Source organism: Panicum virgatum, chromosome 3N (genome assembly GCF_016808335.1).
Source record: "Panicum virgatum strain AP13 chromosome 3N, P.virgatum_v5, whole genome shotgun sequence".
Taxonomy (NCBI): domain Eukaryota; kingdom Viridiplantae; phylum Streptophyta; class Magnoliopsida; order Poales; family Poaceae; genus Panicum; species Panicum virgatum.
This window is the reverse complement of record NC_053147.1, coordinates 11181377-11250804: the sequence shown is the minus strand read 5'-3', so window position 1 is coordinate 11250804 and position 69428 is coordinate 11181377. Positions and strand designations below refer to the sequence as shown.

The following is a 69428-nucleotide window of genomic DNA, read 5'->3' as shown; positions in this document are numbered from 1 at the left end:
AACAGAAGTCAACAGTGGAAAGGAAGCATTCGAAGCTGTGCTGTTGGAGCACAAACATGAGATCGAAGTGCTGAAGGGAGAAATGGCCTCAGCAGCTAAGCAGTTTGAGGTTGAATTGGCACATCGTGATCTTGAAATTGATAAGTGCAAGGCTGAGCTTGAAGTAGTCTCAGAGAAGTATTTACATGATAAGTCTACTCTTGAGGATGAGCATAGAAGGCTCCAGGGAGTCATCAAGAATATGGAAGGTGACCTAGCAAAAATGTCAGAGGATAAATTGCTGCTTGAGTCTCGGATTGAAGAACTTGAGCAGGCAGCTCACAGCTTAGAACATTCAGCTTCCGAGATAATGAAGCTGCAAGAAGTAACAAGGAATACACAAGCAGAATTAGAAAAGGTTACTGAGGAGAAAGAAGTCCTCAAGGAACGTGCTAACGAATTTGAGCAGCTTTGTAGGGCCCTCAAGACTTCAGGTACAGAGGTTGCAATGCTACCAGAAACCATCAAGACCCTGGAAGCCCAGCTAGAGAAAGCCTTGGAGGAGAACTCAATACTTCAAGACCGGATAAAGGAATATGAGCAGGTTGTGTCCGATTCTTTGGAGAAACATTCACATGAGCAGTCCTGTCTTACTTCTGATCTTTTGAAGTTATCTGAAGTGAATGCTTCTCTTGAAGACAAATTGTCCTCTGTGGCGGCTGAGTTTATGCAAGTTTATGCTGACAAGGAAGAAGAAACTCTCAATAATGAGAAGCAAATTTCTGTGCTCAATCATGATATTGCTGATCTCAGGAGCAAGCTTGAATTATTATCATCTGAGAAAGCCACAGTTGATGATAGGTTGGCCAATCTGCTAGCTGATATTATGGCTCGTGATGAAAAGATGAAGCAGGTGGACGATCACCTGAAACAGCTTCAGTTTGAGCATGCCAAGCTGATGGCAGAGGCTGACTCTGCCCGCAAGTCCTTGTCAGAGGTGCATGTGCGGGTTTCCGAGCTGGAGGAAGAGGTCGAGAAACAGAAGCTTGTCATATCTGAGAGCGCAGAGGGAAAGCGGGAGGCCATCAGGCAGCTGTGCTTCTCCGTTGAACACTACCGCAGCGGGTATGAGCAGCTGCGGCAGCTGCTGCAAGGCCACAAGAGGCCATTGGTGATGGCAACCTGATAAATGAACAATATCAGTTTGCCAATGAAATGCACACTCGCATGTCTTTGGTCCTGTTCTATATGTAGCTTTATTCTTTCACAACTTCTGCCGTGCAGCTTCAGTTATTAAGGATCATGTGGTATGTGCCTGAAATGTAATTTGGTGGGATAATCGTATCGCTCCTTTGTACTCCTTGGAATTTTTCTTCTTCTTGTCAGCTGATGAATATTATGAACGTTGCTATGCGTGATTTTTTATCTTTCTAAGCTATTCAGTATTCTGAATGTTACGCTAGGCATCATCTCTGAACCTTTTCAGTTATTCAGTAACTAACAAATGTTGTCAACAACTGAATCCGTGACATGTGAATTCTGTTTTCCAGTCTTATGTGTTTGGCAGAAGCATCGGTTTTGACTCTTCTGAGTTCAGACTAGGGAGCTCTGAAGTCTGAACTCAGACAGATGATCAAGTACAAGCCAGTCCTAACTTTTTTGAAAGTATCATGTTTCTGATGTACTAAGACAGACCTAACTGATATACTGCAACACTCATGTTTTCTGAACAGACTTTTGGAGATCAGCTGAACTTGCTAGCATGGAGGACCGACACGTATGGGCAGCAGGTCCTGCCATCTAAAGCATAGAGCATTACTGATGGCGATTAGCTAACATGGGGCTAAGACTTTTCCTTGGTGATGCCGATGGAGAAATGCATATGCTTTTTTGCCACATGAAACTTGTTTGCAGGAAGCAGTTCGGTGGCCTGTCAGCAATGTATCCCGTTGTGACAGTACTATGAGGCTCCATTTCAAGAACACACTAATTGCTTGTGTAAGCTATTTGATTAGGTTTTGTACCAGCTCATGTCAAGACTGGAGAAACTAGACCTTGATGTACACCATTGGCCATTGCCTAGGTAGGTTGGGATAATAGGCTTATTAGGCATACATGGACATGGCAACTGTTCCTTGACTTGAAATGAAGAGAAGTGGCGCATCAATTTGGTTTTGCTGTTAAGTGTGATGTATCAACTGTTACTCAACAGAACCTAAGTTTGATGTATCAACCGGTACTCAGCAGAATTCATTTGGTTTCGGTCAGAAACAATTCATTGCAACAACGAATGGTGTAAACTCGACTTCTTTGGTAACCTATGAGTTGTATCCAGCTTTCAATGCAAATACGCTCCATTTTGAATCGAGTTTCTTGTTGTATGAAAAGGGAAAGGAAAAGATATATGAGGGAATGGGAATCAGCTTCGAAGTCATCATAAACTAGTATGTTTGAGTTTCTATGCTTTCAGCACATGGAAGATGGCCTTTTCCAAGCTGGCCAGGGCATGAAGAGGTGAATTGCTCACATGTCAAAAGAGGACCAAAAGCAAGGGCTCATGAGATCACAACCATATTCATTCACACTGGTACACTACCAAACCTCTCCCTTTCCTGGCAGGCCAGCCAAACCCTCTTTCTTGAATAAAAAGGATCTTCACCAAACAGCACAAGTAGGGGTAAAGCAAGGAACCTTGTTACCAAAATTATTGATCCTTTGCATCTTGCAAAGGTTGCCATCATTCTAATAATGAGTGTACTGATGATCCAATAAAGTAAATGGTGAAATAGTACATTATTGCTCTTTGATCAATGCTCTATGCAGCAGTTATGCTCTCCATGCAGTTGCAGTAAAAAAAAAACTTGAGGGTTTACCTCACTGCCACTGGCCTGTCGATAACCAGCTTACCATAAGGCACATGATTTGCTCCGGTAGTATAAACCAAAGAAGCATAAAACAAAGAGCAGCATTGGATCCATGGCCAAATTAAGGCCCATAACTCACATGGAAACTAGGCCAATAAGATAAATTAAATAGTAACACTAAAACACTACATGCTATAATGCACCACGTCAGCCGTCGGATCATGCTGGTAGTTCTGATCCAACGGTCGAGGTCTGGTTTCACTGTGCTCACGGCGGGGCACATGGTCAACTGATCCACATGGTCTGTTGAGTTCTTCTAGTTGGCTGTTCCCTGCCTTTTTTTTTTTTTTGCTCTCCCATGGAAATGAGACCGAGAGGAAGACCACCCAGTGAGGCTACCTGCCCATCCTTTTTTGTTGGCTTGTGTTCCTCTATTATGAGACCCAACTTTCAAGCAACCACTTTGGTCAAACCTCCCCATAATACTCTATGGTTACATTAATTATGTCCGATCATGTTCAAGGGTCACAGTCGCATCCATCCGGTTTGTGAGTGTGGAACAACAGTGCTTGCACGTTTGAGTGAAAGGTGTGGTATCTGGTATATTCCACCGGATTTTGAATTGGATGAACATTTGGTGAAAAAGTTCGTTCAATTTGAGTTCCTGTTTTACTGGAAACCTAGAGATGCTAGCCATTCACATTTCCTGCTCAAAAGGAAGTAGAGTTATACATATATATTCATAGGATTCTTTTTTTTAATAAATGCAGATGTGTATCTAGTTTTATACCAAAAATACAATATATGGTAGGTACGTGATTCGTGTTTCTACTTTTCTCTCGTACCAAATTAGCACCAGCCACCAACCAGTAGTAATTTCTTCTCACAACAACTCAGCACCAGACAGTAGACACCAGCAATAGCGAGCCAAACAGAGTTATTGTCTTTGAAATTCGAGTTGGACCTTCCTATTCTCTCTTTCTTGTCTTTCTCTTCTTATTAGTTATAGCCAATATTAATATCGGCGTCATCCCACCATCTTATCGTTAAGATCCAACCATACCAACTTTTCATATGCTTCATGGTCGCTAGATTGCATAAATTACAATAATTATGTAAATCAACAAGACAATGATAATAAATTTGAAACAACTACGCCTACAATTTTACTTAGGCCAGTCCCAATGGAAATTTTATGAGAGTTTCATAGCATTAAATATCATTAATTTTGCTGACATGACAAGTAGAAAGAATGAATGAGTTTCATGGGATGTGAGAAAATTTTTATCATCATTTATAACATTTGTCACAGTTATCTAGTTCTCAGTCAAACGAGGCAAGTTACATTCCACATGTAGAAAATGTATGGCTATTGGCTAGACAAACAAAATATAGGTTGCACTATGATATAAAAAAAGATGTTTTAAGCGGGACCAAAAAAGATAAATCTATACTATAAGGATTCATGACAATTGAAACATTTCTCACCAAGTTTAGTTTCCATACCTACCTCACAAACCATCTCTTTAATGCCCATATGTAAGCACAAATTGTTTGACAGGGAATCTGGTTAACTGAAAACGCCGTCCACCCTGTTGAATCGCGAGGGCGCCCCCCCCTCCGACGTTTTTCTTTTCACCGCTGGGTGATCTACCCTCCCCTCCGTACCCGCCTGCTAATTGGTCCTCCAGCGTTAATTCCTGCCATATCGCCGCGCCTCTTCCGTGATTGCAGCGATTGCAGCGTCGAGTTCCTGCTTGATCCCTCCCCTCCCGCCGTGGTGTTGTTCCCCTTCCTCCTCCTCCCTGCCTCACTGCGCCGGCCCTCCTCGCTCCTCCTCCCCCACCGCACACCCCTCCTCCCTCCCCTGCTCGATCCCCTGCGCGGAGCGGTGGCGGGGCCGGTGCGGAGAGGCGGCAGGGCCGACGCGAGCGTGGGACGGCGGCGGGGCCTCGCTCCTCTATGTCGTGCCTGCAACTCCTCCACGAGCCCTCGGCGTTCCCGTCCGAGGAGGCGCGCCACGAGGCCGTGCTCCGGCGGCTCACCGCGGATGAGGTTAGGATCCAGGTGTACCAGGTCACGATCTGAGGTTGCGCCCGCACGCGCCGTGCCACGTTTGAGGCTGTTGTGGGCCCGGACCTCGTGCGCGCCGCCACCGTGCGAGACCTCGTGTGCGCCGCCGCGGCGGCTGGCGACCGCCTCCGTCTTCTCGGCGCCTTCGATACTATCTCCATCACGCTCGACGCGGCTCCGTTCGCGATTCCCGGCAGCACTGTCGTCGTACTTGTTGACATCGCAGAGGCCGGCGGCCGCACTGTGTAATGCCCCGTGGCCGTGACCGAGATCACCACGTGAGAAACCACAAGAGGAAGAGCAAATTTGGGGTTGGGAACCGGCAGATGACCCGGTCTCCTGAAGAACACGGAGTTATTATCTCAGATTCAGAATGAGTCTGTTGCTTACACGGCAAGGGGTATTATCCCCCTCCTGCCGACCCTGACCCGTAGGTCCCACACACGCGAAACACACTCTCCCGCTAAACAAACACGGTTTCAGTGAATACGCCTTCTTCTCAAGCTGACGCCGGCACTTGGGGCATTACATCTCCCCCCGCTGAAGAACTGGCGGGACCCCACGCCAGTGCAGCCGGAAAATGCTCCTTGACCACGTTGTAGTCTTCCCACGTAGCAGAAGCTTCGCTTGGACCATTTGATCAACACTTGCGGAATTGCAACATTACCCTTCTTCACTAGCTGGCGCGCCAACACCTGCTCAGGTTCCAACTCAACAGAATGTAAGTCCATTGAAGAAGGGAGAGAAGAGTATACCGGTGTGAAATCTGGACGAAATGGTTTAAGTTGAGACACATGGAATGTAGGGTGTATGAGACTGTCAGGTGGAAGTGCTAACTTGTACGCTGCCATACCCACTTTCTCCAGAACCGAAGAAGGACCATAATACTTCAGTGCCAACTTGGGAAACGGCTTACTGATGACTGAATTCTGAACACATGGTTGTAGCTTAAGCAGAACTTGGTCCCCCACCTGAAACTCCACATCAGTGCATTTGAGATCTGCATTTTGTTTCATACGAAGCTGGGCACGGGCCAATTGATCTCGCAACAACCCACACTGCAACTGACGATCAGTCACAAACTCAGCAATGGAGACAGGAGGCTTGACCTTCGCATCCACCATAGCACCCGCCATAGGATCATACCCATATAAAGCTTTAAATGGAGAACAACCCAGAGATGAGTGAAACGCCGTATTGTACCAGAATTCGGCTTGTGGTAACCATGTCTTCCACTGCCGAGGAGATTGACTGACAGCACAGCGAAGATACATCTCCAGGCACTGATTCACTCTCTCCGTTTGGCCGTCCGTTTGAGGGTGATAAGCTGTGCTATACTTCAGCTGAACGCCCTCCATCTTGAACAACTCTGTCCAAACTGTACTAGTGAACACCTTGTCACGGTCAGAAACAATGGACTGCGGCATCCCGTGGAGCTTGATCACCTGATCATATAGTACTCTGGCCACATAAAGGGCAGTATAAGGATGTTTGAGAGCCATAAAGTGAGCATATTTTGTGAAACGGTCAACTACCACCAGGATTACACTGTAACCATCGACCTTAGGCAAGCCTTCCACAAAATCCATGGAAATATCCCTCCAAACACCTTCAGGAACAGGGAGGGGTTGTAACAAGCCAGCTGGATGAGTGTGAGAATGCTTTGCTTGTTGACACATACCACATTGTTGCACAAAGTTGACCACATCTCCCTTGAGCCCTTTCCAAGCAAACATGTTGTTAACTCTATGATAGGTGGCTTTCTAACCAGAATGTCCTCCCACAGGACTAGAGTGCATAGCAGCTATAATTCTGGTTTGAACAGCTGAATTGTGTCCCACCCATATCTTGCCATGCTTCCTAATGACACCATTGTCTAAGGAAAATCCATGATCATCAGGGCTGACCAAAGCCAACCGGGCTAGCAAAGCTTGAGCTTCCTTATCAGTCACATAAGAATTGGTGACCTCTTGTATCCATTGTGGCTGAGCAGAAGAAACTGCTTGAATGACCATCATGTGACCCACCCTTGACAGCGCATCCGCTGTTGTATTTTCTTTGCCTTTGCGGTAGACCACCTTGAATTGCAGCCCCATCAGATGTGTCATTGCTTTTTTTTTGCAACTTAGAATGTAAATTCTGCTCTGTCAAATATGCTAAACTTTGGTGATCTGTTTTAATGATGAATTCTTGGCGCTGCAAGTACTGTCTCCACTTCTCTACGGCCATTATCAATGCCAGAAACTCCTTCTCATATATAGACTTGCTCTTGTGGGAGTCACCAAGAGCCTTACTTAAGAAAGCAATGGGTCTATCCTTCTGCATAAGCACAGCTCCAATTCCTATGTCTGAAGCATTTGTCTCTACCACAAAACTTTCCATGAAATCAGGCAAAGCTAGGACAGGTGCACTCACCATGGCTTGTTTCAACTGGACAAAAGCAGCTTGGGCATCAGAGGACCACTGAAACTGTTTGTGCTTCAATAACTGAGTCAAAGGTTTAGCAATGCTGCCATATCCCCTCACAAATCTTCTGTAGTACCCAGTTAACCCCAGAAAAGCTCTCACATCAGTAACATTTTGTGGGACAGGCCATTTCAGCATGGCTTCAATTTTATCACCAGCAGTAGCAACTCCTGCACCAGAAATAACATGTCCAAGGTATTCCACTTGCAACTGAGCAAAAGAGCATTTGTTTTTCTTCATGTAAAGGTGGTGGATTCTCAAAGTGGACAGCACCTGGTCTAGCTGAGCCAAATGGGTCTCCAAATATGGATTGTAAATCAATATATCATCTAGGAAGACCATAACAAATTTTATGAGAAAAGGGGCCAACACTTCATTCATGATGCATTGGAAGGTTGCAGGGGCATTCGTCAACCCAAATGGCATGACTTTGAATTGATAATGACCATGATGTGTTTTGAAAGTTGTCTTATATTCATCTTCCTTTTTCATCCTTACTTGGTGATAACCAGATTTCATGTCTAACTTGGTAAAGTAACCACTACCCACCAATTCTTCAATGATTTCTTCAATGAGAGGCATAGGAAATCTGTTCTTAATGGTAATGTCATTCAGTCTCCTGTAATCTACACAAAACCTCCAACTGCCATATTTCTTTTGAATCAACAGTACAGGAGATGCAAATGGACTTGTACTTGGAATGATCAACCCAGCAGTCAACATTTCTCTGACTTGACTTGTACTTGGAATGATCAACCCAGCAGTCAACATTTCTCTGACTTGTCTCTCAATCTCATCCTTATGTAAAGGTGAGTACCTGTAAGGTCTAGCATTAACAGGGATAGCATTAGGGAGTAATGGTATAGTGTGATCATAAGCTCTCTCGGGAGGTAATGTCTTTGGATCAAGGAACACATCTTGATATTTGTCCAACAGCTGTGCCACTTGAGGACAAACATTGGAATTACTAGGCTGATCCACAGGAGCTAGCATAACCAAAGCCCAGATGTCATTGCCCTTCCACCATTTGTTTAACCTATCAGCTGGAAGGTGGGTAATCTCAGGATCCTGCATTTTAATGCCCTGCAGCTTGATCTGATGATTTCCTTGTGTGAACTGAAGGGTTTTGTTCTTCCAATCACAAGTCATAGGACTGTTATGCTGTAACCAATCAAAGCCCAGTATAGCATCAAAAGCACCTATGTCCAACACTTTCATATCAGTTTGCAAAGTGAAACCATCACACCATCATGACATTTGTGGAACCCAGTGGTCTGAGATCAGTACTTGCCCATTAGCCAGTTTGACTGAAGTAGGAACAGTTGGACTTGGGGTGATGCCAACCTGTTGCAAGAATTGGGTGCTGACAAAACTATGTGTACTTCCACTATCTACCAGGGTGAGCATAACTTTGTTCTTGACCATAGCTCTGAGTTTCAATGTCTGACCTTGATCAGTACCAGCCAGGGGCATTCAGTGATAACTGCCCAAACTCATTAGTGAGAGAATCCTCTAATTCCAACTGGGCAATCACCTCTTCAGATAAGGGCAGATCCAGATCGTTCACTACCAGTGCATTGACCTGGGCTTTGGGTCTTTGTGAGCAAACAGCAGCATGAGCAGGGTCATATTTCTCTCCACAATAGTAGCAGAGGTTGTTGGATTTCCTGTAGTTGAGGATTTGTCTTTCCTTGGACAGTTGTGTGGTAGGAGTACTGTACTTAGAATCCTGCTTAGCTGCCCAAGACTGGTGCCTAGGAGGAACAGAAGGTTTCTGATTTCTAGTCTTGCCCTTTTCCAGAACTTGTTGTTGCACTTTGGCTAGCAAAATTGCTCTGTCCACGGTCTGAGGAAGCTGGGACTGTACTACAGCTCCAATGTCATACTTGAGGCCCTTGACAAACCGAGATACAAAGAACAACTCCCCAAATCCATCATTGTGCATACAAAGCTCATACTGCAAATTCTCAAAGGCAGCAGCATATTGCTCCACTGTGGAAGTTTGAATGAGCTCCAATAACTCCTCCATGGCATCCCTGTAATTGGAAGCCCCAAACTTCTCTTCTACCGCAGCAATGAATGTGTGCCAATCAGCCAGGCCATGCCGTTTCTTGTATACTTGTAACCACTTAGCTGCATTATCATCAATATGCAGAGATGCAAATGTAGCCTTCATAGCATCAGACACATTGTAAAGAGAAATAATCTTGGCATTTAGATTTCCAGATCGTGGGATTAACACCATCAAAATGAGGGAAGGACAGCTTGGGCACTGCTGGCTTGAATCTGTGAGACCCGTCCGCACCTGAACACATAGCTCCACAGTCCTGACGGTGGGGATGGGGAACATGTGGGATACCTGAGTAGTCATGGTGGAAGGGATTGTCAGCCGAAGCTTCTGAAGCCGTAGGACTTGGTGGTTCCCGATGTGGTATTCACGTTGCGTCCAAAGTCATCCTCGCTACTGCTTGCCCGGTGTTCTCAATCTGATTGGCCAGGATTTGCTGGTCCTTCATCATCTGCTCGACCACCTTGTTCGTCAAATATTGCTGTGCCTCCAGCTTGATCTGTGTACCGAGGATGTCCTCCATGCGAGCGAACAGGAGATCAAAATTGTTGTCCACTTGATCCCAACGCGCCTAATCCCGCCCTGCCGCTTGCTCCATCGCCGAGAGTACGAATTGGGTCTGAACAGATGGCTTAGGGGACGCTGTGGTGATTACACCGGAAGCAGAGTGAACACGACTTGAATTGATGAAACCCCAAAGGGCTCGAGCACGACGCAAAGCCGACGGAATCAGTAATCACACAACGGAGACCACGAACGGCGTCAAAGTGTTCGACGCAGTGCCCGAAGTCAGACACAATCGAAGAATCTCTCAGCCCAGAGCGCCCGATCCCCACTAGTAACCTAAGCGGCGAAGAACGTATGTGGGTGACAGCGCTGGAATAGCTAACAGGCGCTTGGCAGTGGACGCCGAGATCGGCAGAGAACTCGGCGGCGCAGATCGAAATCGCCGGAATGGCGGATTCGATTGGGGACGGGAAAGAACACCAAAAGAAATCGAGCGGGAGCGCACCAAGGATACTGAATCTGATACCAATTGTAATGCCCCGTGGCCGCGACCGAGATCACGACGTGAGAAACCACAAGAGGAAGAGCAAATTCGGGGTTGGGAACCGGCGGATGACCCGATCTCCCGAAGAACACGGAGTTCTTATCTCAGATTCAGAATGAGTCTGTTGCTTACACGGCAAGGGGTATTATCCCTCTCCTGCCGACGCTAACCCGTAGGTCCCACACATGCGAAACACACTCTCCCGCTAAACAAACACGGTTTCAGTGAATACGCCTTCTTCTCAAGCTGACGCCAGCACTTGGGGCATTACACGCTGCCGCTGAATTCGGCGTCTTCGCCAATACCCAGGTGCACATCTAGCAAAAAAGTGTCTCCTTTTTTTTCTTTTACAGAATTGATTACTTGTCTTGCTTGATGGTCATATGGTATTCAAGTGCATCCAGTTCACTGCTTTGCTTCGCCTACTTACATTAGGCTTTCCATTCTTTAACCTTTGCATCGGCTTAGAGACCTCAAGAGAGAATCTAAGCTAATTTGGACTAAAAGATGGTGCTTTCATTGGACAGTGCAATCTTATGGACTGCTGCTCGATACAATTAAGCAAATTTTACTGATCCTCATGCTTTCAAAATGATTGGACAAGGCCCGTGCTACATAATTTTGATATTTGCTGGTGCAATTTCACGTTTGTGCTGCAATTTCACCCACAAGCCAGCCGAAGAGATTGTTCGTCTTCGTAACCCCTTTGGCAGCAGGAAATGCGCGAAAGATGATCTCCGACACGGAAATCAAGCTTCTGTTTGAAGCTGCTGGCATGAGTATCGCAGTACAAACTTTATAAGATAGTGTCAAATTTCTAAGGAACTTTTCTGGTAGCTGTCTGATTAACGTTTGAGAAAAAAAAGTCAAAGGTTTGGTGGCCGACATAGATATTGAGTCTCAGAAATACCGGTGGATGAGAAATGCACACTTCGACTTCTATGTATGTACTGAACCATTCCCATTTCTTGGTTTAAATGTCTTGTGAATTGGAGTTGTTTAGATCGAGTTTTGGCAGATTGATGCGGAGCTGGGTCTGTTGTTCGGGTCCTGCTGGGCTCTGAAATTTTCACCAACTTCACCTCTATATCAGTAAGTTGTGCGTTCGTTTCTGTTGATCTCTGCACTGCAATTCTATCGATTGATTCAGTGTAACTGCAACTTGCTCTTTTTTGAATTACCTTGCTAATTGTGTGCTCATTTCTAATGTTTTTAGTTCTACATTACTTATTGTGTGGTTCATTTTTCTCTTTCTGAATGGAATGGCTGCTTGCCTGGTCCACTGATGTGTATGTGTGTGTGCTTCATTTTTGTGCAGGTACCACGCTTTGACTCTAATGTATGATAGCTCCTTATTCTATATTGTCAAATTGCAAGTATCTGGATACCTGTATATGTGAGACTCTAGAGATTGAAATGGTGTTATCGGCTTATTGCAAGGGTAAAGCTTGCCACCTGAATTGGATCAAAATTGAAATCGTGGCGGCAACCGCAAGGACCCATGCTGTTTGTTTCATTTATCTTTTCACTGCGATTCGTGGAAAAGGTGCTTTTCTGAATGACTATCCAATCAAAGGTATACCCAGATTTGGTGCCAATCGGTCTGAGCAACATATTGGCCCTTGCAGTGCTTGTATACTGTTTTCCTCCAACTGCTCTCCTTATTTGAATATGTGAGTTAGTGAAGGCTCTTCCGGTAACAGAGGTAGGCAACTTATACCATGCATTTTACACACTCTTCAAATTTGTTTGATTTGGGAATGATAAATTGATGTAGAAACAATATTGCTGCTTGTCCTCTTTAAGTTTTCACAATTTTATCAGAACAATGTAATTTGAAAAGAAAAGTTACTTCTACAAAATGAATAGGAAGAACTGTCTAACTCTAATTTGTTGAAGATGATATGGTTCCATATATGTTAGTTCTCTCATCTGAAACTTATTTGCACAGCCATCCATTGGTCACAAATGATTACGTGTTTTTGCAGGTGACTTTGCGATTTGTAAGTGTTTGCTTTTTGAAAAGACATGTGCTTAATGGTAATTTCGACCCATGGCATCCAACCAATAGCATCTTTTGTAAATAAGGTTTCTACATTTTGTAACACAAATTTCTCTTGTAAATAAGTTGGTACAAGATGAAATGCTCGTGATTTATCAATGATTTGAGATGCAAATTTAACATTTTTTATGTTCATTCTTCATTAATCGTTCGTTCAAGATACTTCTGTTTGAATAAGTTCTGAACTTGGTTTTAACTGATCTTCTATCAGATAGTTTTGGAAATACTCGCATCGCACTGTCCAACACAATTTTCTATGGTTGACTTTTGAGTGGCCATATCGAACAATATCTGTTGATGGATTAAATTTGTGGTTTTACATTGTGATGATGTGATCGTAGCATTGGGATTTATGAATGCTGTGAGCAATTCCCCTCATTTTCCCATTCTTTCATGTCGCTCTCTATATTCGTATTGTACACTTGTGATTATTTTCACTGTTTGCCCATTTGTGCTGCCACTTTTCTGTAAGAAGAGTTATGAAGTAGATTTGATGGCAGCTAGCCAGAAGTTGCCTGTACTTCTCTATGGTCCTATTGGTGCTGGGAAAACTGCACTCATTAATAAGCTGGCCCGGATAGGTGGAAATTGAGCCATCTGTCTATGTTTATGAAGATTTATGCTAGAAGTTTTGAGGAATCGTACAACCCTCGTACGACCAAATTATATTTGCATAGTTTTTTTTTTCACAGCAACACGCATGCATTTAGTAGGTAGATGAGTTCACAATGTCTAGCAACGCACATGCTTGCACCTTTTTTTCTTGTAGATTTTTTCTCAGTAGCAAGATGATCCATCTAGATGGATCCTTTTGCTTTTTTTTTTCATTTCTTGACATTCAAAAGACTGATTTGGGAAGTGATTTATTATATTATTTGAGCTAATATGGAAATTTGTAATCTAAGTATATTTTTTTCTGAAATTAAATGATCAGAAAAATGGTGCCTATCATGTCTCTTAGATAGATGAATTAAATTACAAGTCCTTTTCTCTTGTATATCAATCATAGCATAACATGAATATGATGTAAGCACATTGCTGTTGGGGATTGGACCTTCGGGAGCAAGGGTGACCGAAGGATAATTGGCGCCTCCCAAGACCTGTGATGAATGAAGGAGCCCACCTTCGGGTGGCCGAAGGTGACAAATGGTCACTCGGAAGCACAAGCTTGATGGCCAAGACCTGCGATGAATGAAGGAGCTCACCTTCGAATGGCCGAAGGTGGCGACTGGTCACGCGGAAGCACAAGCTCGAGGACCAAGACCTGCGAAGGATCCAAACACCCGAAGGATATTGGGGACAGAGTGCAACCCGAACGAAGGACATCAGGACCTTCGTCGGTAGTGGGCATACGTGTAAAACGTGAATACGTGAGAAGGTCGGATTTGTGCACCTCTCACCTTGTAATTTTACTCTGAAACCGTTTGTATGTGAGCTGTAAATGAGTTGGAAGGGGGCAATTTAAGAAAGTCTAGCCGAGGGCTAGGGGTATAAATAGCCCCCTCTCTCCACAGTGTACGGGGTTGAATTTTCTGGTTATTACTGGAGAATTAAGTGCCTACTTTCATTGCCATTTTCATACTATTCATGCTCCATGTTTGCGCATCTAAGAAGTTAAGATCCCAACAATTGCAATAACCCTAGCTCTATGCTTCATGTCATATGCTGTATTCATGGCAAATGATTGGAATGCAACCGTGATGGAAGATAGTTTGCTTTGATTTTATGTCATCTATAAGCACCTATGTTTAAACGTATTATTTGACTTTGCCATTTACGTCGATTGAAAGAAAAAAAAAATCAGCACTACTATATGGGTCTGATGAATTTATACATGCGTTTAATATGTTTTTATAAACACATTTAATATGTTTTTATAAACACGGCATGCACTCTATTATATCAAAAATTTAGTTAGTATCGTATCATGGTTACTATCTATTATTAAATTCCGTTGCTTTGATTCAAATGGGGAGTGCCCACCTTTGTCTAATTGGGAATAGAAAATCACGGTTCTGTTTTGTATTGCTATATTCAATAATTTCTACCATGTAAACAGTAATATCTACCACCAGCCAGTAGAAGTTTGAAGACATTTTGTTCAAAAAGTGCAGGGAAACTTTGATTCGTTGTCGTCTACAGTTCCTGAACTGCTGATGTTACTTTGTTTCTAAAAAGTTGCAGGTTTGTCATCATTAGTTTCTGTTTTCTGTCCCCCCCCCCCCCCAAACAACTCTTGATAAGATGTGTATCTTCGTTTTCCATGTACTCTTAACTATGTGCCTCCATAGTCTAGAAATCCATTTTTTGTGTGACTTGTAAGTTTTAGCGATTCTGCACGAGCATTTTTTTTTTAAAAGCTTACTATAATTTCTATTTTTTACTTAAGTTTTTGAATTGCAAGGCTGAGTAATCTTGTAGACAGTTTACAGTTTATCTTACTTTAGAGTTTAGAATATTCAAGTTAGCTAGAAGAATTTGAAATCTTGGTACATTGAAAGGTGTCCCTTTCTAAGTATCACCGATCCATATCAAACAATTAAGCATTATTATGGTTCTATGAATTATGATTTAATCAGAAATTATTATATCAAACAGCTTCTCATTCTTTGACAGTTAACCGATGATTCGAATCAGGACAAGAAATGGCTAAGAGTGGTGATCAAGTACTTGATGCTATTACAGCCACTGGTATGGATGACCATGCAAGGTATGTGCAGAACCTGGCATAAGCTAGACCATTGCTTTCTTCATCTTATCTGTCACTCTTCATTATTCAGCGGGCCCTTGGGCATGGCATTTTGTGAAAAAAAAAGAATAACTTATTGTGGTTTCCAGAGTCTGATCAGCCAGTCACTGTCGGCCACATGACGATACACTTACACCGTGAGCAGAATACTTTGAATTTGGTTGCTAATGTTCACAAGATGGAGGTGCTTCCGAAGGTGTTTGATCATGGGCTGGATGCAGGTGCTAAATTCATAAAGCCAGGGTTTGATATTTCAGTTGAGGATTTGCAGTCCGGTGTTCCTTTTGCTGCAATTAACATCAAGAGACACCAGTTCAAGGTCTGTGGGAAGTTATTAAGGTCAGGGCGTGCTTTGGGAGGACACATGAGGTTACACTATGTCCGGAAGTACAATCTTGCTGATTGTCCTAATTCTGCTATGATGGAAGAGCAAATGCAGAAGCATTGGACTCACCCATCTTTTTATCTGCGTATACCAGGTTCACATGGGATTGAAATCTGATTCTGAGCCAAAGCTGGGTTCAACATGTTGTCCGAAACAACCAGTTAAGTTGTCTAGACTCATTTGGAACTTGAAGAACTCCATTTCATCGGCTGGATTCTGTAGATAGTTAAGAGATTTCGAGACTGGCACTTTCTTGATCAACAAAAAATGGTGGATATGGAAGGGCAAGGATCTTAACTCACCGCTCGCCTATGAAACAGTGTCAAAATTTGTCGAAGTAACAATCAATTAAAGTATTTATATTGAATAATATTTTTATTTTTTAAGGTAGTTTAGTCTTGAGTTTACAGAAATTCAACATCTATATTTTTGTGGTTATTGGGACTTGACTTTTGTTTTTTCTTATTGAATAATTTTAATTCATGTGATACTAATTGTAGTTGCTTGTTTGATTTTCGAAAATACATGTCCTTCTCATGCGTACATATTATTTTCTATAAATATAAATTTTATTTCACCTGGTTTTTGAAAAATACGTGCGTGCTGCAACTTTACATATTTTTGTCCTGTTTCCATATCTTTTCAGAAGGTTCCTGTGCCCAATGAGCTCAAGAACACTCTTTCTTGAATTTGAGTTCCTGAAATATCAAACTGATGTAGGTGCATTAATAGCATCCTTTTTAGTTTTTAAATTTGTTTTTATCTGAACTTATTGATCTAAGATTGTGAGAATGACCCTTTTATATTCTTGCAAAGGAATTTGTTGCTAGGAGAATTAACAGTGCACATGTAAGTTTTGGGCGTTGCTTGAATGAAGATATATGCTGTGCAACTTTCAGGCAGATATCGATAACAGTGGTTCCATTGATTACGGAGAGTTCCTTGCTGCAACTTTACATCGGAACAAAGTTGAACGAGAAGATGATCTCTTCGCAGCATTCTCGTACTTTGATAAAGATGGCAGTGGTTACATTACTCATGATGAGCTACAAAAGGCATGTGAGGAGTTTGGTATACGAGATACACACGTAGAAGATATTATCGGCGAGGGCGTATTTGAATTTTTTTGTTTATTTTTATTGAAACAAAGAAACTGTTGTTTATATTAATACAATACTGTGAGAACAAGTTAACGTGATATTAACATATGAGGTTTATTAGTTGTAAGGTTTATCAGTTGTATTATGAAATGTGAGTACTTTTGAGATCATGTTTTACCGCCGGATCAGGTCGTATAAGCATGCAATTTTCAACCACATGCGTGTCACAAGTACATTCTACTAGTATCTTTTAAATGACGCGACAATTCAAGTGGTATTTCCTCGTGTGACTCGTACTGTTTTTATCCTCACTCAGTTAATGTTCGATAAAGTCCACGCTTCACATAGGATATGGCAATTATAAGAAAGAAAAGTACTAGGCTGGTCCCATATTAAAAACTTTCGAAAAATAGCAAAGTAGAATTACTGCAGAGTCAATAGGCTCTCAAATCGCAATGCCCTTAATCACCTTTCTCACCGACGGCGACCGACCAGCCATATAAGAGAAGCGAAGCGAACCATCCTCCCTCCCCGTCCCTGATTCGCGAGACCAGCGGGGCACGAGCGCCCCCGCCCTGATCCCGTCCGGCTCCTACGCAGATCTCCCCGCCATTGCCACCGCCCCGCCCAGATTCGAGCCCTCCTCGCTCAGATCCGACCGCGGTTCTGATTTCCCTAGCCGACACAGGAGCGGTAGGTCCGACCCGTTTCTTGGCGCTTGCTGGTGTGGCTTGCTGATCAAAATGGGGGGGTTTTCTCGGCTGCAGGTGCTCGGGGCGACGTGATTCCAGCGGTTTGATTGGAAAGTTTTGATCTTCCGGAGGCGTCCATTCGTTTGTTTGTCGGTGGTGGTGCGTTTGGAGGTCGGCGGAGATGGGCGTCGGCGGGGAGAAGTTCCAGCTGGGGACGGTGGGGGCCCTGAGCCTCTCGGTGGTGTCCTCCGTCTCCATTGTCATCTGCAACAAGGCGCTCATGAGCTCCCTGGGCTTCAACTTCGGTGTGAGATCTGACTGTTTACTGCCTCTCAGTTCGTTGATTTGTTACATGTATGCTCGTGCTGGATGCTTTGTGAGTCGCTTAGATCTGCTTGCTCCATATGGATTGTAGTTCTGGTGCATGAGATGTGCGGGCAAAGTTCAAAACATCAGATGGTGTTGAAGTGGTTAGCTTCAGTGATAACCTGGATAGAGTACTAGGAGTGCAATTTATCTGTCCAGAGTCCAGACTTTGAGATATCGTCGATTGATGCCATTTGATCGTGAATGGCAAACATGTGTGATATTGGAGTTAACTTGCTTTCATTTGAAGCTTTGATGGCTGCGGATGGTCTGGATTAGGTTTACTTGTCTGTAGTTGGTGAGTGAGGTTGGGTGTCATCTCCTGGTTGCTTTTTGCTTAGGTTGCTTGAAACAAGGGAGAGTATCCTTGTTTGCTCTAGTGCTTCTTTTGAATTGCAATAAGAGTGCATGTACCCATGCACCATATGAACTTATTAACTTTGACTTTGGTTTTATTAATGATGAAAACGCTGGTTCATTGTTTACTGATGATTTGACCCAGACCTTTATTGCCTCGACTCGAATTGCAAATTCCGTATCTCAAAATGCAATAAGATATTAGTACATTTTATTAGATAACAATACTGGAGCATGCAATGCTGATTTGAATGACATCTAATTTTTGTGAAATTTGTGATTGTGTGTTGCAGCCACTACCTTGACAAGCTGGCATTTGCTGGTTACATTCTGCTCCCTTCATGTAGCGTTATGGATGAAATTCTTTGAGCATAAGCCTTTCGATTCAAGAACTGTCATGGGTTTTGGAGTACTTAATGGAATCTCCATTGGGCTCCTCAACTTGAGTCTTGGCTTCAACTCCGTTGGGTTCTACCAGGTACATAGCTATCTTCTTAATGCAGTTCTTGTACCAGTCAGAACTTCCTAGTTATTTCACTCCAGACCTGCAATTGTTACTTGTCTGGTACTACAGTAGTAATAATTATTTTCCAGAGGTGACAGTACAACATAACAACAATAGTTACTCGTGTAAAGGTCAAAAAAGTATCTTCTCATTGTTGTGTACCATCCACTATCCATGTGCTAGAAATACTTTTAGATTACTTTCACTAGAGTTGCGGCATTTTGTGCAAAGATTTGTTGCAGTTGAATAATTGGTGTCCCCCTTCCTTCGATAATAATCAATCCACCTAACTGATGCTGAAACGTCCTTTATGTCCAGATGACTAAGCTGGCGATCATCCCGTGCACTGTCATTTTAGAGACACTTTTCTTCAGGAAGAAGTTCAGGTTTGTGTTTGATACATTTATGCATCTTTTCCACAATATCTTGATCTAACATGTTTCTGACTCTACACTGCAGCCGGAGTATCCAGATGTCCCTTTCTGTGCTCCTTCTTGGTGTTGGTGTTGCAACGGTCACTGATCTGCAACTAAATGCTGTGGGGTCCATACTGTCCCTTCTGGCAATTATCACGACTTGCATTGCTCAAATTGTATCCTTTCAGCAGCATTTCCTATTTCTTTTCCACAAAATGAAGTTTTAAGTGTTTAATATTAAATAGTTTTTACTTTAGCAGGATGTGCATAGGCAGTTACATTTTCATGTATTAGCTTGGTGGTATACTACAAGGCAACAAATCTAGCTTGTATTCACATAATTACAAGAGATAAAATCTGCCATCATTTTACACTGGTCCTTCTGAAAAACAGAAGGCTGTTATGACTACATGACTATCTTTCACTTCGCCAGTTGAACACAAGTACTTGTCGATGCACTTGTATTTTATCCTGACATGCAGTACCTTTTGCCTTGTTGTAAAATTCCATTGCATTTGAGTTTCCTTTGTTGTTTGATCACGTCATCCTTAACAGGTCATCAGATGACAAACACTATTCAGAAGAAGTTCAAGGTTTCGTCAACCCAACTACTCTACCAATCTTGCCCTTACCAATCGCTAACCCTGTTTCTTATTGGCCCCTTCCTTGATGGCTTTTTGACTAACCAAAATGTCTTTGCTTTTAATTACACTTCTCAAGTTGTGGTAAGTAGTGAAACATATTTGACAGACATATTCCAACAGTGATCCATCATATTCTAACTTCTCTTATTTCATATGCAGTTTTTCATCGTGTTGTCATGCTTGATATCTGTCTCAGTGAACTTCAGCACTTTTCTCGTTATTGGAAAGACATCTCCTGTTACTTACCAAGTTCTGGGCCATCTGAAAACATGTCTTGTTCTTACCTTCGGATATGTTTTGCTTCACGATCCATTTAGCTGGAGAAACATACTTGGAATCCTAATTGCAGTAGTTGGTATGGTCTTATATTCATACTTCTGCACAGTGGAGACCCAGCAAAAAAATGCCGAAGTCTCCCCACAACAGGTACCTTTCCTGTGGGCTGGAGAAATTTCAGTATGTGCCTTTAACTTCTGCTGCCCTTCAGAACTTGACACTCTACCTCACTTGTCAAATTGTGAAAGGCGCATGAATTTAGCAGTAAATACTGAATTTCATTGTTTGGTGAGACAGGTTTTTCCGTTTCATTTTCTTTACATCTTTAATACAACTGATATGGAACAGACCAAAGCTGTACTTAGCTTAAGTTGAAAAAATGGGATAATTGATCTTTTAAGCAACTTCAACATGTATTGACTCCATGCCCGGAATCATTTGTTTCTATCTTGTTTGTAATCACTACCTGTGTTTCCTTCATTGCAGGTGAAAGAAAGCGAGGCAGTCCCTTTGATCTCAGACTCTTTGAGCAAAGTTGAAAATGGGGGTGGTGTTGCTGACGATGAGCCTCTGAAGGTACCCATGTGGAGCTCAAAGTATTCGCGGGAGTGAAAAGTTCTTCGTCTTGACGATGGCATCATACAGGATTCAATTTAGTAGGCAGATAGTAGGGTTGGAAGCCAACCCAGGTGTAATGAATGTTTCAGTTACATTTTTGGGCTTCTTAGCGTCGCTGTCTGTCGCTGTCTATAGAGGTAAATGGATCTGTTTCCCAGGAGGATCTTACCTTCAGAACTCGCAGATCTACCATGAAACTAGACAGCAGATATTGTATGATTGTATCTGGATATGCTCCAAATCTCTTCCTGTAACTTCCGAAGGGGGCATACCAATATCCAAAGATAGACTTCATTCTTTTTGTACCAAAGATCAAGATAACCAGAGTTGTGCAAGTTTTGAAGTATTTACAGGTTCTAGTTTGTGCTGTTAGTTCATATTCTCTTCGGACCCTGGTATGCTTGTGTTGTATATTTGAAGTCAAATAGTCAATTAAGAAAACAGCAGGTTAAGGTTATATATTAAAACTTTCGATGTTGAACTGCATATTGACTGAGTATCATTTCTTCATGAACCATACAATGGTTCTCCCTCCGTCCATAAATGTTAGCATTTCTAGAGATTAGAGTTGTTTCCTTTAATTAACCATTGCCAACCATTGCGTTAATTAAGCAACTCATTCGTGGATTGGATGTCGGTTTGCATTACTTGTTGCCATTAATTAAGCTTCGTGAGCCCCCGAGCTTATATAAGAGGGAGAGAAGGGGTGAATGACCCGTAAAGCGTTTATATTTATGGACAAATCAAAACCTCTAGAGGTGCTTATATTCGTGGACGGAGTAGAGAGTAGCAAGCTATATTGATGTAATGCTTTAATGGAACTTTCAAAGATTTAGCCATCACAGGGTCAAGAAATTTAGCATTTTCTGAAACTAGCTCATTGGACAGTAGAAAGGCAAATCATACACGTTTGGTCCAGCTATTTCTACATTTTCACTACAGATACTACAAACCCCACAAACACCAAAAGATTGTTCACTCCCAAAATTCTCACTTTGCAAAACACCAAAAAAAAAACTCCAGTCTGGTTGAAATGCCATTACACCGGTGATCCTATGTTTCATCTTTCTCCACTTTTGTTGTATTAAACTGAGTTCATTTCAGAGCATGCACAAGAAATAATCCACTGGATCTTCAGATGTCCGCTGTTCTGTAGTATTACAAGCTACATATCCATGAAAACTGGCTGTTGAGCATCTCTTGTTGGTGTTCTGATCAGTGCAGAAAGTAGTGGACAACATGACATCCCATTGTTGATAGGTCACTCAACCTTTGTAACTCCTCCCTCTGGTAGGCTACTATCTGCAACCACTTCTCGCACAAACCTGCAAAGCAGAGTCAACACGTTTTCAACAAGTTTTTCTGCCTGACAGTATTGCTGATTAGCAAAGATCCTCGCACCTACAACATGATAAAAATAGAAGAATGCCATGTCGTCGATGTTAACTAAGCTTGCTAGTTATTTTCAACCTCACTGTCTTGACAAGCTGTAGGTCCCAGATTTACAGGTGCTGACTTTTAAGTGTTTTTTTTTACCATAGGGGCCTATCTGGATAGGGAGGTTGGTTCAAACCAGAATAACCTTTTTTTAGCATCAGAGTCACTAATTATTCATCCTAGAATCCAATAAACAAATTAAATATGGCAGAACTGTACCTTGTTAGCTTTTCTTGAGATGACTGTAGGACATATATTGCAAGGATGAAGGACAGAACAAGCCCTGCACGTTTGAGTGACAGAAGTAATTAGGATCCAAAATATTTAACCCTTTTCTACATGCATATACCAGAAGAAATGAAATCATAAATTGTTTGGTCAGTTGTCCATAGGATAAGGTAAGCTCCATAGCTACGTAAAAGCTATCTGAATTAGCCAATGAACTCACCAGATCCAAATAACACATAAAACCCTCCAGCAACATCTATCTCTGATTGCTCCTCCCTGGATAAACATATGAATTCAGGTGTTAACAGCTTTCCTCAAATTTGGCAAAGGCTACTCCAGAAGGTTACATTTATAAATATACAGAAATAGGGCAGGTAAAATTCATACCATGTATATCTGACAAGAACATATTTTGGCCAATTCTGTGGATCCCAGAAATTCTTCTTTATGTCAGGATGAATTTCCACGTCTGCCATGAACAAAACACTCAGTGGGTAGGGTACTAGATTGACCATGTAAGCCAAAAATGCATCAGAATACTTTGCTTCAAATGAAATTTCCACTTGCATAGGACAAAGAGAGAACAAGATTTGGTAAAAGAGATGATGTATCTCATTATCATGTTTGCAAGCCTTGGCGGTTGACATTTCTATAGCACATTGGAGTTCATAATATGCCCAGCAGACATCATATAAGACCCAGCAGTTGTTAAGGTAGGCTAATCAATATTGGTGAATTGACACAGAGTCTGCTTGATTAGCGCACACAATGGTTGAACACAGTAAAAGAACTTTACACTAACTTAAATATTCAAAAGTAGTAACATATAGGAGTATATATACACATAGGACAATGACGACGGTCCTCATCACTAACTAGCGTGTAGTTGGCAGATTTAGAACCTATACATAACTTTACGGGACAAAAACTCGGCATTCACGAAAATGAGATATAACGAGAAAAAACAACACATTACGTACAGTGGTGAGGCATGTCCACAACTTTAGCTGTTACACCAAGTAGATCATTTCCAGAGTACTTCTGTAAAATCCACAACAATATGCTATTAAACCCAGGAAGACAAACTGCCCACTAGGATTGTGTAAACAAAAGTCCAGAAATGAGTGTATTCCTCACCAAATGGAAATCGATCAGTGGAACTTCAGAGGTTTTGCGATTTATAACATAAAGCCAAGGAACATGGAACTTTTCATGTCCAATTTGAAAGGTTCTGCATAGCTATATCATGTAAGACAAACACATTTATGCAAATATGGACTCATTACAAAAGCATAATTGAACCAAAAGCATAACAAGTGATGCAACCCCATCATTTTCAGTTATTATTATTCCTTGATCAAATTCAGACCATTTGGAGCTAAGTGACAAGTTCCATTGCAATTACAGAGGAATCACAAACATATTTGTTATGGGCTTTTGCACTGAGTCTTCTGAAGGTTTTCTAACGCATATTTATACTTTCCAAATCCTCTCAATTACATTCATTCCAGGATCTGAATTTTAGGCAAACACATCAACAATGAAGACGAAAAACCTAACCACACTAGTGATTGTTTACCCACAGCACACCTCGAATCATGCTACAACTCACATTTTTTACCATTCAAACGAACATAAAACTTGAGTTCGACATTTCTTATCAAGCAACCAAGCTCTTCTGCACAATCTAACAGTTTTTACATCTTGCAGTTTTAGAAACTAGTCAACTTGGGAACAACAAAACAATAAACACGAACAATTCACACAAAAACACTAAATATTGCATGAAGCTTATGCATAATTCAACTAATGTACTCTCAGACATGTTGAATACTGCAGTACTTGAGGGAGCTGGTACTCACATCTTGTAAGGATCAGCACCAGTAAACCCGGTTGGCTTTGGAATCGGCATCAGCACCTGCACAAGAAACCTCAACCAAATCACTAAACCTCCCCAAAAGACGAAAGCGTGGAGATGGAACCTTCGAGCCTTCCAAGAAAGCCTCACCTCCCGGTTAACCGCGAAGGCCGGGCAGTGGCGGCCCACCACGTCGAACCACACCGATCTCGACTGCAAAACAAATGAAACAACCGCACAGATCAGACACACACGAAGAGGAATAGCTGCAGGATCCCTGCTCTTGAGTAAGGGTTGAGGTTGATTGGATTACGCCGTGGTACTGGCCGGAGCGGAGCATCGGGACGATGTCGCCGGGGCGGTAGGCGGCGGCGAGGGGCGGGAGGGACGAGCAGACGAGGAGAAGGAGGGCGGGGAGGATCCCGCGCGGGTTGGGGGCGGTGCTCCGGCGAGCGGCCATAGTGGTGGCCCGGTGGTCGCCGGAGCTGGGAGCGGGCAGTCGAGACTCGAGACGGACACGAATGGAGATGGGTTGGCGTCAGATCTGGCGGACACTTCTTGGGCTTTGAAAGTCGTGGCCCTGTCAGTTTGGGCCTCCAAATTTTCAGCCCAATTAATTATAGACAAAGGTACATTATCCAAAGAGAAAATACTTTAATTTATAATATATAGTACTAAAAAGAAAGTCATTCACGTTATGTACGTGGCTTATATCTACCAAGGATCAACAAAGGCACGAGGAAGCAGAAAGAAATTTTCTTTTCTTACTGATCGAGGATCGAGGGAGGACTGTCAGAAACCTTATTATTGTAGTGAAATAATTTTTTCTTTACCCAAAATGTTATAAATAGTTTTTTTGCTTTTGCGCAAAAAGAAGAGAGAAAATGCCCTTACGTTGCTCAAGAAAATGAAATTGTACTATAGTTGCCCATGCTTATTTTTCTTCTTGGAGCCATGCTTGCATGCAAATTTCTTTAAGAAATAATTTCTGAATTCATAATAACCCTCATAATTGTTCAAGACTTCAACCTATGGGAATCATGGGATATGGCTTATTTTGTATAGATAACATGTATTTTCGTATTTTGATGGAACTAAGTGTACATTCCTTTTCTGTATATAAGAAAAATGTATATTCTCATAGCCCAAAGTTTAAAAACATCAATATGCATGGTGCGCTGATGTCGTGCATAGCAATTAGCACGATAGATTTTGCGTGCACTCGAGCACGTGCATTGTTTCTTTAGAGAGATGCTGAAGCAAATAAAGTATATGCTGCAGAGCATATTCTATATTTTATATTGAACTTTTACGTTTGCAAAGGTTGATGATTTTGCGTATTTGACGTTGATGACCCGATGTTACATGTGTGCTCGTAAGCTTGTCAGCATATGGCTGTTCAACCTGTTTTGTCCACCATGCACAAAGTGTAGTGGATGAAAAAAAGGAATTCTTTGCAAATTTGCAATGCATGTGTTTCAGCTGTCTGCAACAATAATCAGTCGTGAGTTTTGGACTTTTCCATCAAGTTATGATTTGTGCTTTAAACGGTTTATGATTTGTGCTTTTTGAAGAATAGATAACAGTTATCCTGATGTTTGAGTTATCAAGTCTCAGAACATCATAATACTTTGATTTGAGTTATCAATTCTGTGACATCATAATAATTTTTTTCCGAAAGAAACATCATAATAGTTCAATAATCAGTAACAAAGCACAGATAAGCAACTCAACATATATTCAATATTCCAGATCGAAGGATGTTAAGATAATATGTATAAAGTGTATAAATTAATTATAGGAGAGAATAAATTTTTGTACAAGATATTTTCCAAGAAATCAGCACTTTAGATGAATATATACGATATAACCAAAGGTACCAACTACCAAGCATTATCCAAACGAAAAATACCCAAGGACTCCCATAATAAAAATACCCAAGGACTATCGAGAACATTCTTTCATGACACAACTTGTGGCGAGAAACTTTCACATCAATTCCTCTATACCTACAAGTATATATACCAACAGAAAGAAATAAAACTCTCCTTTCATCTTTCATTTTAGGGCCAGAAAAAAATAATATAAATACATAGGAAATCGGGAAAACTCTTCTAAAAATAAAACCCCTCCACTACTATCCCTCTCTTCCTCTCTTCTTTCCCCTTCCAATGGAGTCCTGCAGCTTCCGCCCCGCCACGGCGCCTTCCCCTTTCCCCTCCGCGCCTTCCTCATCGTCTTCATCCCCGCGCGCCTCGTGCCCCCATCTCCGGTTTCCTGTGAGCGCCTCCCTCCTCCGCTCGTATTGCCCTAATTTCTCGTTTGCCTTATCCTGATGTTTGGGGAATAATTTCGTGCAGAGACCAAGAAACGGGAGACAGATTCGGGTGCGGAGGAGGGCGTCCGGATTTGATGCCTTCCCGCCCCTCCCCGGCAAGGTCTTTGTTGATGAGGTGCGTTCTGTAATTTTTTTTCTTTTGCCAATTTTTATTTCATGGATAAAGATTGTATTTTCGTGCTTTGTGTTATTTCGATTCTATGAAACGCGCCCTGCTTTAGGCGCAACTAATGTGGGCAATCAGCTGCGTCAGTGCGGTTGCTGTTGAGTTAGCTCCTTGCGAGTTCTAAAGTAGATTTTTTTTCGCTTCTACCATCGAGTTATTCCTCCGTTAATCTTTTAGCGCTTAGCTCTGATTATTTGCAACGCCTTTAGATTAGATCATCTTTTGTTTCAATGCATTAGTTAGCGAATTTCATGTAAAAGGGCCATCTGATGGGATTTATAAGTGCTGGCTCCTTCAGTTGAATGCTTTCCAGTATATGTGGTTCATGTTGAGTTTCATCTCTAGCCTAGCCCAACTTTCTTGGGATAAAACGGCTCTGCTATTGTTGTATGTGTTTGGTGTCTGAGCGAGCTAGTACTATGGAGTTGCATTTTGGCCCACGTGGATTTTTCTCCCAGGAATCAAACTGTTTCTGTAAATTTCCAGCATTCCAAACATGTCCTTATTTTGTATAAGTTTGTGCTGGAGCAGTTACTTTAGGACTGACAGATTGTGTCACTTATTAGCTTCTCAAGGGAATGGGCACTGGCCAGTTAGGCTTATTCTTGAGCTCCTTTTTAGTTATGCTGCGTGGATATTCTCTACAGCTCTGGATTAGTAACATGCCATAAAATTGAGACCACATCAAGCTACATTTAATATTGGTCCATCAAAATACCTTTAGGAGTTATGTTTTGTCAATTACATGTCGCAAATTATTTTTTTGTTTTATTAGGCAATTGGAGCTGAATATGGGGAGGGCTTTGAAACATTTCGGATGGATGGACCACTCAAGGTTGATGTGGTAAGTATATATTATCGTAAGTTGGTTTGCCATATCAGATCATATGTATTTAGTGCCCAATAAGATTTCAGTATGTATTTTTGTTAATAGAAAATCTTCTTGTTTCAGGATTATCTGAATGAAAAATTGCAAGAATGCTTTCTTCAAAGGATAAGGCATGCCATGAAGCCAGATGAGGCGTTTGGTCTAATTTTTTCGTGGGATAATGTTATTGTAAGTTTTCTTTTGGTGTTAGTGTTACACATTTTGTTTTCTAAATGCCATCTTAGGATTTTTTTTGGCTACAACTGTGGACTCAAAGACAACGCAAATAAAGTTTAGTTTAATTTACAGTGACATATTTCAACTTTTATTTAATTGAATGCACCTCTTGGTGCTGTTTGCATTTTTCATTTGTGCCTGCATGCTTGTATTTATAGCTTAAAATATGTCATTGTTATACGTTTTTTTTGTGTAGATTGATTGACATTTGATGTCCATCTCTATTCTCTTAGGCTGATACAGACTCGCTAAAGTTGGATGCTTGGAGACAGCTTGCTTTGGAGGAAGGTATATTTATAAACAAATTCGTGTGTTTATGTAGGATACCACTGCTATATATGTGACTATCTTCTTTGGAGGAAGGTATATTTATAAACAAATTCGTGTGTTTATGTAGGATACCACTGCTATATATGTGACTATCTGTTTCTTGTTTCCTATTCATATGGATTTATATTCAATTCTCCCTTTCCATATACTCAATACTGGTATCCGTAGAGCACTAGAGCTATGTTACCTAGATAGCCAGATACGGATATGGATACACGATACTCCGATATGCCTTTTTTTTTCTTTTCAAAAACACTGATACAGGGATACATAAAAGGTTAACTCTCTTTTGGACTGAAATGTTGCGAGGGAAGGAAGGGATGTTGTATGAACAACACAGGCTTGTTGTTTGTTTGTATTTATTTATTTATTTATATGTTTCCAGTTGTAACATCTAAGTTTTTATGCTAGTTCCTATGTTATAGGACCAGTTTATGGGCAATGTAGTGGGTATGCAGTCAACTTCTTTTTGCAATTAAAAAATTGAATGCTTGTCGTGCCGAGGTTGTTCTCTTTAGTGGGATTTTTGTTGTGAGCTGTGAATCTATGTTATTCTACAGAGTCAATGTGAACCTGTTCTTCTCGCTTTGGCTTTCCTAGAATGTTTATCCAAGAACACTTGAGTTCGGATTTAGGTTTGTTTCATGAAGCTATATTTTGAAGTATAATAGCACCATCTTCCGTTTTGGGCATTTACTTTAGCTTACTTAACTCCAGTGCGGGCTTACTGCTACTGGACCTAAAGGAAAAAACTGTCTCACAAACTTCTAATAAAGTCATTGAATTGATGTTTATCTCAATGTTCAGGGATGCTAACTTTATATACTTGCTAATGTTCTTTGTTTTGTGCAGGGAAGGATATCCCAAGTGCAGCTCATGTCCGAAAGAGTATTCTTCATGGTGCTGCTGACCATGTTCTTAGAAAGGTGAGCGTTAACTGCATGCGTCCATATGCTATATGCACTGAACTTGTCAGTTGTCACCATTTCTGCATCATCAATTGATGTATCATTTTGGGACTCGAATTCACCACTTAATTGTCTCAACAGAAAAACAAATGGAAAATATAAAAAAAATGTACATTCTCACGTGGCACCTCCCCATTTTATTTTGCTCGGAACTCACTGGTTTATACTTATGCCTGCCCAGGTTTTGTATTGGGCGAAAGGAGAAGATAAAATGGAGAAACTTAAGGCACGCCTTATAGAGTTATACTACGAAAACCTGTTCAAAGTAAGTTAACTATTTTGTGCAAACAATGTTTCTTTACAATATCACCCATCTTTAACAAATTGTTCATTTTGTTCAGCTGGATACACCCATAGAAGGGTTGAGAGAATGGTTGGATGCCGTTCAGACAGCAGGGATACCTTGTGCTGTCGTATCATCCCTTGACAGGAGATGCATGATCAAAGCTTTGGATCGGATGGCGCTAAGCAAATACTTCAAGGTTATTTGATCCACCATTTGAGCTTTCTAAAGTTTACTGAAATAATGTTGCCTGAAAAGTGTGCTTCTTAGCAACGTTGATTTGATTCACTTTGGTTGTTGAATGCAGGCAATTGTGACTGACGAAGATGATATGGAGTCGATAGCAAATAGGTTTCTGTCAGCTGCTATGAAGGCATGCTCCTTCTCCGCTACTACTAGTTGTTGAATATACTATAATCGCATGTTTTCTGTTCTTTTTTTCGTCTCCACAGTTGGATCGTAAACCCTCGAAGTGTGTGGTGTTTGAGGATGATCCGAGAGGTGTCACCGCTGCTCACAACTGTACCATGATGGCAGTCGCACTGATTGGTGCTCATCCAGCGTATGTAGCTGTCCTTTGAAACTTGTGATTCCATTCCTCTCGGATCTTAACTGGGTACTAATTCTGATTACTTGTAGGTATGAGCTGGTACAGGCCGACCTTGCGATCGCAAAGTACAGCGAGCTCTCGGTGATCAACCTCAGAAGGCTGTTTGCAAACAAGGGGATAAGCTTCATGGACCTGCAGAAACAGATAATCGAGAAGGCTCCTCCCAAGAGGAGGCTGACAGTAGACACCATCTTCTGATTGATTGTTACTCCTTTGGCTGCTGCCCGTGATTGTTCCGTGCCATGGCCAGCCCAGTCGTTTTGGTCCGTGCCGTTGTATATAAAGATAGCGCTGATCTAGGTTATCCGCCCTGTACCCCTTGTTAGCCTGAATGTAGTAATTGTATCGAGGTAACATGCATGAAGAGAACTGCTGCAACAATGCTGATGTTGTTGCAAGCTGACATTTGTCCACTGTATTCGTTATCCATATCTTCTACAGCATGGAAAATGGACATGGCGAAAGGATACGCATTTTATTGATAACCACTGATACTGCTTGCTGATACAAATTAAAGGGGGAGGGCTGTAGAGACGTCATGAGTCATGACCCTGCTAGTTCGTCCTAACACCTAAGGCAACACTTATTACAGTACTACGCTAAAGTTTAGACCTGTCACATCGGATGTTTGATACTAACTACGCAATTATGTTCGTGCGTTGTAGAGTTGGTATAAGTGGACAGAGTTGGTATAATTATCGGATATATATAGTTGTTCGTTTATTAATGTGTAGAAATCTGCGTGATGGAATTGTGGACGAGGTGCGACTTGCATATCAATGGACTAAAACTCCATCTGTCAATGACACGAGACGGCTATTAAGTCTAATTATTCCATGATTAGCTCATATGATGTTACAGTAAACATGTGCTAATTATGAGTAGGCTTAATAGATTCGAATTAGCACAGACTTATACAATCAGTTTTACAATAAGCTCATACAGGGTTATCTTAATTAGCATTCGAATACCTGACGAGGCAGGGCTAAACTTTAGCCGCGCTCGCCCTCAGCGTCAGCAGCCAATAGGTTACATTTTGTTCGCTGTCACATTTTGCAGACCAAGGTACAGCCGCACAGAGATGGTGGTCAGCATAAATATGACTGGTTCACTTGCCTCCACTATTTTTCTCCTCAATTAATCATCAACTGACGGCATAATTATGCCTTAGGGCAGTCTCAATGCTAGACTCTATCACGGTTTCCATAGCTTCAAGACTCTATCACTAGAAACAATCCATCCCAGTGCAAGTTTTTACAAGTAGTTTCTATAAGGATGTGGATTTAATGAACACATGTATGCAACACAAATAAATAAGGATCAGCTGTGGCAAATATCATGTGGGAAGGAGCGGGTGGGGCGGGGAGGTGCCGCACGGGATCTGTCCGCCGGCCTTTGGAAACGATGGCCGACTTCGCAACGCGGAGAAAGGGTAGAGTCTTGTGCATCGAAGCCAGCGTAGACGTCGAGTCCGTCTTAGACTCGGTTTCTTCGCCCCTGTTTGGATCCCAACTTTTTTTTTAGAAGTCTCTATCACATCAAAAGAAATCTTACTATTTTATAGTATTAAATAAAATTTGTTTATAAATGTTTTTTGACAGCTGAGTGCTTTTTCGCGAGACGAATCTAACGAGCCTAATTAATTTATAATTTGCTACAGTGATGCTACAGTAACCATTCGCTAATCATGGATTAAGATACCTCATTAGATTCGTCTCGCAGTTTAGCCTCAGGGTTCTGCAGTTAGTTTTATAATTAATATTTATTTAATACTTTTAAATACTAAAAAGTCCCTGGGACTTTTTTTAAGTCCCTGTTCCAAAACACCCCCTTCGTTTTTGCATCTCTCCACATTAAATTGCTTGCCACATCAGTAAAACATCTACGTGGCAATGTAATTAACAGGGATAGACTCTATGATGAAGTCTAGGTTGAGAGTGCCCTTACATGATCGGCTCCTAACACCTGACAACAGTTTCATTTCAGACTTCAGAGATCACTGACGGCATTTTCATATTGGACAAAAAACTATTTATATTTATTTGGCTGTGGCCGGTGGCCGGTGCTGATTTGTTACGAGAGGACAGTACTGTTAACTGGCTGGTAGTTGATGGCTGGTGCTGATTTAGTATGAGAGAACAGTACTGCTGGCTGGTTGGCTGACAAGCCAAGCGAACAGAGTGATATCACTAACTGAGCGCGATGTCATGGCATGACATCATATCCACGATATTTCCATTGAGCATGATGTGACAGCGTGACATCGTGATGTGTCGTGTTATTAGTTTTCTATAAATTTAATTATAGTCGGTAAAGTTTGATCTAGGATAAATATAACATGATATCTAAATAAAAACGAACGAAATATCTATAATTGGTCCTACCACACCATCAGACTGGCTTAGGGTTGTTTTGGGAGTACTCCGGCTCCAGAAAAATAACTTCGGAGTAGTAACTTTACGTTTTTTTTGCAGCTCCACTCCACTAACTCCATAAAAATATGGAGCTATTGTATGTGTTTGGCTTATTACAGTGCTCCAACTCCAGAAATCGGCCGACTTGTTGTGAACAGTCTATTTTTACCCCTTGTGAATGGACCCACATGTCACTCTCTATTCTCCCCTGCTCCCCCCTCCCTCTCTACACAGGCAGGCGGCGGCAGAAGGCCCGCGCGGTCTGGGCGGCTGCGGCGGGAGGAAGGAGGCTGGAGGCACGTGCGGCGGCGGCCGGAGGCAAGCGCGGTGAGGAAGAAGGTTGGGGTGGGGGTTAGAAAAAATAGAAACGAAGGGGTATGTTGTGTAAGCAGTAGCAATGGTGGAAAATAACCCCAACTTCACGAGTTGGTATTAAACTGATGTTTTTGGAGCACACTTTGAGGAGCTCCAAGAAAATATGGAGTTGACCTCTAACTCCAAGTTTATTTTTGGAATTGGAGTTGCTAGAGCTGGACACATTTGGCATGAAACATAGGTGGAGTTGCTAGAGTTTCTGAAATGGAGCTCTATCAAACATGCGTGTTAAGGAGGTGGCAACTCGGGACTGTAAAAATCCTGCTTGACTCATTAATTGTGTTCTCAATTCACAGCCGGCGATGGGGCGGCCGGTTGAAGCTATCCCGACCCACAAGACCGGGCAAGTTGAGCCATATTTCTATATTTGTATCTATTTCTAAAGCGAGTAAGGTTTACATATCAAATTTTGGTTTGGTCCGTCTTATATCATTGACAAGTGGATCTTATTCCATCTCGTATACGAGTCCAACTAGTCTTTCATCAATCGAAATCGTAATTTAAACCCAGATAAATCAATCAGAATCATAATCCGATCTTGGACCATTAATGCCTGCATGAGTGATATTAACCATACAACGCATGTGCACTATGCTAATTTTTTAAAAGTATATGCAAATTTTGTTTAATATTATTTTTTTACGAACGAGCACAAGATTGTGCCTATTTCATTGATAGAGAAAAAGAAAAGTACAACTAGGGATCCGGTGTGACATCCTGGCCCAACAAGGATGAATTTGAGCCCACTAGTGGCCTTAGTGTGAGTGGCATGGCATGAGTGTGAGGAGTTGTCCCACCTTGCTAGTTGAGAGTGAGTCTCACCAACATATAAACCCAAGTGCCAAGTGCATTTCAACCCCTGGATTAACCCTTTTACGTGAAGCGAGGACGAAAGCGTAACCGGAGTTGGTGCGAGTGCGTGTTTTACCCAACGTGCAGAGTAGAACTTAGCCATATTTGGGACTGGAGCGTTACAATTGGTATCAGAGCCGACCCTCGCGGTTACACGGGACGTGTGCATGCTAGTGACGCGGGCATATGGCGCATGTGGACCCGTGTGTGGTCACACGGCATGGCATATGTGCCGGTACTAGGTGCATGGATGACGTGTGCTAAGAGGGAAAGTTCTTGGTCGATTGCCCCAGAGTATGCGGGTATGTTGCCGACGAGGATGTCGGGTCCTTTAAGGGGGGGTATGTGACATCCCGACCCAACAAGGATGAATTTGAGCCCACTAGTGGCTCTAGTGTGAGTGGCATGGCATGAGTGTGGGGAGTTGTCCCACCTTGCTAGTTGAGGGTGAGCCTCACCAACATATAAATCCAAGTGCCAAGTGCATTTCAACTCCCGGATTAACTCTTTTACGCGAAGCGAGGACGAAAGCGTAAGCGGGGTTGGTGCGAGTGCGTGTTTTATCCAACGTGCAGAGTAGAACTTATCCATATTTGGGATTGGGGTGTTACATCCAGTAACAAAAAGTTACAGCTGTGGAATTATAGACACCAAGTCTTTTGATCCTGCTGTTGTCCAAAGGCCTGCTACCGCCTTAATTTTCTCCATTAACATAGTTGCTGACGTTTCTCGTCAAGTAAAAACTATGTCGTTCCGCTCCTTCCAGACTTCGCAAACGATTAGCATGGCGAGGCTCCCCACGGCTTTCTCTGGAACACCAGCGTGAAGCAAGGTTTAGCTACCAGTTAAGCGCGTTATCGCTCCACTCATTCGGGTTGAGTTCCGGATAGGCAACCCACTCCGCGGCAAGTTGCCAGAATTTTCTCATGTATCTGCACTCCGACAGCAAATGGTGTGCCGATTCCCTGACACGTCCGAAGAGCGGGCATGATTTTGGGTGTTGAGCTAGACGAGAAATTTGCATTTTGGCGGTGCCCATGTCCTCGAGCGTGCGTTTGGTAGCGCTGTCTTAGTGCATCCATTATAAACTGTACTTTGTATACCGATGCGGCTGTGTAAGTTCCTGTGGGTGTGTGTCTTCTTGGTCAGGTACTACCCGGACGTTCTGCGCATGCTCTCAGAGCTGAAAATACTCCAAGAGGTGGGTAGTGGTTAGACCATTGGTGAGTCGTATGTGAAAGGATCGAGGCCCAAAAAAAGACGAGTTGAATTGAGATTTTTTCAAATTTCTACCAAGTCCTTGACCTAGACTAGTGTTGCCAATCTACAAAGGTTGATTCTATCAACTAGAGTATACTAGCATCATCAATCTAGGTTGGGAAGCATGCTGACATTCTCATCTTCCTTAGGAAAAATCACACTAACAAGTATGCAACTTACTCCTTCTGTTCTGAAATGTAAGTCATTCTGGCATTTTACCAGATTCATTGAACATTCTCTGAATCTAGACAAACTGTATGTTCAGATTCATTGAACATTCTATGAATCTGGACACAGTAAAACACTCCCAGGATGACTTACATTTCAGGACGGAGGGAGTAGTCAATAGAAACAACCTAGCATGAGAAACTTCTAGACAAGAGCAACGAAGCAAGAGTCAAAGCAAACACAAGAGATATAAAATGCTAGAAATGTAAATGCTAGAGACACAAGACAATCGAATTTTTTCTCGTGGTATCGAGGAGTTGACATTCCCCCCTAATCCACGTTGGAGCACCTACTAAGGGTATCGCTCCCTTGCATCACCAAGAAGCAAGTCTTCACTAATAATGCTCTTTCTCCATCTCCAGAATGACGAGCTTCACACCATGTACAATCTTCTCTTCTTGGGGCTCCCACAATCTCCAAGAGCTCACCAAGAACCTCCCGATCACCAAGATCGTCTAGGTGCCGTCAAACACCAAGAGTAACAAGCTCTCAAGGCTTCACTTGACCCTCACTGAGATGGCCCCAAGCTCTAGCACACTTGCTACTCAAGGAATGGTTGATTTCTTCAAGTTTAGATCAATTGCAAGCACTAGATCTTCATCCAATGGCTCAAAGCACTTTATTCTCTTCTCTGGGGTGGCCTCAGGTATTTAATGCGTAAAGGCATCATAAATGAGCCAGGGGGTCGACTTATATAGTGTGGAGGAACACCCCTAGCCGTTGGAAGTCAAAGAACACAAAAGTCATAGGCACCGGTTGAACTGCAGGTAGGGCACCGGTTCAACCGGTCACACTGAAGCCCAATAGTAGCCGTTGGAAATCTGACATTGTGTGCAGGCTGGCGTCATTGCACTGGTGCTTGCTCCGGTGGGGCACCGGTGTAACCGGTGCTGAAGAGTATTTGGTTCCAGTGAAAACATTACCTCTGATCATTAGTATGGTGATTGCACCGGTGCTTCTTATTGATGTCGTCAGTGTAACCAGTGCTGAAGAAAAAGTTTTATCCCTAAAACATGCTCTCTGAAGAATAGTATGGTGATTAGATTGGTTCTTGGTTTCAGAGGCGTCGGTGTAACCGGTGCAACAGAGTTTTTCCACTTTGATTCCCACAGCACTGCTCGGATAGACCGACGCTTAGGCACCTGTTCAACTGGTGCGCTTCGGTCGCACCGACGCCTTGGCGTCGGTTTAACCGGTGCTACTGTCTTTTTCTGTTTTCAGCTGAATTGACTTGGAGTTGATTTTTTCTTCGACCTTTTGTTCTTCTAAGTGTTTTTCTTGGCTTATTTGAGCTGTCTTGAGCTGAATTAAGCAAGTGTGCGAGATTTCTAGGGCCAAATTGATTTGAGTCAAGCTACTAACCCGAGAACCCCTCTTAATAGTATGATCACAAACTAAAGCTATAAAACTTAAACTGAATCAAGTGTCTTTCATCTACTTGTGACACTTGAATCTAGAATGGTCCTTAATCTTGAAAATTGAGTCCGTGATTCATTTGATCATGAATTTTGAGGGGTCTTCTTTCACATTTCATATGAGACATAACTTGTAAATGTTATTTCCTTCAAAACACACGTTAGTCGCATACGGTCGTCATTAATCACCGAAACTTACCGAATGCATCTATGGCCCTAAATGCGCTTCAGTATGTCCCTGATCCACGCAAGAGCCTATGCTACTGTTCTCTTTTTGCACTTTGATATGCTGAAGAGGTTCGGTGCTAAATCTCTTGGTCTGCAACCATTCATCCATCGTGAGCTCCAGAAGCTTGTCTTCCTTCCGTAGTTCCGTTACCAATTGTGATTTATGTTCAAGCCGCAAATAAAAACCTATCTGTGGTATTACATGGGGTTTCTGCCCCAACCCAAACTTTTTGTGGTGAGGCCCATTCGTGCCATAGCCATCAAAGCCATGGTGCCCTTGCGAAGTGTTCCAGATCAAGTATGCCTAGACCATCATTCTCCTTTGGCAGACAGATTCGTGTCCAGTTGACCTTGCATCCCCCAGGGCCTCATCCCCCAGCACGCCCAGAGAAAGCGCTTACTTGTTGAGATCCTCCATTGTTACCTTAGCCGTCATGATGACTGTTAGGAGGTACGCCGGCAGTGAAGAGAGAACTGCCTTGGTGAGATATGTGCGGCCCGCCTAGGTGAGATGTCTATCGTGCCAGCCCGAAATCCTTCCCGCCGCCTTCTCAAGTAGTGGGAGGAATTCAATTTTCTTCAGCCTCTTGATTGATAGTGGTAGACCAAGGTATTTTATGGGGGAAAACTACTCTTGTCAAAGGTAGATCTGCCAGCACATCATCAAGGTTGATATTGCTGCAGCTAATTGGGGTTGTTTAATGTTCTAAATTAAATAGAATGCAGCAGCTGTTTTTAAACTTGTGAGGGTATGTCACTTAGGAGTTAGATCCATCAACTTCGAAAATGCATTTCTAGACTCACAAAATTGTGAAGTTCTTTATTACAAGTCTATACATATCCACATGTGCATGTAATGTTGACATGGCATGCTGTCTGTTCGTCTTTTGTCTCATTTATCTCCTTCTTTTCTTAATCTTTTCCGATCTAAGCCCGCTTGGGCCGTTAGGCGGCCGCCACTAACAACTGGTGAGATTAACAAGAATCCGCCAGGCAAGAGGAAGACCGGAGGAGGGACATGGTATGGTGGGGAACAAAGCCAAGGGCAAATGCATCAATTCTCATGACAAGCGACGTTGGCAGCCTCGGGAGCATACAATCAGCGTGTTATATAAGTGTTACATGCAAACAACTTAAAAAGTTTGTGATCCAGAAATAATGTACTTTCGGAGTCCCTCACAAGTTTAGGGATTGCGGCGAATTGGCTTGTAGTCTAATGGTAGGACGGTCCAGTGGGACGCTACCCACCAGGGTTTAAATTCTGGTGCTCGCATATTTTCCTGGGATTTTCTTAGGATTTACCGGTGTTACACGTTAAGTGGTAAGCGACGTTCCCGTTGACGACGAGGCACCAGTGGTGACTTCGGGAATCTTCAGATCTGCCGGTGCTCAGTCCTTCGGAGGTGCTCATAGGGGTAGGGTTTGCGTACGTGTATTCATATGGTGTGAGTGTGCGTGCGTGTTGTGGGCGTCTTCGTTGTACTGTGTGATTTAAAAAAAAAAAGTTTAGGGATTGCGGGTGCGTTTTACTCTTATAAATTAAACCGAAACAGTACACAGTACATTATTATTACAAGGGCGCATCAACTACATGCAAGAAATCCTCCAGAAAAAGTAAGCATTACATCAAAGTCTTGAGAGGTCAACCCTTGCCTCTCAAAATGGAGCGGTGCTCTAGTGATCGAAGGGGGCTGCAATTGGATAATAGGATGCCCAGGACATATATATGCGATCCGAAGAATCTCATATTTGCAGTCCTGGAGGCGGAGGACGTCGTCGGCGTGGGCGCCGCATCGCCGAGATTGCAAGGACGGCCGGGATGGGGATGATAATAGCCGGGGCCAGGATGTATAGCCACGGTTTCCAGTCCCTGCTAGAGCCTGCTACGTAGGCCCCTAGGAGAGCGAGCAGATCCAGCTCAATGATGGTGTACATTACCCTGCGTTGATACCCAGTCCAGCCCTCGTCATTCTGCAGCCACTGATGCAGCAGAACAGCGATGGCAATCACGGAGGCTCCGAACGAAGTGGAGTTGGTGTAGAAGAAGGCGAGATACTGCCGCCTCCTGTTGTGCTGCATGACTGGGTTGCCCGCGTCGTGCCCGTCACCGCTGTGCTGCCAAATCCCGCCCGGCGGATCTAGGCCGGCCTGATACGTGATACTGGCCAGCAGGACTCCTAGCAGCATCAGGTATTTGCGCGTGGCATGCAGATCCTTGGTTCTGACATCGTCTTCTGTTGGTGGTGTGGCCAGCCGCTGGCTATCCTCGAACTCCTTCCACATGTTTACTTCTTGTCCTCGTCTTTTTTCCATGACCTTCAACACAAAAAATACGCCTAGAGTTGAGATGACAAGAGCCAGCGGCAGCAAGACGCCGAGGGATGTTTTAAAATCCTGCGTGCTCCCGGCGGCGTATGCCCCCGTCACAGCAGACAAGCCCGCCACCATGCAAACTGATAGCGCGTGGCTTTGTATGGCCGGCGTGTACAGATGAGGGTTCACGAGGAGAATCATGATGGCCATGGACAGCGTGAAGGTTAGGCAGTTGCAGTAGAAGAAGATCTTGTAGCGGCGTGGACGGTTGTCCAGGAGTACCGGGTCGCCTGCGTGCTGCCCGGACGGCCAGGAGCCGCTCGGAGGGGTCAGCCCCGTTTGGTAAGTGAGGGTCGTGGCCAAGGTTGCCAATAGGTATAGCAGCTTGCGTGTCTTGCGAACCAACTCACGCTCATCATCGTTTCTGTGGTCCAGCGTTGGCGGCGGGAAGAAGATAACATGGATCACCACGTAGACCATGACGGCCGCCGCCATGGCCATGACATCTATGGAGGTGCTTACGTCCCTGCAGCTCCCGGCGGCGTATGCGCCGACCAGGCCAAACAGTTCCAGCATAAGGGCTGCCGTCAGCACGTTGAACTTAAGCAACCATTTCTCCAGCAATATGATAATGATGGCCAAGGAGGCCACGAAGGCAATCGAATTGCAGTAGAAAAAGGCGTTGTACCGCCTAGCGTTCGTCGCCAAGAGGATCGGGTCGCCGGCCAAGTGCCCGTCCCGGCTGTCCTGCTGCCAAAGGCCACCCGGCGGGTGCAGCCCCGCTTGGTAAGTGATGGCCGTGGCAAAAGTGGCGAGCAATAGAACAAGGTTGCGCGCGGACTTGATGAGCGTCCGCTCCGACTGCATTTCCCCGTGATCACTATAATTAAATTGCACAGAAAAGAAAAGGAGCTGAATTAGTTAATCTTACTATTACTAATTGGAGCCTTCTTTGGAGCCTTCACATGAAGCCACCTAGGATCCTAGGTGGACTCTATAAAAAATTAGAGAAATCCTATAAATTCTCACAAAAATCAGAAACATCTAGCCATCAATCCAATAACTCTAATTATAATAACCATCGGATCTATTATATTTTCTAATAAATTACCCACCTCTGCTATTATAAAAATAGACTAAAGTAATCCTCTAAACATGTATCTAAATTACCCACCTCTGTCATTATGAAAACAATCTAAAATAACCCCCTAATCTTTGTGTAAATTACCCGCATATGCCATTATAAAAATAATACAAATACCCCTCTAAATTTGCATATAAATTATCCAATTATTTCATTATTATCACAGGTTAAATTACTTCTAAATCTGAATCTAAATTATATAATTATAATGAAATATTAAAGTGAACCAATATAAAATTTTAAATTACTATTTATATCATTATTAGTATATTATTTATATAAAAATACTACCCACAATATATATCACCATATATTCGTATAATGGAAGAGATAAGAATATCAATTTACAAACAAATAGTTCAATTAAATATATATAAAATATATATGGAGGTGTGATGCAAAATGAAATCTATTGTAACTAGATAATAAAATATATATATATATATATATTAGAGTATGTGTTAAAACATTTAATAGATAAAAAAGAGCGTAACATAAATAATTATAATTATTAACATCTTTCTTATTTAATTCTAATTAGCCCGTGCGGGAGCACGGGTTGATAAACTAGTATATACTAATTTGCATTGCCAATAATAAACATCAAGGTTAGGGATACTATACCAGTTCCATCCCAAAATATAACAACTTTTAGACTTGATCAAAGTCAAATGTTTCCATCTTTAACCAATAATATCTTTAAAATAATTACTTTTAAATAGAAAAGTTACATGTTCCAATAGTTGGTTTTATTATGAATAAACTAATGTCACTTTTTATGCTGCTAATTTTTATATTTTTTTCTCCCATATATATAGTGTTAAAGCTTAAAATGTTTGACTTGAAAGAAACCTAAAAATATATAGCTCTATTCTGGGATGGAGTTAGTAATACTTGCCTGTAAGTTGGTCGCCGTCCCAAACACAAAAGGTAACAACCTTCATAAAATTTCATCACTACTTGACGCCACGGGACCCATACCAGACCGGCAGCAACAATCAGCAGAACGAGCACATACGCCGTGGCGCCAACGCCCCTGGAGCTGCCGGCGGCGTACGCCCCGACGAGGCCGACCAGCGAGACCAGGATGCATCCATACGTCCCGCGAGAGGCAGCGCGCAGGCGAAGTTTCTGAAAGAGTAGCATCACGAGGACAAGCAGGGACGCGACGAAAGCCGCGGTGTTGCACACGAAGAACGCGCTCAGGCGTGCCCTGTGCCGGTCCCTGAGAATCGCGTAGCCCGGGTGGTGGCCTCCCTCCGCGGTGTCCCAGAAGCCACCGGGAGTGCTCATCCCGGAAGCGTACGTGACACTCACGGCGAACGTCGCCAGCACCATCAGGACCTTGCGGATCCCTTCTTCCTGCTGGAGATCTTTTTTTTTTCCTTGAACGATTGGAGATAGATCGCCGCCGGATCTGCTGTCTTGGTCGTCTCCGGAGGACGCCAGCACCCAAGAGACCGCGAGGTACAACAAGGCCGCGCCCACGATCACCGAGCAGGACACGATCGTGAACGTGTCCCGGCAAGTCGCCGCGGCGTAGGCCAACATGAGGCCGAGCAGATCCGACGCCATGAGCGAGCGCAGCGGCACGATGAGTCCGACCCCCAACTTCTCATGCTCGTGCAGTATGGCGAGGAGGAGGTACAATACCATGGCAAAGAGTGATGAAACGAACGCAAGGGCGTTGCAGTAGATGAACGTAATGTAACGCCAGTAGCTGGTGGCCCGGAGGATGGGGTCGCCAGCGAGGTGGCCGGCGGCAGCGTCGGTGTCTTGCCAGACACCCCCCGGCGGGTTGAACCCCGCGGAGTACGTCACCGTCGCCATCACCGTGGCCAACAGCAGGAGGTACTTCCGCAGGCCGTACTCCCACTCCGGCGGCTCTTGGAATTGTGGGGACGCCATTGCCAGCTTCAGACGCCTCTCAACTAATCGATGCTCGATCTTAAAATGTCGGCTGCAGTTCACAGGTCGCTTGTGTTATACAGTACTAAACTACTAATATAGTAGCAGTGCATGATTAGGACCGCTCGCGTGGGTTACTATTCCATACTATCTATGGTCAAATTCATCAAGATCTGACTTGCCGGGAAAGATGCCTCATCTCACATGGTTCAAAGTCATCCTTGCATTGGGAACCTGGCTCCCCTTGTCTGTTTCCTCGTCTCTATAACGATTCTTTTGTTTTTAAGCTACAGACTCTCGTACCAAGCTGCTTACTGGGACAACATTAGTTATCACGCCTCATTTATTTAAAATTACTGTCCCATCATTTCTATGTGAAGGCATCAACCGGGGAAACATAGCTGCATTTTTTTGGAGACTCTTGCCCTGACTAGTCTTTAAAAAAATGATGCCAGTTCATATATTCAGATTAGGGGGGGAGCTGTCCAATTAGCCTAGTGGCATGCTCAATGTATACAACGCTATATAACTTTAAGTGTGGGTCTTTGAACAGGTAGCATTAGTTAAAAAAATCTGCACGATGCTTATGGCTAGAGTATACACCAATGTGGGCTCTTAATAGGTAAATTGCTCCACCCAATCTGCTATTGATGCGGCACCACGAGAAGAGAGAGAAAATATTTTTTATTCACTATTGCTGCACCTTATAACCTTTTTATTCTTAAGATGTGTGCCCAAATTCTTATGGCTCGGAAAAGGCTTGTATTTATTGCTTAAAGTGTATTTTTTTCATAGACATTTGCTGCCTATATGTCCTCTCTTGCTCAATCCTTCACTTTTTAGTACGGTGTATAATTTATGCCAATTGGGCTCAAAAAATTTTAGGTTGACATTTAGAGCTTACCTATTCCAGGCTGTAGGTAGTGAACAACCAAATGAAATTATATATCATGGATGGATGTGGCAGGCCAACAAACTCAATCAAAATATTCGCTAATTTGCAATCATATATTCCAGTCAAATTTCGCATAATCTAATCTTTAAAGAGCAAATGAGTACCATCAGTTTCAAATGAACTAATGGTGTTTTAGCTCCAGAGAATAGACGATGCATGCTCTAAATCCAAGCACACCATAGTAATTGACCATTTCCTTTATTTATTTGCAGATGAAATATTTTGTGGCAATTGGGATTCAAACAATTTCCAAATTTTGGAGCTGGCCTACTCGGCTACTCCAAACAGGAGGTGTGACATTGACTGGAATTATAGACCATGCTAGTTGAACGAAAAAAAAAAAGGAAACAGAAAAAAAAATCAGGATTTGACTTGTAAGCAGATGATGAGAGAAGAGAAGGCCAGGCAAGGTTGCGAACAAATCCCATATTCGCATTCACATGCGGATATGTGTGAAAGCAGGATCTCGCAATCGGAAGTCAGAAATGACTTGGCTGCATCCGTGCATCATTGAGAAAGCAGATGTCCACATAGCAGCGACGAACCATAGACGCGCATGTTAGGTTCAGGGCGACCGCCCCTTGTGCCTGTCGGCCCAAGCCCAATCCCTCGCTCGCTCCACCCTGTGCCCCTGGACCTTGACGAGCCTATCATTTGTCTTCCCGATAGGACTCCGCGAGAAAAAGAAAAGGCTTCGGAATTGCCGCATGGTGAACGAGGGCAGGGGACACGTTGATCCCCGACGTAGCTCTCTCTGGCCGATCGAGAGATGTGCTCTGGTCGCCTGCATCTTTGTCTCAATCGTCGTCAATACAGCACTCCACCCAACAGCAGTTGCGTATGCTCGCTCTCAACTACTACTGCAATCAGAACTTCAGAATAAGGCTGCTTTTGCCGTATTATTTTGTTTGGCGCCCAATTTCGCCGTATGTTTTTTAATTGGACAGTACAACTTAGACATTTACGACCTAAACACACTGACCTCTGTAAACATATGTCATGAACATGGCCCTGTTAGTATTGATCTCCACCGGGCCAGTCCAACGACTGGGCCAACCTTGACTCGCGTCCTGATCGGGGACGCCCAGCCCAAAATGAGGCTGGTGGGCCCCCGTCGCGCAGCCATATAAAGTGGAGGTGGGGATTAGAGACACAGGTCACGAGGTTTGCCGCCATCACTGTCCCCCACCATCCTAACCCTAGTCCGATTGAGAGGGAGGCGCTGACCGCGACGGGAAGTTTCCACCAGCGCCGGCCACTGCACTGCGACATCGCCGCCTCTTCGTCACCCCGCCATGCCTCTGCGATCATGTCGTCCTCGACTTGAACCGGCGGGCCCACGCCTACACCGGCATCGCCACCACGACACATCTACATCGACGCACGAAGTCGCGCTGGAGTCGTGGACAAGGTATGTTATACAGAATTGAAATCCCGCCGATCTACTCCTAGACGATCCAACAGCTCTAACAATGGTACCAGAGCCAATCTAGAGAGTAGATCGAATTAGGGAAAAATGGATTCGGTCACGAATCGAAAGAATAGAGACAAAAGACAGAGAGATTTCGATGGAAATCGAACAAGAAAGCCGAACCCTAACCCTAGATGGGGAAAAGAGAAAAGATACAAGCTGCAGGTGCCTACCAGGGTGCCTCCGCCACAGATCTCACCGTCGGTCGTCCTTGGACGCCGCGCGAGTGGGAAAAGAGTCGCAGGAGACAGCATGGGCCTCGTTGTCGCAAGGTCAAGCCTTCCCGAGACTGAATTCAGGGCACCACCGTGAAGCCTCTCGACGGCGGCGCGCTCTGACTTGGTCGAGCATGCGCGCCGGCGAAGAGCCTCGCGGTGGCGCCGCCACCTCCTATCGTCTTCCTACACTAACCCTCTATCGGTACCCTGTAGCAGGGGTACCCACTTCTACTGCAGCAAGGCAGGACCCGTGTAGTCATCCGTAACTACGCGTTAAAGGGCGGAGCAACCGGGGCCCACAGGTCAGGCTCTTACCTCATCGGGCCAACGGCCCCGGACCCGCTCCTCGCTCTGGGACGGGTCCGGAGCCGCCACGTGTCCCTGAGGAAGGGAAGCTCCGAGCCAACCACCGAGATCCCGGAGCCCCCATAGGGGTCCGGGACCTCATCGCGCCCGTCCGGACCTCCCACGCGCGTAGAACTAACATACCGCTGGGGTGGGGGGGTCCGGAGCCACCACGTGTCCCGCAGGCGCGGGCGCAGGCGCGAGTCTTCCTCTGGAAGACTCGCCCACCCACCGCATTTAATATGGGTGGTTGAGGCGTGCTCCGTCGCCACAGCTCGCAGGGCAGACTTTGTCAGTCCTCACTGTAGACCGCGTATTACCGAGGTACACAGTGCAGCCGCCTGCGCCGCACCCGGGCAGAGCCCGTTTGCCGCATTAATTGGATACGACGGCACGACACTTTTCCATCATGCCGCCTACGCCGCAAGCTACACGGCCCGTTCAGCTACGTGGCAGGCGACGCCGCTAGCTACGCCTGGCGCCGTTTCGACAAGACAGCGCCTGGACATGCTGAACGGGGGATTCCAGGAGCAGGCAAGGAAATCCAGGAGAGAGATCTCCTTTACCTGCGATGCCATAATATATGAACAAAACGTTATTTTGTACTACATCGTTGGGGCCACCTGTTGGGGACCCAGCAGCCATGTACGCGCCTCCCTTGAGATATAAAGGGGAGGCGCCCGCTGCACAGGATAGGCTCTCTCGAGCACACACAGACGCACGCTGGACTCAGCTCCAACTCTTCAGTCTCGAGCAATACAGCACACAGTGGACGTAGGGTATTACGCTCCGGCGGCCCGAACCACTCTAAACCTGCTGTGTTCATCGTGTTCTTGGGTGAGATCGAACTCGTCACTAGCTAACCCCCGAGTACTCACCCTCTGGGCTTAGGCGGGTACATTCTGCCACCCGGCTGTGGTTTGCCACACCACGACATTTGGCGCGCCAGGTAGGGGGAGCTGGTTCCCAGTTCATCTCGTGCTCATCTCCATGGTTCGGGTGGACGACGTGGAGATGACAGAGGGTGTGGCATCCTCCACGCCACATGCCTCTCGCGTTCCTGCTCCAGGGGCAACCGTGCCCGTGGAGCAGCCACCATCGGCGGTAGCGCGCGCTGCTCGCCGGCAAGAGTCAGGGCGCCCGTCAAGGGTTCCCTCACAAGCTGCGAGCGGCAGAGCGCTGGCGGCGGCTAGGGAGTTGCTTCGCAACCCTCTGGCTGCTGCAGCATCGCCAGACGCCCTGAGGCAGTGGCGGGACGACGTTGACCGTCTCCTCCATCTGGCTCAGGCCTCCCCCAGTTCTGCAAGGACTGGGCAACGATCTCCGCCTGGCAATGCGGTGGTACCCTACCACCGGCGCCATGGGGGGCGTCGGCATCCGTGCGCTCCCCTACAGTGAGGGGTGCACGAACAGAAGACCCGCGGGCGGAGCTCAACCGCAGGCACGCAGGCGAGGACGCCCGCATCTCCGTGGAGAGGGCGCGAGAGCGCTGTCTCAACATTGAGGGACGCAACCTCAATGACGACTTAGACGTGGCGGCACCCAAGCCTCCGGTGAACGCCCGGATACAGTTGGGCGCCCCGGTGGCTGGGGTGGGCTGTGCTGCGCTGGCGGAGCACCTCTGCGCGGTGGCATGGCCATCCAAGTTCCGCCCGCACCTGCCGAAGAAGTACGACATTACCACTAACCCGTCGAAATTCCCGCAGGTGTACGTTACCGCTATCACAGCAGCTGGTGGTAACGACGCCGTCATGGCGAGCTATTTCCATGTAGCCTTGACCGGGCCAGCCCGGACTTGGCTCATGAACCTTACTCCCGGGACAATCCAGTCCTGGGAGGAGCTCTGTGCGAGGTTCACTGTGAACTTCGCCAGTGCGTACCAGCAGCATGGTGTGGAGGCCCACCTCCATGCTCTGAGGCAGAAACCCGGAGAGACGCTCCGGGCATTCATCTCGCGCTTCACCAAGGTACGGGGCACCATTCCTCGTATCTCCGATGCATCTATTATCACTGCTTTCCGTCAGGGGGTACGTGACGAGAAGATGCTCGAGAAGCTGGCGACGCACGAGGTGGAAAGCGTTACCACGCTTTTATCCCTGGTAGACAAGTATGCCAGGGCCGCTGAGGGCCGCGCATGGCACTCAGCCCGCCAAGACGGAGACCCCAAAGATGGTGGCTCCGGTGCTACCGCTCAGGGCAGTGGCAAGAAGAAGAAGAACAAGAACCGGAGTCGCGGGGAGCCACATCCTGGCGGACCAGTCGTTGCAGCAGCGGCGCCAGTAGTGGTTCCAGCTGCTGCGGCCGCGGCTAGGGGCCAGAATACGCATGGCAAATGCCCGCGCCCGCAAGGTGGCAGCGGGGGTTCATGCCCAGTGCATCCCACCACTCGTCACAGTGCCGCTGACTGCCGCGAGATCCAGAAGCTTGCGAAGCGGGTCAGTGGGCGGTGTGAGCAGTCCTCCAAGGACGGCTCACCGCCTCCTCACCAGCGGCCTGGTAAGGAGAAGGCCTCCGACAGCAGGGCCGCAGCCGGGGAGAAGGAGCTGGGGTACCAATCCCCCGCTCGGGAGCTGAAGGGCGTGTACCACGACGACAACTCCGACTCTGACAACGATGACCGCCGCAAGAAGCTATACGTATTGTACGGTGGAAGCTGGGAACTTGTCTCCTGGCGGGACGTGAAGACCTTTCGCCGAGAGGTCCTTTCGGTGAAACCGGGGTCCCGAAGGTGGCGCCGCACCAGAGGTGGATGAACACCACCATCTCTTTCGGGCCATCCGACTGCCCGGAGAATATGGCTGGGGCCGGTGTACTACCTCTTGTAACACCCGGTTTATAAAAGAACATAAACCGAGCAATCATATACGTGCCAGGATCAAGTCACACGTATATACAACAGAATGAACAGTATATCATAGCACATATCACGTAAAAAGACATAATAAAGCGAATACGAATGTTATTTATTACAATAATGACATAAATGTCTGATACAGCGGAAGCGAAGTACAAAATACGAATAAAACTCTCCGAAGCTGAAGCAGGGCGCCACAGGGACGTCGACTGGGAGACGAAGCACCTAGAAGTCCTCGTAGTCCTGGAAGCGCTGAGCGAACTCCCTCGCGTCGGCAGGAACTGAGCAACAGTAGCGTAGCCAAGAGGAAAAAGTAGAGAAGAGGCAAGGGTGAGTACACAACTTGTACTCAACAAGTATAACACAAACTATGAGGCTCTAAGGTTGGCTGACTCAACTGCATTAGCTTTTAAGTGTTGGCAAGATTTTATTTAAGCTATTTACTACTAGTTGATGAATTACCATTAACCCAGTTACATAGTAATTAATCAAGTTTAATCATACTACTACTGGGAACCAAACCAAAACCAAGCCACCAAGGTAAACCCCGAGAAGCACCTCCCTCGTCGGAAAGAGATAACTTCACTAATCAAAAGGAGGATCTGGGCCGCTCATAACCGTGAGCACGGCTAGTATACCAGTTTTACACTCTGCAGAGGTTGCACATCTTTACCCACAAGTCGTGAGCTACGCCAGTTGTTCATCACACTTCCTTAGGTGAGATGACTAGCGACTCACTACGAGGCCGTTACAAAGGACACGTTGGTAAGGTGTAACCGCTAAGGAATCAGGCTCCGCAACGATGGTAACCACCTCGAGGGGGTACAAGACACACAGACCAGCCTCGTAGCCTGGCCACCATTGAAGCTCACCACCCCCCATGCCCCGTCGGTAAGTTACTCCCGAACCAACATGGCCTAATTAGTAAGCCAAGACCGTCCCATTCCAGTCTTGTGGTAGCGCTGTTGTCCCAGGTTGTCGCTCTATGAACCGGTCCTTATGGAGAGTGGCCAACCAGGCAGTAAGCACCTTGCTGGCCCCCTAAACCATGTTTCTAAAAAAAAACATCTTTTAACGAGAAGTGAGCCACTCAAGCCACACAGAGTGCCACTCTCAGAATTAAGTTCAAGTAAAACATTAATCAATTTAAATTAAAAGGACCAGAGTGTGTTATAGCGCAGCAACCTAGCACATCTAACCAAAATGCAACCCAAAGGTATATGTAAAGGATATAAACTGGCTAGGAAATCCTTAAAGGCATACAGTATTAAAATGCAGTATGAAATTGTATTTAAAGATGATAGGTTGTTCATGTTATACTTGCCTTCCTCGTACTGCTCTGGCTGCTGCTCAAAGTGATCCGAAGACGGCTGCTCCGGGTACTGGTACTGGGGCTCCTCAACTGGATCAGCGTCTACTCACGAACACATGGCCAAAACAATGCACGGAAATAAGCATACAAGCAAACATTAACAAAAACTAAGAAACAGTACATCAATACATAAAAACAGCACCCTAAACTAGTCTAATACTGTTCTACGCGTTACAACGATCGCGTGGATATAAAGAACGCTAAAAACGGAGCTAAAACGCATAAACTAGGCCTAAAACAAGGTTCAGGGGCTTATTTGTAAGAAAACTGAAGTTTCAGGGCTTTTCTGCTAAAACCAGGGACTGAAACGTAAATAACCATTAAATCTAAGGGCTAGCGTGCAAAAAGACCTAACTGGACTGCGGGTACTAATATTAGGGAGGTCAGGGGGCTAAGCGCTAAAAGGAAGGGCATACTTGGAAATACTTCTCACCAGAGATGGACTGCGGGTTGAATCAGTAAAAGGCCGAGGGTTCTTTAGCAAAATTGCCACAGCGAAACGGTAAGCTTGGATCTGGGCGCTTGGATCTGGATCCGGCGGCCGAGATCTACTGCGGCTCCGATCTAATCTGGGCCGTGTTTCTGGGATCGGGCGGCCCAGGGTGGTTGGGCGCGTGGGGGCGGCGGCGTGTCACCGCCGGCGACGAATCCCGTGGCGGTGCAGTGCTGGGCTCGCCGGAGTTCGGCGTTTCGTGTGCTCCCGGGCTCAAATTGACCCGTGCGAGGGTCTGGGTGTTGAGCACGGCACGACGAACACGCCTGGGCACCAGGCTGGGCTCGGGAAAGCCCAGAGCGGTGCTAGCAGCTCCGGCGGCGGGTTGGCAGGGCGAGGCTTCACCGGCGCGTGCGTTCAAGCCGTGTTTGTGCCAAACCAAGGGTGCAAAAAGGGTAAGAAGGTCGGTGTGGTGCTCACCTAGGCTCGAATCGAGCTATGAAGGCGTGCAGAGTCGACGGCGTCGGTGACGAGCGGCGGCGCGCGGGCGGGGGCTCGGGGAGGTGGCGCCGTAGGGGTCCTCGGGACTCCTGGATCGCCACGGGCAGCTTCAGGGTTGTGCTGCGAAACCAGGGGAGGGGTCAGTGAGACCGGAGGAAGACTGGCGGTGCGGAATCGACCGGGCGGAGCTTCTCACCGGCGGCGGCTCTCGGTGGAAATTCCGGCGCCGTAAAGGGTGTGGTCGAGGTTAGAGGGCTAGAGGCGAAGCCTGGACTCGGGGCGGAGTTCTGGGAGAGCTTGGCAGGGGTGGTGGCGCGGCAAGGCGACGTGGCCGCGGCGGCGCGGTGCTCTGCGTCGGGCGGAGGTCGCGGGGTTGGCGCTGGGGCGTAGGGGTGGCGGCTGTGTGGGAAGATGGGGCGCTGGGGAGGGCCAGGGCGGTTTAAGAAGGGAGGGCCGGTCTCGGCGTGCGGGATTCGGGCGCGGGGCTCGCCGGGGATCGCGGCGGTTTCCGTTGCCGCGCGCGAAGGAGACGGGGAAGATAGAGCTGACGAGGTGGGGTCGCTTGTCAGCGGCGGGGCGAGCGCGGCCCGAGCGGGGGGCCGCTGGCGGGTGGGACCGGCAGGGACGCGGGCGAGCCGGCGTGGGAGGGGCCTGACGAGCGGGCCCTGGCTGGCAGGCTGACGGGGCGGGAGGCGCGCGTGGCGTGCGGGTGACGCGGGCCGTTGCGGGGCTCAGCTGGGCCGGGTGGAGAGCTGGGCCGCGCGGGGTTCGCCTGGGCCGAGCGAACCGGGCCGGGGAAGTGTGGGTTTGGGCCGGACTAGGGAGAGAGGCTGGGTCTTGGGCTGGTGGGTTCTTGGGCCGGGTTAGAGTGGGGTTTGGGTTTTCTATTTCTATTTTTTTCTCTTTCTAGTTCTAATTCAAACAAAGTTTGAATTCAAATTTGAATTTGAATTCAAACCACACTCAAGTAAAATTATGCACCAGCATGAATGCAACAAAAATTTAAACCTATGATAAATTTTAATCAATTAAGGAACAAAAATTAGATTAAATGCCAACTAAACACAATAAACCTTAGAAAATTAAATAAAGCCAATTAATTTATTAATAAATACTGAAATTTAAAAATTAGGGTGTTACATACCCTACCCCCTTAAAGAAATCTCGTCCCGAGATTTAGCTGGGCGGGCTAGCAAAGAGATCTGGATATGTCTTCTTCAACTCATCTTCTCGCTCCCATGTAGCCTCAGCTTCACTGTGATGGCTCCACTGAACTCTGCACATCTTGATGCGCTTGTTCCGAGTGACCCTCTCTGATGTCTCCAGAATCTTCACCGGATGCTCAGTATAAGTCAGATCCTCCTGGACATCGACTCCATCCAGGGGTGCCTGCTCCTCGGGTACTCGCAAACACCTCTTCAGCTGAGATATATGAAAGACATCATGAACTCCTGAGAGACTGAGAGGTAACTCCAGGCGATAAGCAACTTCGCCTTTCCGCTCTAACACCTTGAATGGCCCCACATAACGAGGTGCTAACTTCCCTTTGACATTAAATCTGCGGATTCCTCGCATCGGAGACACCTTCAGATACACATAATCACCGACACTGAAAGTCAGATCCCTCCGTTTGCCATCAGCATAGCTCTTCTGTCTGCTCTGTGCAATCCTCAGATTCTCTCGCACAGCCTGAACCATCTGCTCTGCATCATCTATGATCTCAGGACCGAAGAGCTGCTTTTCACCAATCTGATCCCAATAGAGAGGAGTCCTGCACTTTCTGCCATACAATGCCTCAAAGGGAGACTTCTTCAGACTGGCCTGATAGCTGTTGTTATATGAGAACTCAGCAAATGACAGGCACTTATCCCAGCTGGTACCGTACTGAATAGCACAAGCTCTCAGCATATCCTCCAACACTTGGTTGGTTCTCTCTGTCTGCCCATCTGTCTGAGGGTGATAAGCCGTACTGAAACGCAGCTTCGTATCCAACGAATCATGGAGCTGCTCCCAGAACCGAGAAGTGAACTGAGACCCTCTGTCAGATATAATCTTCTTGGGCACACCATGCAAGCAGACAATCCGAGAGATGTACAACTCTGCAAGTCTAGCACCGGAGTAAGTAGTGTTCACTGGAATGAAGTGAGCAACCTTCGTCAGACGATCCACTACTACCCAAATGGAGTTGTACCCTTTCTGAGTACGAGGCAATCCAACAATGAAGTCCATAGTGATTTCCTCCCATTTCCACTCTGGAATCTTCAAAGGCTGCAATAGACCTGCTGGCCTCTGGTGCTCAGCCTTGACACGCTGACAGGTGTCACAAATAGCCACGTACTCTGCCACTGAACGCTTCATCCCATACCACCAGAAACGTTCCTTCAGATCATAATACATCTTCGTGCTGCCCGGATGAATAGAATAAGCTGTGTCATGGGCCTCACTCAGAATCAACTTCCGAAGATCCTTCACATCTGGCACACAGATCCGGTTCTTGTACCACAAGGTACCCTGATCATCCTCTCTGAAATGAGGAGCCTTGCCCTTCTTGAGCAACTCACGAATCTCCTGCAGCTTCTCATCATCTTTCTGATGCTGCCTGATCTCTAACTCTAGAGTCGGTACTGCCTCAAATGCTGCACTGGAAGTATGATGCAAGAAGCCCAGACTCAACTGCTCGAACTCCTCGCATAACTCTGGAGGCATCTGGAAAGCCACGGCCATGTTGACATAACTCCTTCTGCTCAAAGCATCTGCTACAACATTGGCCTTGCCCGGATGATAGTGAATCTCCAGGTCATAGTCCTTGACTAACTCTAGCCATCTTCTCTGCCGCATGTTCAGCTCATTCTGCGTGAAAATATACTTGAGGCTCTTGTGATCAGTGTAGATATCACATCGCTGCCCATACAAGTAATGCCTCCAAATCTTCAGAGCATGCACAACTGCGGCTAACTCAAGATCATGAGTAGGATAATTCAGCTCATGCCGGCGTAGCTGCCGTGAAGCATAAGCTATCACTCTGCCCTCCTGCATCAGAACACACCCAAGACCATCCTTCGAAGCATCACAATATACGGTGAACCTCTTCGTCTGGTCCGGCAGAGTCAGGACTGGCGCCGTAGTCAACCTTTTCTTCAGCTCATCAAAGGCCATCTGACGCTCATCAGTCCATACAAAAGCCACATTCTTCTCCAGCAAAGAAGTCAAAGGCTTCGCGATCTTGGAGAAATTCTCAATGAACCTTCGATAATATCCTGCTAAGCCCAAGAAAGACCTGACTTCCTTTACTGTCTGCGGTGTCTCCCACTCGAGCACATCTTTCACCTTGCTCGGATCAACAGCAATGCCTCCCTGAGAGATAACATGACCGAGGAATGGAACCTCGTCAATCCAGAACTCGCACTTGCTGAATTTGGCATACAGCTGATGCTCTCTCAATCTCTGCAACACGAGCCTCAAATGCTCCTCATGCTCTTCTTCTGTCTTGGAGAAGATCAGAATATCATCAATGAAAATCACCACGAAGACATCCAGATAATCCATGAATACCATGTTCATCAGATGCATGAAGAAAGCCGGGGCATTAGTCAAGCCGAAGGACATGACTGTATACTCATATAGCCCGTACTTGCAGGTGAATGCCGTCTTCGGAATATCCCCAGGACGGATCCTCAGCTGAAAATAACCCGAACGAAGATCAATCTTCGAGAATATATGAGCACCTCGAAGCAGATCGAAGAGATCCTCAATACGGGGCAGTGGATGCTTGTTCTTGATAGTAACTGCATTCAGCTCCCGATAATCCACACACATCCTCTTCGAGCCATCCTTCTTATCTACCAGCAACAACGGAAAAGCCCAAGGAGAGAAGCTGCGACGGATATAGCCCTTGGCTAGCAACTCATCAATAGTCTTCTTTACTTCTTCATGCTCTATAGGTGCCATACGATAGGGCCGCTTTGCAATAGGAGCTGTGCCAGGCAAGAGATCAATGCAAAACTCAATGGCGCGTTCAGGCGGCATACCTGGCAAATCATCCGGAAAGACATCCGGGAATTCAGACACCACGCGAATACCGTCCGTGGGTCTAGCCTCCATATGGTGAAGAAATCCAGAAGGCTCTGAAGCACTAACTGTCACCTCTTGGCCATCAGATGCTGTCAGGTGAACTGCTCGATGAGCACAATCAATTCTGACTCCCCACTTGGCAAGAGTATCCATTCCCAGAATCACATCGATACCCTTGGTGTCCAGCACCCTCAGATCAGCACTGAACTTTGCCCCCCTTATGGCTACACTGACTCGGGGGCAAACAATATGGGATCTCAACTCCCCTCCCGGTGAAGAAACTAGCAGACAGTTCTTTAATGCAGTGGTAAAGAAACTATGCTCCTCAACAAATGACTTGGTGATGAAAGAATGAGTAGCACCAGTATCGAAAAGCACTGAAGCTGGATAGGAATTAACCATGAACGTACCAATAACCACGTTGGGAGCCTCGGCCGCTGACTCGGCCGTCACGTGGTTCACCCTGCCCTGTGCTGGCGCCCTGGGCTGAGCTGGGCGCCCCTGCTGTCCCGCCTGCGCCTTCCGGGGGCAAGTGTTGGCGTAGTGCCCCGGCTGGCCGCAGTGATAGCAGACGCGAGGAGGTGCTGGAGCCTGCTGTCCGGTAGGAGCTGCCGGACGTGGAGCCTACGGTGCCGGTGGAGCTGGTAGAGCAGTACGAGCCGGAGGTGCCGGTAACCTCGGGCCCTGACCTGCCTGCTGCTGTCGAGGCGGGTACTGCTGCGGTGGCCTCTGCTGGTACTGCTGAGGAGGCCGGTACTGCTGCTGGTACTGCTGGGGCTGCTGGAGTCGAGGACGAGTGTTGCTGCCGGAAGCAACGGGGACAACCTTCCTCTTCTTGTCCTCCATCTCCAGGTGCTTACGCTCAGTGTTGAGCGCACTGTCAACCAGATGGTTGAAGTCGTCGAAGCGGAGGTTGAGCAGCGCGTACTGGAGGTAGTCCTCAAGACCCTCCATGAAGTGCTCCTGCTTCTTGCGGTCATCCGCAACCTCGGCAGGGGCGTAGCGTGCCAGCTGAAGAAAGCGATCACGATACTCCGTGACCGACATAGTCCCCTGAATCGACAAAGACAGATAGATATCGGAAGATTAACTCAAGATTCATAAGGATAGAACAAGGGCATTAGCTCAAAAGAAAACGCTGAATGATTATACTTAGGATTACCTGCTTCAGTGCAAGGAACTCCTTCTGCTTCATCTTCATAACGCCCGCGGGGACGTTGTGGCTGCGGAAACGCTCCCTGAACTGGGGCCAAGTGAGAGCCTCGCGGTCGTGAACTGGGTGGGACTCCCACCAGTCCAAAGCTGCCCCTCGCAGCTGTCCTGCTGCGTACAAGACACGCTCACGGTCATCGCACTGGGCAATGTCCAGCTGACGCTCCACTGCACGGAGCCAGTCGTCAGCCTGAAGAGGGTCGGACGTGTGAGAGAACGTCGGCGGGTGACCCCTCAGGAACTCAGCACGCCTGTCGCGAGGCTGCGGCGGTGGAGGAGGCGGAGGCTGAGTGTGAGCGTGCTGAAGAGCCTGAACAGTGTTGTTCAGGGTAGCCATCATCTGCATCTGGAGCTGGAAGTACTGCTCCGGAGTCAAGGGTGGAGGCATCGGGATCCCAGTACCCTGGTTGTTCTGACCCTGCTGCTGGCCAGAACCGGAACCGGTGCTCCTGGTGTTCACCATCTGATTTGAACAAAAGATTTCACGGGTAAGGATATTGCAGGAATAAACTCAGATGGATATGATAACTCTTTGCGGAAAAAGACTCAGCCATGATAAAGTAGACAGGATAGAGTTGACTGTTTTACCCCCAACGATCTAACTCATTTTATTAATTAGTTAACTTTAACATCTGAGTGATTTTCTTTATACAAATTTAAACTACTAAGCTATGCAATCAGTCAAAAATCCAAATCAAGCATGTAGCATAATAACAAGCAGACAATTTTCACAACCTAGCCGAGTTTAACAAAAGACTCGACTAACACAACGCGTCGCAGAACGTGCTATCGTATTATTATAAAAAGGTCACCTAGCTAACTCATGGTGGTCAGATGACTGATTCAGGCCAAAATCTACGAAAACTATTCTTCAGAGAGAGAAATCAAGGTAAGAAGGGTAAAAAGTCAAAGAAGTCAAGGGGTATAATAGTAAAATAGTTTCAGCAGGCAAGGATTGGTGAGAAGAAGTCCTAAAACTCGACCAGTTCTATCTAGGCTTCGTCCTACAGTCGATATGGCTCTGATACCACTCTGTAACACCCGGTTTATAAAAGAACATAAACCGAGCAATCATATACGTGCCAGGATCAAGTCACACGTATATACAACAGAATGAACAGTATATCATAGCACATATCACGTAAAAAGACATAATAAAGCGAATACGAATGTTATTTATTACAATAATGACATAAATGTCTGATACAGCGGAAGCGAAGTACAAAATACGAATAAAACTCTCCGAAGCTGAAGCAGGGCGCCACAGGGACGTCGACTGGGAGACGAAGCACCTAGAAGTCCTCGTAGTCCTGGAAGCGCTGAGCGAACTCCCTCGCGTCGGCAGGAACTGAGCAACAGTAGCGTAGCCAAGAGGAAAAAGTAGAGAAGAGGCAAGGGTGAGTACACAACTTGTACTCAACAAGTATAACACAAACTATGAGGCTCTAAGGTTGGCTGACTCAACTGCATTAGCTTTTAAGTGTTGGCAAGATTTTATTTAAGCTATTTACTACTAGTTGATGAATTACCATTAACCCAGTTACATAGTAATTAATCAAGTTTAATCATACTACTACTGGGAACCAAACCAAAACCAAGCCACCAAGGTAAACCCCGAGAAGCACCTCCCTCGTCGGAAAGAGATAACTTCACTAATCAAAAGGAGGATCTGGGCCGCTCATAACCGTGAGCACGGCTAGTATACCAGTTTTACACTCTGCAGAGGTTGCACATCTTTACCCACAAGTCGTGAGCTACGCCAGTTGTTCATCACACTTCCTTAGGTGAGATGACTAGCGACTCACTACGAGGCCGTTACAAAGGACACGTTGGTAAGGTGTAACCGCTAAGGAATCAGGCTCCGCAACGATGGTAACCACCTCGAGGGGGTACAAGACACACAGACCAGCCTCGTAGCCTGGCCACCATTGAAGCTCACCACCCCCCATGCCCCGTCGGTAAGTTACTCCCGAACCAACATGGCCTAATTAGTAAGCCAAGACCGTCCCATTCCAGTCTTGTGGTAGCGCTGTTGTCCCAGGTTGTCGCTCTATGAACCGGTCCTTATGGAGAGTGGCCAACCAGGCAGTAAGCACCTTGCTGGCCCCCTAAACCATGTTTCTAAAAAAAAACATCTTTTAACGAGAAGTGAGCCACTCAAGCCACACAGAGTGCCACTCTCAGAATTAAGTTCAAGTAAAACATTAATCAATTTAAATTAAAAGGACCAGAGTGTGTTATAGCGCAGCAACCTAGCACATCTAACCAAAATGCAACCCAAAGGTATATGTAAAGGATATAAACTGGCTAGGAAATCCTTAAAGGCATACAGTATTAAAATGCAGTATGAAATTGTATTTAAAGATGATAGGTTGTTCATGTTATACTTGCCTTCCTCGTACTGCTCTGGCTGCTGCTCAAAGTGATCCGAAGACGGCTGCTCTGGGTACTGGTACTGGGGCTCCTCAACTGGATCAGCGTCTACTCACGAACACATGGCCAAAACAATGCACGGAAATAAGCATACAAGCAAACATTAACAAAAACTAAGAAACAGTACATCAATACATAAAAACAGCACCCTAAACTAGTCTAATACTGTTCTACGCGTTACAACGATCGCGTGGATATAAAGAACGCTAAAAACGGAGCTAAAACGCATAAACTAGGCCTAAAACAAGGTTCAGGGGCTTATTTGTAAGAAAACTGAAGTTTCATGGCTTTTCTGCTAAAACCAGGGACTGAAACGTAAATAACCATTAAATCTAAGGGCTAGCGTGCAAAAAGACCTAACTGGACTGCGGGTACTAATATTAGGGAGGTCAGGGGGCTAAGCGCTAAAAGGAAGGGCATACTTGGAAATACTTCTCACCAGAGATGGACTGCGGGTTGAATCAGTAAAAGGCCGAGGGTTCTTTAGCAAAATTGCCACAGCGAAACGGTAAGCTTGGATCTGGGCGCTTGGATCTGGATCCGGCGGCCGAGATCTACTGCGGCTCCGATCTAATCTGGGCCGTGTTTCTGGGATCGGGCGGCCCAGGGTGGTTGGGCGCGTGGGGGCGGCGGCGTGTCACCGCCGGCGACGAATCCCGTGGCGGTGCAGTGCTGGGCTCGCCGGAGTTCGGCGTTTCGTGTGCTCCCGGGCTCAAATTGACCCGTGCGAGGGTCTGGGTGTTGAGCACGGCACGACGAACACGCCTGGGCACCAGGCTGGGCTCGGGAAAGCCCAGAGCGGTGCTAGCAGCTCCGGCGGCGGGTTGGCAGGGCGAGGCTTCACCGGCGCGTGCGTTCAAGCCGTGTTTGTGCCAAACCAAGGGTGCAAAAAGGGTAAGAAGGTCGGTGTGGTGCTCACCTAGGCTCGAATCGAGCTATGAAGGCGTGCAGAGTCGACGGCGTCGGTGACGAGCGGCGGCGCGCGGGCGGGGGCTCGGGGAGGTGGCGCCGTAGGGGTCCTCGGGACTCCTGGATCGCCACGGGCAGCTTCAGGGTTGTGCTGCGAAACCAGGGGAGGGGTCAGTGAGACCGGAGGAAGACTGGCGGTGCGGAATCGACCGGGCGGAGCTTCTCACCGGCGGCGGCTCTCGGTGGAAATTCCGGCGCCGTAAAGGGTGTGGTCGAGGTTAGAGGGCTAGAGGCGAAGCCTGGACTCGGGGCGGAGTTCTGGGAGAGCTTGGCAGGGGTGGTGGCGCGGCAAGGCGACGTGGCCGCGGCGGCGCGGTGCTCTGCGTCGGGCGGAGGTCGCGGGGTTGGCGCTGGGGCGTAGGGGTGGCGGCTGTGTGGGAAGATGGGGCGCTGGGGAGGGCCAGGGCGGTTTAAGAAGGGAGGGCCGGTCTCGGCGTGCGGGATTCGGGCGCGGGGCTCGCCGGGGATCGCGGCGGTTTCCGTTGCCGCGCGCGAAGGAGACGGGGAAGATAGAGCTGACGAGGTGGGGTCGCTTGTCAGCGGCGGGGCGAGCGCGGCCCGAGCGGGGGGCCGCTGGCGGGTGGGACCGGCAGGGACGCGGGCGAGCCGGCGTGGGAGGGGCCTGACGAGCGGGCCCTGGCTGGCAGGCTGACGGGGCGGGAGGCGCGCGTGGCGTGCGGGTGACGCGGGCCGTTGCGGGGCTCAGCTGGGCCGGGTGGAGAGCTGGGCCGCGCGGGGTTCGCCTGGGCCGAGCGAACCGGGCCGGGGAAGTGTGGGTTTGGGCCGGACTAGGGAGAGAGGCTGGGTCTTGGGCTGGTGGGTTCTTGGGCCGGGTTAGAGTGGGGTTTGGGTTTTCTATTTCTATTTTTTTCTCTTTCTAGTTCTAATTCAAACAAAGTTTGAATTCAAATTTGAATTTGAATTCAAACCACACTCAAGTAAAATTATGCACCAGCATGAATGCAACAAAAATTTAAACCTATGATAAATTTTAATCAATTAAGGAACAAAAATTAGATTAAATGCCAACTAAACACAATAAACCTTAGAAAATTAAATAAAGCCAATTAATTTATTAATAAATACTGAAATTTAAAAATTAGGGTGTTACACCTCTAGTCACCGCCCCTGTCATATCCAACGTCAGGATCTACCATGTGCTGATTGATGGTAGGGCCGGCCTCAACGTCATCAGCTATGCAGCATTCAAGCAGCTGCAGATCCCGGAGTCCAAGCTGTCTCCCTCTTGCCCATTCTCCGGAGTGGGCCCACATCCGGTGTTCCCTCTAGGGAGCATCACACTGCCGGTCACGTTCGGGACCGAGGAGAACTTCCACACAGAGAGCATTCAGTTCGATGTTGCGGAGGTGAACCTCCCGTTCAACACCATCATTGGCCGGCCGGCTCTCTACCACTTCATGGCCATTGCCCATTATGGGTATTTGATCTTGAAGATGCCTTCCCCTGCCGGTGTCCTCACCGTGCGGGGTGACCGCACCGCTGCCGTCACTGCAGTTGAGAGACTGCATCCTCTAGCGACAGAGGCTGCATGTACCGAGGAGGACCCATCCACCTCGCAACCCAGGGCGTTTGCAAAGGCACCTAAGGTTCAACCGTCTGATCCGGATGATGTTCCCGTGAAGATGGTGCAGATCGGAGCGGACTCCTCCAGAACCACCCGCATCGCGGGGAACATAGAGGAGAAATAGGAAGACGTGCTCATCGCTTTCCTCCGGATAAATGTGGACGTGTTCGCCTGGGAACCGTCACAGATGCCCGGGATCCCCAGGGAAGTGATCGAGCACAATATGAGGATCTACCCCGACACCACGCCGGTGCGCCAAAAGCCTCGGAAGCAGTCCGTGGAATGGCAGAACTTCATCCGTGAAGAAGTCCGCAAGCTCCTACACGCTGGCTTCATCGAGGAGGTCCACCACCCCGAGTGGTTGGCCAATCCGGTCGTCGTCCCAAAGGACAACGGGAAGCTTCAGATGTGCATCGACTACACCAGCCTCAACAAGGCATGTCCTAGAGACCCCTATCCTCTTCCACTTATCGATCAGGCATTCCACCTATGGTGCCCGCCCTGGGTTGTGAGCTCTGTTGAGGATCCTGGAGACCTCGTGGAGCCACTCCCACCTGCTCAGGGAGCTCCCGATGCATGGATCTCCGGGATCCGGGACTACCTGAAAGACAATATCCTTCCTGATGACGATGTGTCCGCTGAGCGCATAGTACGATTGGCTAAATGCTACGCGGTGGTAGAAGGGGATCTCTACCACCATGGCGCTAATGGTATCCTCATGCGGTGCATTTCCCAGGAAGAGGGCTGTGAGTTGCTCGCGGAGATCCATGGAGGCGAATGTGGAAGTCATTCCTCATCTCGCACGTTTGTTGGCAAGGCCTTTCGGCATGGCTTCTACTGGCCGACAGCACTCTAGGATGCGGCTGAGCTGGTAAAATCCTGCAAAGCATGCCAGTTTCATGCAAAGCAAATACACACACCGGCTCAAGCTCTACAAATGATTCCGCCCTCATGGCCATTTGCCGTGTGGGGTGTGGATATCCTAGGGCCATCGACAAGTTCACAAAGTGGCCGGAGGTTACCCTTGCGGTGAATATCACTAAGAAATCAGCAGTCGCATTCCTCAAGTCCATTGTTGCAGATTTGGCGTCCCAAACCGCATCATCACAGACAACGGGACCCAATTCAAAAGCATACTCTTCCAAGAGTACTGCGAGGACATCGGCATCCAGCTATGCTTTGAGTCCATGGCACATCCCCGCAGCAATGGACAGGTTGAGAGAGCGAATGCAGAGATCCTCAGGGGACTCAAGACCCTCACCTACAACTGCTTGAAGAAGCATGGTGCCAAATGGGTTGACGAGCTTTCGTGCGTACTATGGGGCAACCGGACCACACCCAACCGAGCCACCGGGGAGACACCATTCTTCCTGGTCTATGGGGCTGAAGCATGCCTTCCCCCAGAAATTCACCGGGCTCACCACGGGTCCAGGCCTTTGACGAATCCATGCAGGAACAACTGCGGCGCGACGATGTGGACTTCGTTGACGAACGAAGGTGGCGAGCTGCAATCCGAAATGCACGCTACAACCAGGCGCTCAGGCGCTATCATCAATGGTTCGTGCACAGTAGGGGGCTCCGGGCTGGCGACCTCGTCCTGAGGTGGATCCTGAACCGAGCAGGGCTCCACATACTCTCCCCCAGCTGGGAGGGGCCCTTCAAGGTTACAGAAGTATGCCGGCCCGGATGCGTTCGCCTTGCCACAGAAGATGGAGTGCCGCTGCCCAACCCATGGAACATAGAGCATCTGCGTAAGTTTTACACTTAGGCAGAGCAGGGAAATGAATTTTTCCTTTGTAATAAGATAGAATCGGCGTGCGGCCCAGAGCGGTTGGGGTCCGCCCTCGTAAACCCGACCTCTGGCATCCATCGCACCGTCGGCTAGCATTAACGCGTGGCCCAGAGTGGTAGAGGTCCGTCCTCGTAAACCCGGCCTCTGGCATCCATCGCGCAAGCCATGTATATCAAGTTGCAACGGAATGATTTTCTCCCAGTTATGTCTTTGTGTCAAAATTTAATTTCACATTTCGATTCTCGAGATTTTACTTTTCTAACCCCCGCGCGGACTTCCACCCTGGTCGCTACAGCTAAGATCTGTATTGAGTTGCTGGACTCCCGTACAGGTCTGGAACCTCTTGCTGCTGGGAGAGGGGTCCGGACCCCTAGGGACCTGCTCTGGAGAGGGGGTACTTGTTTCCTGAGGTGGTCCGGAGTCCTGTGTAGCCGCTTAGCCGGTTCCGTACCCAAAGCCTACACACTCCACCACCGTATAACGAGTGCTCTAGTACCTGGAGCCGGGTAATTAGGGGCCCGGACCTCGTTCTAGCTCAAGAGTTGGCTTCCTAAGTCCTACACGGCATGTCCAGCTCCATATCTCAAAGGATCGAGTACGATAAAATGACCTCACCCACTGCTAAGAAGGGTCTGGAGCATCGGAGCCTGGTCCGAAAAAGTCGTGTTGTTTCACGGAGTGGTCCGGAGCCCTGTGTAGCACCTTAGCCTGGTTCCGCACCCTAATCCTACACACTCCACCACTCTGTAACAAGCACTGAACTGCCTAGACCTGTGCATCTGGAGCTCCGGACCTCGTACTAGCCTGGGGGCCGGTCCAGAATAGGTCCCGCGGGCCTGCTACTAAGCTGTAACTTTGAACTGGTACACAGATTAAGCCTTAACTGGTGGTACCTAGCCTCAAACCATTGAGCCTACCTACCAGGGGATCCTGGAATCCACTTTAAAGGTTTCATGCAGATCAAGGTCCAGTCTCGGTGGTAGACAGATTGAAAACAACTGAGTATGTCTCCCAGGGGGCCCGGAGCATTCGCTTTGTGCTAGACATCACAGATCGATTCTGCATGCGTCAAACAGCTAAGTTGCAGTATCATTACTACCATATAAGCGAGTTGATTCTCCTCTCTGTAGTTCTTTCTGCTACACAGGGAATAAGACGCTTGCTCGGCTTGCAAACTATGCTACACCTATGCCCAAGGACGCTTGCCCAACCGTATACGGGGGTCCGGAGTGTCTTCTACGGCTCGAGTGGCAAATAGGTCCAAACAACTGAACCTATCCGCCAGGGGGCCAGGGTGCCGGGGTACTGCATACCGCAAACCAACAATTGACAAATAGCTAAGTTGAAAATTTTCCTTTATTTAAAGTTTCAACTGGTACAATGTTTGTTACATAACGCAAAAAAGGGATACAATGTGCAGCTCAGGAGTCTGCAGGTTCCCGCTTGAAGTAGGCGGCCACGAAGTCGACGACCTCCCACACGCTGTTCCGAGCGGCGGCCTCCGTCTCCGCTACAGGACTATCGACCACGGGGGCTAGCGATAAGGCCGAGTCGTGGCTCTAAAGGCAGGTCAGGATGTGCTCCGCCATTATCCGGATCAGCTCGCGGCCCTCGGCTTCAAGCTGGCCAGCAAGGACCGGCTCCAGACACCGGAGCCTATCCGAAGCGGAGTTCAACACTAGGAGGGCGTCAGTAATTGAAGCCGGCGGCTCCGCCACTTGGATTGGGCTCGTTCCAAGTGGCACCAGCACTAAGCTCGCTTCGCTCGCCCAGTCGGCGATTTGCTGGGCCCCCATGCGCTGGTCCTCCTGCAGTTTCTGGACCGCCTCTTGGACCGCCTCCTGCACTCGGGTGTCCAGTGCCGCCTTGGGCGTCTCCACCTCGCGGGATCTCTCCTCGAGCTCAGCCTTCCTCTTCTTCGCCCACTCCTTCAGCTTCTTGAGGGAGTCGCGCTGGCGCTCAAGCTGCTTCTCCATGTTGGCGGCGTGGGATTCCCGCCTATCGAGGGACTTCCTATTCCCCTCCAGCTCCAACTCGGCAACAGCCAGCTTGCTGGCCCTCTCCTGCAGCTGCTCGTGCCATCCTTACAGAGTGGCAGAGAGATTGTCGAGCTACTGCTTCCGGACCTCGAGACCTTGGCTGCGAGTCTCAAGCTCGGACCGCTGGGCTGCGAGGCGAGTCTCAAGTTCGGACCGCTGAGCCACGAAGCTGGCCACCTCCTAGGCAAAAGTCTCCTCCCGCTGCACCAGGGCTATTTCCCGGCTCGCTACTGCGAACTCTCGGTCGAACACCTTCCGAAGATTGGCTCGGTAGGCCTCTTGGTCGGCCTTGAGTTTGGACCGAGCTTCCGCAGCATGGGAGGCTTCAGCCTTCATGTGCACCTCCAGGCGGGTGTGCCCGTCGGAGAGGCGCTGGCGTTTGCTCTCCAGAGCAGCCCACTCCCGCCGGAACGCTGCCTCGGCGGAAGAGGTTGCCTCCACTATCGACTGCCGGACCTGGACCAGCACCCGGGGGAGGGGAGCTGTTTCCTCCTCCGGGGGACCCTGCAGTACCTGCCTGCCAAAGACCACCTCCAGCTCCTCCTGTGCACTGCGAACGCTCAGCACGACTTGTTCCCCGGATGCACCAGGGATCCAGATCCCATGGTCCGGGTCGCCTCCGGTCTGGCGTGCGGCCAGCCCACCATCATCGAGAGTCGGCAGGGTGGCGAGCACCGCGGTCCTCAGGCGCGAGTCCTCGCAGAGAGGGATGACACCCTGGGGAAGGATCAGGTGCTCCGGGATAAAGACTTCCCCCGTCACCGCCCGTACTAGGACCTCCAGGGCTTCCTGGGTCAGGTCGCTCCCCTCTCCGCAGTGGGTCCTACTGCAGTCATTGGTGCCGGTGAAGCTCCAAGCAGGATGCGGCCGCTGCTTCAGGGGGGCGATTCGGCGCTTCAGGAAGTCCCCGAGCACGTGCAGCGAGGTGAGGCCGCTCTCCGCCAGCGACCGGATCTTGCCTAGCACAGAATCAAAATCCGGCGGTAGGGACGGCTTGGCCCTCTAGGATACACGGTCGGAGGCGGGTCCCTCGGTCGGCATGACCAGGCGCTCGTTGGCTTCGGTGGTGGCGATGACCCACTCCCTGCGCCACTCCTCCCACTTCCCACCGTTGAGCCCGGGAATGTACGGCGACCGCAGGTCACTCCTCATTTGGAAATAGTACGCCCCCACTTCGTCTTTGCTCTTCCCGGACTTCACCAACTGGAAGAAGTGGCGGAAGAGGAGGACGCAGGGCCGCACCCCCACGAACATCTCACACAGGTGCACGAAGATGGCCGTCAAGAGGATGGAGTGCGGCGTGAGGTGCTGAAGCTGGAGGCCGAAGTCTTCCAGCAGTAGCAAGAAGGAGTAGATCGGTAGCCCCAAGCCGGTGGAGATGTGCAAGATGAACATCACAAATTCCCAGGCGCGCAGGTTACCGAGGGGTACCGAGCCTGCTTGAACCCCCCAAGCAGTCTCCTGTGCACTCCACCCAAGCAGGCGGCGCACCGTGCTCAGCTCCTCCTTGGTCTGGAAACAGCGGGGATGAGCAAGGGATGCCATCTCGCTACAGAGGTGGGGAGCAATCTATGCAGGGAAGCAAGGGCCGAGGAAGCTCGAAGGCAAAGGGGCGCAAAGGTTGGAAGGAAGAAGGCGAATGCAGGAAAGTAACCGCGGTATGCGGTTCGCCCCTTTATGAAGCCTGACCCAACCGGTGCGCCCCGGAACCGTCGCTGGAACCCAAGCGACGCCCGCACCTGGTGTTAACTGCCCGGACCATGACAAGGGGGCCCAGGCCCGCCTGTCAGGGAGAGCGGGTAGCAAACAAAGGTGTGAAATGGCGGGATCTGAACCGTCGCCCGTGCGCGAAGCGAGGCGGAAGCTGAGCTGACGTGCGCATATTAAGCACTGGCATGACCAAGCTTTTCGGGAACTACGCCGGTAGTAAATATCCCATTTACTCCGTCTGCAACAATGCCGAGCGTCGCGCGCGTGACTATGTGAACCACTGTGCGTGGGGGCCACAAGTCAGTAAGCCGTTGTGATGTGATGAAGCAGCAAACAACCCGATGGATGGTCAAAGCCAGTCAAGACCCCTGCAGTAAGAGGCTTCAAGTTATGCAGGGCCAAATCACAGTAGTGGCCCCACCTGCGGGTTCGTACCCTGTAGCAGGGATACACACTTCTACTGCAGCAAGGCAGGACCCGCGTAATCATCCGTAACTATGCGTTAAAAGGCGGAGCAACCGGGGCCCACAGGTCAGGCTCTTACCTCATCGGGTCAACGGCCCCGGACCCGCTCCCCGCTCTGGGACGGGTCCGGAGACGCCACGTGTCCCTGAGGAAGGGAAGCTCCGAGCCAACCACCGAGATCTCGGACCCCCCATAGGGGTCCGGGACCTCCTCGCGCCCGTCCAGACCTCCCACGCGCGTAGAACTAACATACCGCTGGGGGCGGGGGTCCGGAGCCACCACGTGTCCCGCAGGCGCGGGCGCAGGCGCGAGTCTTCCTCTGGAAGACTCGCCCACCCACAACATTTAATATGGGTGGTTCAGGCATGCTCTGTCGCCACGGCTCGCAGGGCAGACTTTGTCAGTCCTCACTGTAGACCGCGTATTACCGAGGTACACAGTGCAGCCGCCTGCGCCGCACCCGCGCAGAGCCCGTTTGCCGCATTAATTGGATACGACGGCACGACACTTTTCCATCATGCCGCCTACGCCGCAAGCTGCACGGCCCGTTCAGCTACGTGGCAGGCGACGCCGCTAGCTACGCCTGGCGCCGTTTCGACAAGACAGCGCCTGGACATGCTGAACGGGGGATTCCAGGAGCAGGCAAGGAAATCCAGGAGAGAGATCTCCTTTACCTGCGATGCCATAATATATGAACAAAACGTTAAATCTGCTGTGTTCATCGTGTTCTCGAGCAATACAGTACACAGTGGACGTAGGGTATTACGCTCCGGCGGCCCAAACCACTTTAAACCTGCTGTGTTCATCGTGTTCTTGAGCGAGATCGAACTAGTCGCTAGCTAACCCCCGAGTACTCACCCTCTGGGCTTAGGCGGGTGCATTCCACCACCCGGCTGTGGTTTGCCATACCACGACACCCTCCTACTCTTCCTCCACACCACGACCAACAGAGATGGTGGCAGCGGCCACCCGAGGTAGCACAGAAGAAAAGAACAAGAAGGGTCGCGGGCCGTCGACCGGACCCCCTCCGAGCAAGGACCGGGGGCCGGCGAGAGGCGCCGGCGGTGCTGCCGCTTGGTGCTCAGAAGGAAGGGGAGGAGATGAATGACATTAGGGTTCAAGGGAGAAGCGCCGGCCTCCCCATTTTTGTTGCTCCGAAAACGGTGGACGACTGTCGGATTTGATCCGACGGCCAGCGGCGACTAAGCGGCTCTCGGGCCGGAATGAGCCCAGGCGGAGGAGGGCAGGCGGTGCTGGGCTGCGTGCGTGATGCGCTGCTACTGGGCCGGTGGCCCAGGCGGGCGAGCGGAGCCAGGCCCGAGCCACGTTCGCTGCTGGACCGGATCGACTGCGCATGAGCAGGCCAAACCGAGCAGGTGCAAGCAGGCCGAGCAGCTGGCTGCTGAGCCAAGCGTGCGGGCGCTACTGGGCCGAGCCGAGTTAATGCAAGTTTGGGCATTTTCACAGTAAAACAGGCTGCGGGTCATTTTTCCTTTGCTGGGCCAAAGTTCGACTATGCACAGTGACAAAGTTCAAGTTTTATTTTTAGAAGAATGCATTGATAGTTTGTTTATCTCTATTCAATTCGAACCAACGGGAGAATTGTTTTAGAGAATAGACGAATATGACGCTTTTACCTCTATGAAATTTTGAACCAACAGGATAAATTTCTGAGAAAATAAATGAGTAAAAGAAATGCTTCTGAAAAGAAATAAGGTTATATGCTAATGTTTCCGCTGCAAAGTAAAAGTTTCAGCCTCTATTTAAATTGGAACCAACGAGAAAATTTAAATAGAGGAGTAGAAAGATATTTGGTTTAGAGTTAATTATGGTATTGTTATTTTCTAACCAATGTTGATGATAACAATATTATAATTTCATTGTGATTTTAAGTTCAATGTTAATTCACTGACATTTTTGCATCATAGTGATCATTTTTTCAGAGAATAGAAAAAAAACAAAGAAAAGCTTATGAGAGAAAGAAAAGTTCTCCACTGCAATAAAGAAAGATAAACTCAGATGAGTTTTTCCCTGTGGGAAAAAGGAGCCTGTAAGTTTAAGGTTAAGAAAAGCTTCCGCTGTTGTAAGTCAAAGAAAGGTTGTTTTGGCACCATTTTGCCATTGTAATTTGTCAAATTTTCTGATTAAATTCGAACCAACGGGAAGATTTAATTGGAAAAAAAGTATATATGCATGTTTTAGTCATTGTGATCAAAGTTTTATCACTATATTATGTTTTTACCTTGTCCTTCAACAGTAAAGACAATGGTAGAAATGAGTTTGACGCACGTTCAATTTGACCAACGTTGAATTAAATATGCGTTGCAAATGCCTTTGAAGTTTTATACCGCATGTCGGAAAAGTTTTTGGCACTTGTGTCACTTATATCCTGTATGACAAGAAAAGTTGTGATAACTCATGTGCTACTTGAGTATAACATAAAAGTGAAGAAGTCTGGGGGAGCTTTTAAATTATCCCAGCAATTCTCATGCACTACTATAGTGGCATGTTTTGGATAGCGACTTGAAAAGAGTCGAAGGACAAAAGAAAGTTTTAGCAAGTATGACTTGCAAAAGTATAGCAATATGAAGAACTCTGTTGAGTTCTTTGAAAGCGTAACAGTAAGAAGAACTCTGATGAGCTCTTGAAATGGAACGAGGAAAAAGGTACTCCCGTTGTTATGCATGACTTGATCATGTAAATAAACCAAGTAGTTAAAGACTCCCCGTTCGCAAGTGTTAGAAATAGTTTTGAAATTATGGCAGCAAAGTTTATGTCATATTTCGAGGGGGAGAAAGATTAGAAAGACAAGAAAGATTAAAATTTAAAAGAATTTCCCCTCAAAGTTAATTCCTCAAAGCAAGGATGATCT

General features: G+C 47.0%; 6 protein-coding genes across 14 annotated transcripts in view; 4 read left to right on the top strand and 2 right to left on the bottom strand.

The window, feature by feature from the left end:
- Nucleotides 1-1441, top strand: part of LOC120664252 (protein NETWORKED 4B-like) — a 4554-nt gene extending 3113 nt beyond the window's left edge. For all 3 annotated transcript variants that reach the window (XM_039943375.1, XM_039943376.1, XM_039943377.1), the window contains exon 3: nucleotides 1-1441. This exon is cut by the window's left edge and continues 601 nt beyond it. In XM_039943375.1, coding sequence (XP_039799309.1) covers nucleotides 1-1165 — 1165 coding nt within the window. In that variant the 3' untranslated portion in view covers nucleotides 1166-1441.
- A 9332-nt stretch (nucleotides 1442-10773) lies between these two features.
- LOC120664251 lies at nucleotides 10774-16914 on the top strand. Of its 7 annotated transcripts, XR_005670821.1 has the most exons (8): nucleotides 10848-11444; nucleotides 11520-11593; nucleotides 11820-12206; nucleotides 12490-12924; nucleotides 15180-15273; nucleotides 15402-15651; nucleotides 15792-15857; nucleotides 16597-16914. XR_005670821.1 is itself a non-coding variant. In XM_039943374.1 (7 exons), coding segments are annotated over exons 3-7 (423 nt in total). In that variant the 5' UTR covers nucleotides 10852-11444; nucleotides 11520-11593; nucleotides 11820-12469; the 3' UTR covers nucleotides 15808-16199. The 7 variants fall into 7 exon arrangements, 1 of the variants encoding a protein (XP_039799308.1); XR_005670817.1 differs by lacking the exon at nucleotides 16597-16914 and adding an exon at nucleotides 10774-10810 and having other exon boundaries at nucleotides 11029-11444; nucleotides 15402-16199; XR_005670816.1 differs by lacking the exon at nucleotides 16597-16914 and adding an exon at nucleotides 10776-10810 and having other exon boundaries at nucleotides 10970-11444; nucleotides 15402-16199.
- A 306-nt stretch (nucleotides 16915-17220) lies between these two features.
- LOC120664250 (UDP-xylose transporter 3-like) lies at nucleotides 17221-21043 on the top strand. The gene is made up of 8 exons (XM_039943373.1): nucleotides 17221-17490; nucleotides 17565-17794; nucleotides 18506-18690; nucleotides 19036-19103; nucleotides 19177-19309; nucleotides 19697-19858; nucleotides 19937-20203; nucleotides 20540-21043. The coding sequence occupies exons 2-8, from the start codon at nucleotides 17671-17673 to the stop codon at nucleotides 20663-20665; spliced, it is 1065 nt and encodes a 354-aa protein (XP_039799307.1). The 5' UTR covers nucleotides 17221-17490; nucleotides 17565-17670; the 3' UTR covers nucleotides 20666-21043.
- A 446-nt stretch (nucleotides 21044-21489) lies between these two features.
- Nucleotides 21490-24738, bottom strand: LOC120664249. The gene is made up of 9 exons (XM_039943372.1): nucleotides 24508-24738; nucleotides 24345-24407; nucleotides 24199-24254; nucleotides 23474-23567; nucleotides 23317-23377; nucleotides 22724-22805; nucleotides 22557-22612; nucleotides 22328-22391; nucleotides 21490-21996 (listed from the first exon to the last, which is right to left on the bottom strand). Exons 1-9 carry the CDS (start codon nucleotides 24652-24654, stop codon nucleotides 21933-21935), a joined length of 687 nt encoding a protein of 228 aa, XP_039799306.1. The 5' UTR covers nucleotides 24655-24738; the 3' UTR covers nucleotides 21490-21932.
- A 1578-nt stretch (nucleotides 24739-26316) lies between these two features.
- Nucleotides 26317-30479, top strand: LOC120664248 (5-amino-6-(5-phospho-D-ribitylamino)uracil phosphatase, chloroplastic-like). Its single transcript, XM_039943371.1, has 11 exons — nucleotides 26317-26473; nucleotides 26555-26647; nucleotides 27474-27542; nucleotides 27651-27755; nucleotides 28037-28091; nucleotides 28986-29059; nucleotides 29283-29366; nucleotides 29443-29583; nucleotides 29692-29757; nucleotides 29837-29946; nucleotides 30024-30479. The coding sequence occupies exons 1-11, from the start codon at nucleotides 26366-26368 to the stop codon at nucleotides 30190-30192; spliced, it is 1074 nt and encodes a 357-aa protein (XP_039799305.1). The 5' UTR covers nucleotides 26317-26365; the 3' UTR covers nucleotides 30193-30479.
- An 8030-nt stretch (nucleotides 30480-38509) lies between these two features.
- Nucleotides 38510-42131, bottom strand: LOC120667539. Its single transcript, XM_039947596.1, has 2 exons — nucleotides 41205-42131; nucleotides 38510-39940 (listed from the first exon to the last, which is right to left on the bottom strand). Exons 1-2 carry the CDS (start codon nucleotides 42129-42131, stop codon nucleotides 38510-38512), a joined length of 2358 nt encoding a protein of 785 aa, XP_039803530.1.
- Nucleotides 42132-69428: the final 27297 nt, after the last annotated feature.

Bases quoted from the DNA above. Each gene is read 5' to 3' on its own strand.
- LOC120664249 (XM_039943372.1), bottom strand. From the start codon at position 24,654: ATGGCCGCTCGCCGGAGCACCGCCCCCAACCCGCGCGGGATCCTCCCC. The intron at 23,378-23,473 runs GTGAGGAATACA...TGGATTTTACAG, and splicing joins CACTGATCGATTTCCATTTG to AAGTACTCTGGAAATGATCT. The intron at 22,392-22,556 runs GTGAGTTCATTG...TCAAACGTGCAG, and splicing joins TTATGTGTTATTTGGATCTG to GGCTTGTTCTGTCCTTCATC.
- LOC120664250 (XM_039943373.1), top strand. From the start codon at position 17,671: ATGGGCGTCGGCGGGGAGAAGTTCCAGCTGGGGACGGTGGGGGCCCTG. The intron at 18,691-19,035 runs GTACATAGCTAT...CTTTATGTCCAG, and splicing joins ACTCCGTTGGGTTCTACCAG to ATGACTAAGCTGGCGATCAT. The intron at 19,310-19,696 runs GTATCCTTTCAG...ACAGGTCATCAG, and splicing joins CGACTTGCATTGCTCAAATT to ATGACAAACACTATTCAGAA.
- LOC120664251 (XM_039943374.1), top strand. The intron at 12,925-15,179 runs GTGAGCAATTCC...ATTCTTTGACAG, and splicing joins CATTGGGATTTATGAATGCT to TTAACCGATGATTCGAATCA. The intron at 15,274-15,401 runs GTATGTGCAGAA...TGTGGTTTCCAG, and splicing joins GGTATGGATGACCATGCAAG to AGTCTGATCAGCCAGTCACT.
- LOC120664248 (XM_039943371.1), top strand. From the start codon at position 26,366: ATGGAGTCCTGCAGCTTCCGCCCCGCCACGGCGCCTTCCCCTTTCCCC. The intron at 27,543-27,650 runs GTAAGTATATAT...TTCTTGTTTCAG, and splicing joins GACCACTCAAGGTTGATGTG to GATTATCTGAATGAAAAATT. The intron at 29,367-29,442 runs GTAAGTTAACTA...CATTTTGTTCAG, and splicing joins ACTACGAAAACCTGTTCAAA to CTGGATACACCCATAGAAGG.
- LOC120667539 (XM_039947596.1), bottom strand. From the start codon at position 42,131: ATGGCGTCCCCACAATTCCAAGAGCCGCCGGAGTGGGAGTACGGCCTG. The intron at 39,941-41,204 runs GTATGGGTCCCG...GGGGAAATGCAG, and splicing joins TGATTGTTGCTGCCGGTCTG to TCGGAGCGGACGCTCATCAA.